Source organism: Pinus tabuliformis, chromosome J (genome assembly GCF_031772625.1).
Source record: "Pinus tabuliformis cultivar Carrire ecotype Pingquan chromosome J, CPIR1, whole genome shotgun sequence".
Taxonomy (NCBI): domain Eukaryota; kingdom Viridiplantae; phylum Streptophyta; class Pinopsida; order Pinales; family Pinaceae; genus Pinus; species Pinus tabuliformis.
Window position 1 is genome coordinate 1,189,781,257 of NC_142295.1, and position 72,089 is coordinate 1,189,853,345.

Below are 72,089 nucleotides of genomic sequence, written 5' to 3' on the forward strand. Positions count from 1 at the left end.
GAGGGTACGTGGAAGACAGTCCGTGCGCGGTTCTGTCTAATGCGCTACTACTCGAAGGGGTACCCACAGGGGTTACAAGGGAGTCCAACAGACGTGACCACCTCTTGTATTTCCTGCGTGCATGCCTCCCCAAATCCGCAGGTTTATGCGCTTAACGACAGATCCCGTGGTTTAAAGACGCCGGAACACGTCTCTAGCCTAAAAAATTTCGCTAAAATTTGGAGATCCCACCGAGCCCTGGAAAGTGCTCTGATAACACTTGTTATGCTTCTTAACCTGCAAAGCGAGACCCAGACACAAAAATAGCGAAGAAAAGATACCGAGACACAAAATATGCGAAGAAAATATACCCAGAGCACAGAATAGCAAAGATTTTATTATCCAGAGAGAAATGTTCATAGGCCTCTTCGAGGGGGCAACCTCCAATAGAGCAGAGCTCGATTACAAAACAAGACACAATGCTCCTCGCAGGGAGTCTCTATCCTTTATATATGACTCATACATGCAATATCTATCTAGTACTACCGCCCATTTGCAACTAACTGTGGTCCCGTCATTAACTGCGGGTTAACCACTTACAATTATTAATATGGGCTTTATTGACTCTAACTAATACTACCGCCCATTTGCAACTAACTGTGGTCCTGACATTAACTGCGGGTTAACCACTTACAATTATTAATATGGGCTTTATTGACTCTTGACTATGATGTGATCCCATGACATAAATAAGGGGGCTAGGGTGGGACCCTAACAGCCATCAACCTGTCAGCTTGTTCTTTATCAGTTCTTTTTAGCATTGAACCAATAGATGGCTGTGAACCAGGTGTGGTTCGAGGAACAAAAAATGATGATGCAACTACCGGATTGACTGATGCTGCAGTAGAACGAGTGCCACTTGGCCCACTTCCTTCAGTTGACCTTTTTAGTTGCCTTTTGAGTTCTTCTTTGGCCTCTCTAGTCTGCTCTAATTCTTCCAATGCTCTCATGGCTTTTTGGATAAGTTCAGCATTTGTATTTATACAGGGCCCCACATCATGTCCAGGGATTTGTGCAAGGTGAAACTTCAACTTGTACACCCCCTCGTACATCTCCTTTCCACACAACTTGCAACTCAAGTTTTGTCTATCATTCGGAGCACGAGGTATAGCATATTCCCAGAAAGGATCCAATTTCCTTGGCATGTTTGTTTTTGAACTTTGAAGTTGCAAACTTGAAGTCTTGAATGGTGTTTTGGACCTTGGTGCAGTTGTGAACCTATGGGAAAATAACTTAATAAGGATTAGGATTACAATTTAGCATTTACAAAATTACAAGTTACAAATTTACAAATTACAATTTAGTATTTTAATTTTTAATTTTTACATTGATGATTGAATGAAAATTCAAGTTACCCATAACCCAACCTAAAACAACCATTCCAAAGTTCAAAGTTTCAAACACAAATTACCCAACCATTCCAAACCCAAGTTACCCAACCAAATGGCAAAAACAATGAAAAATTAAAAAACATAAACAATGTTTAAAAAAAATGAAAACAGAAAAAAAATTGGTTCCCATAGTCATACCAAGTTACCCAACCCCAAACAATGAAGAAATACAAAAAACTCTTTAAAAACAATGAAAACAAAAGAAAAATGGTGCCCATACCAAGTTTCCCAACCAAAAACAATGAAAAACATACAAAAACAATGTTTTTAAACAATGAAAACAAAAAAATTAATGCTCATACTGTTTCTATGGAGAAATCAGTGGTCTCCTCTTGATTTTCTCCTCTAAGCACTTAGATTTGGCTGAAAACCCTCTTCAATGGTCTCCAAGAGCTCCTCCTCCCTCCACGCGCGCGACTGTCCAAATGACCAAATGAAAAACCAAAAAAAAGTTTATAAAATCGTGCTGTCCCGAGCCCCCATGATTTTTTCGTTTAAATCGCGATTTTTTCAGAAAAAATCGGCAAAAAAAATTTCCCGCGATTTTTTGGTATAAAAATAGCGGTTTGATCGGCAAAAAATAAAAATCGCGATTGTCACAACACTGGCATCAAGGGGTGGAGAATATCCTTAGGTCATGGGTTTCGACCGAGACAACCATGGGATTTGGCTGGGGAGATTGGCTTAGTTTGCATCAAGGCTTGATTACTCCTTTAGGTCATGGAGTTTGGCCAAGAAACCATTATTTATGGTTGGTGAGATTGATTTTGAGGCATGGAGTGCTCCCTTAGGTCATGGGGTTTGACTGAGAGACGATATGGTCGGGGAGATTGACTCTATTGACATTGAGATTACGATTCCTCCCTTAAGTCACGGGGTTTGAGTCGGAGACCATTGATTATGGTTGGGGAGATTGACTCTGAGTATTCTCTTAGGTCATGGGGTTTGATTGGGAGACCATTGTTATGGTCGGGGAGATTGACTCTGATTACTCTCTCAGGTCATAAAGTTTGACTGGGAAACCATTGTTTATGGTTGGAGAAATTGGCCTCATGAGCAACATAATGCTCCACCGTTCAGTGGGGTTCTGACCTTATTGCTATGGTTCTTGGCTCGTGGGTTGAGCTTGTGTTTCTTTGCATCAGGTAAGTACTGCCCCAGGTTTCACCATGTGTTAGGTGGGGTCCCTGACATGTCTCCAAGTGACAACTTGTTGAGCTAGTGACCTAGAACTAGTAGGTGACTAGTTCCTCCTTTGACGCTGATGTCCGGATGCTTTCCACATGATTTTGGTGTTGAACATTTGATGGATGGATACAACCTTTTCTTGGAATAGAGAATTTTTTAACAAGAGAACATCTGGATAGTCATTATGAATACCTTCTTAGCTAAGAGCGAGTGTTGGATTTTTGTAGCTTCTGTTTGCCTTCATAATTTGTATTAACCCTCCATATTGGCAATATAAGTCGGCCAAGTTGGCTTAAAAAGGAATAAGATTTGAATTTTCAAATTGTAAATTTTGCTTCCCAAAATGACAGGTTGGATCGTCCTTTAACTTATGTTGCCTCACCCCTAAAGTCACACCACTTGGGTATTGATTTGGGGTAGCATCAGATGTGCTCTAGGCCTCAAATTTTGCAGGGAGGCTTGGGCACATGCATTCCAAAGAACCCAGAAACTGTTTTGGGAAATTCCACCCAAAGGCAATTATATTAAAATAATTAATATTTTTAATAGAGTTCCTAAGTCTAAACTTAGGAAAATATAAATATTAATGGGTATTAATCTAAGTGTGGTTGTAACTTCTAGAAAAAAGACGGAGATAAAGTCAAAACGATCTGAGTCTTTGATTAGAAGTTAATCTAGGCCGTTGGTTGTCCAATAGGAAGATATAAGAAGGGACTTGAGGGTCATTTGGAAAATACACCAAGAGAGATCAAGAAATCGATTTTATGAAGTGAGAAGTTCTCAAGAGGAAGATTCGATTGAGAAGATTTCTTGCAGTTGAGGGGCAGGGATAGGTTCCGAGAGAGAGTGATTTTCTCAGCGGGAGAATCATCAACAAAGAGAGACAAAGAGTAATCTAGTAGTGGCGACGCTGAGCCAGAGGGGGGTGATGCATAGCCACGCAGAAGCCAGTAAGGAGTCAGAAATTTGTAGAGAGAATTCGAGTTTCAGAAGCCGAGAGCTGGGGTGTGAGACTGGGAGGCAAAAATCGAATCTCCTGGGCAACAAATCGATCAGCCAGAGGAGTGACGTAGTCCCCAAAGAGCTTGACGCTGGGCTGACACAGTTACTGCATAGAGGCAGCGAGAAAAGCCGGGGGAAATCAGTCAGGGGTTGGATCAGTCAGGATTTCCAGTGATAGTGTGAGGTAACCTCGCAATTCTTTTTGCCAGTATTTCTCTTTGTAATTGAATAACCCTGTGAGGTATTTAAAGATGTATTCAGAATTTGCTATTGCTTAATAATAATAAACCCTCAGAGCTATTGCACTGGTTTTCCCGCATTGGGTTTTTCCAGGGACATTTGTCCAAAAATTACGGTGTCCTATGTGTTTGTATTTCCTTACTCAGTGAATATGTTTTAGAATCACATTTAATTTGGTGTAGGCTGCTTCAGTAATTTACTAAAATCTGAAATAATTTTGTAATGTAATTTACGATCTAGGTGAAGTAGATTCAGCTAGTTGCAGTAGGATTCCAAAGATTGTTAGATCTAGGAATTTTCACATTGGGCTCTATTGTTCACTATAAATAGATCCATTTGTCCTCCACTTCTAAGCATCCAATTTGGGTCATCTGAGGCAAGATTTCAGATCACATTTGAGGAGAATTTCAGACCAATCAAAGGAAGAATTTCGGGCTAATCTGAGGTAGAGAAAGGAGGACGAATTTGAGGCCTAATCTAGGGCTGGGAAGGACAAAATTTCTGAGATTATGGTGGCTTGACTTGGACTTGATTTTGATTATTTTTATTTCTTATATGAATGGAAATAACAGATGTTTTCCTTGTTGAATGGACAAATTTCTCTAAGAAAAGGTTGCTGGGTTTTTCCCCTGGATTGGGGTTTTCCAAGGGTAATTTTGTGTCTCTTGTGTTTGGTTGTCTCTTCTTGTTCTTACTGGAATTATTGTTCTACCATTGAAGATTTTCTATGTGTAGTTTCTTAACAATGATTGTGTTGCAAGATAGACTAATGATGAAATTATTGGAAGTAATTATCATGTCTAGGAAATCTGGAAAATTCAAGACTCACCCTGCTGAATCCTTTCACGCTCGACGTCTCACTGGTTATTATGATTAGTGTCTTCTTTTTTTTACTCTTTGGTATCAGTCTTTTCTTCTTCCTCATCTGAATATTTTCCTTTGATTTTGCTCACTGCATTCCCTCTTTTGCATGCCACTGTATTCTTTACATCAATGTGGCCCTCTGGAAGTTCATTTAATAATCCCTTCCTTGGTTTGCCAACTGCTTTCTCCTGTAAATATCTTGTTCGCAAAGTTTGTTTTTGGGATATTCACAATCATGCTTCTTTTCCACTTAATCACAGCTTATGTAATGAGATTGGTTCACACCTTCACTCTCACCCTGACTATTCTGCTCTTGCTGTCCTGTATCTTCTGCATATTCAGGGTTTATAATTGCTAATTGATCTGAAATAGACATTTCAATATTATCATCATGCTTCTTCTCCACTGAGTCACAACTTATGTGGTGAGATTGACGGGTCCACACAATGTTGCACGAAGCACCCCCCCCGTCTCGGTTCCAAGCTTGGAAGCGCGTCCCGTGCAGAAGCGTCTAGGAAGCTTCGGTGGAAGCGCGCTTCCGATTTTTTTTGCCGCTTCTTGGAATTTTCCGAAGCATAGCTCGGAAGCGTGCTTCTAGACCTCCAAAGCGCGCTTCGTACGACGCTTCGGGCGTACGAAGTGTGGCGCTTCGGGCGTACGAAGTGTGGCGCTTTGGAGGTAGAAGCGCATGCTTCTCGTACGCTTCCGGAAAAGGCTGTGCGCATGGTGAAATTCGTTTTTTTTTTTAAATTTTTGTTGACTTGGCATAAAGGGGGTGGGTTAGGGTGAGGTTAAGGTGAGGAATGAAGGGAATAAAGCCCCCATTCATTCCTCATTTGCTCACTTTGAGTTTATGAGAGTTGGAGAAGAGAAGAGAGGAAAGGAGAGGAGAAGAGAGGAGAGCTTGGAGGAGTGAAGGAGGAGGAGCTAGGAGAAGGAGGAGGAGCTTGGAGCAAGAGCTTGGAGGACTTCATCTACAAGAGCTAAAGAGGTAAGTTCAAACCCCAAACTCCCTTATTTTTTTGACATTTTTTTTGTATTTTTCTCCTCCCTCTCCTACTCTTTCCCATTGTTTCTACTTGCTCCTTTACTTGCAGGTTGTCCACCACCTATATCCATATTCCAAGATGGTGTTCTTTTGGCTTCTATGTATCATTCCACTCTTGGTTTTAATGATGGCAAGGGGGAATAGGAATAGAAGGGAAGAAACACAAGAGGACAATGGTCCCAATATGAGTGACCCAAATCCAATGTATGATGAGGAGGAAGGGTTTGAAGAGGAAGGGGATGAACCTGAAGGGGAAACTAAAACACTAGATGGGAAAGTTGCATTAACACCCTTGTGGAACTATGTGACCAAACTTGATGGGGGAAAGGGTGGTGGAACTTACAAATTTGTGTGCCCTCATGGTTGTCATGGAGGAAAACCATATTGTGGTTCATATACCTGTGTGAGGAGGCATCTTTGTGGGGTGCTGGACAGTGATGAAAAAAGGGTCCTGTGGGGGTACAAATTTGCCCAAACATTTCAATTGAAGAAAGAAGAAAATACATCCAAATAGAGGAGGCTGCACAACAAAAAAACAAGAAACAAAAAACTCATTTTGAATCAAGTACAACCTCTAAATTTGGTAGTTGCTCATCTCCTCATGGTACTTCTGCAAGCTCTGGAGGTAGAAGAACAATAGGGGATTTCCTTAATGTTGCTAGGAGGGATGATGTGGATGGAAAGATAGTCCGTTTTCTTTGTGCTTGCGGTGTACCATTCAATGTGCTTCGCTCTCCCTATTGGCATGAAATGGTAAGGGCCATCAATGAAGCCCCAAAAGGATACAAGGCCGCCAACTATGAGAAAGCTAGAACAATGTTATTAGAAAGAGAAAAAGCTAAGGTTCAAAGAGCTTTGACACGTTTTACAAATGAGTGGGTAGATTTTGGGGTATCCATTGTATCAGATGGGTGGACAAATATTAGAAACCAACATTTGATAAATGTTCTTGGTGTTTCTTCTAGTGATGCAATATTTATTACATGTCATGACTCCTCCATCACTGCATCTGCACAAAACATTGCAGATCTCCTATTAAAATCAATCAAAGATGTTGGTCCGAATAATGTGGTTCAAGTGATCACAGATAATGCAGCAAATTGTAAGGCAACAGGAAAAATTATTGAGCGTACTTATCCACACATCTTTTGGTCTAGGTGCCTGGTTCACACATTGAACCTTTTGATGCATGTTATTGTGAAGCACAAAGAATGTGGGTGGCTGAGCTTTACAGGAGAGGGAAGCAACTCATTAAATTCATCGCAGGGCATACAAGGGTAAACTACTTCTATGGCACTTACTCCAAGTTGCAGTTGCTTAAACTTGCAAAGACAATATTTGCTAGTTATTACCTCAGCTTTAGGCGGCTAGTGAAGGTGAGACAAGCTTTAACTAATCTGGTGTGTGCTGAATCATGGGATGAAATTAACACTGACATAGATGGTGCTAATGCAGTCAAGGACACTATTCTTGACAGTTACTTTTGGGCACAGGTTAAATATGTTTTGCAATTCACCAAACCAATTTATTACATGATCAAGTTTGCAGATTTAGATCGACCAGTAATTGGGGAGGTGTGTGAGCAAATGGATAGCATGTTGGGGCAGATTAAAGACATTGTTGAGCCTAGAGATACCACCTTGTACAATTATATTCCTGCAGAGGTGGAAAACCGATGGGAAATGCTAAATGTTCCATTGCATGCATTAGTATATGTTTTGACACCTAAATACTGTCATCCATCATGGCTTTCAACACCAGCACCTGGGGGGGAAGTAGGAGAAAACCACACCAAGATCAAGAGGTTCACAAAAAATATATGGCTGCATTGAGTAAATTAATCCTTGATGAGGAGGAGGCTGCATTGGTATGGAGATAGGTGTGCAACTCTACGCTTAACACTGGTCCATTTGGGAGCATGCATGCAATTAAAGATCGAGAGACTTTTTCTTCTCTTGACTGGTGGAACATTCATGGAGGGGGTACTCCACTTCTACAGACTTTGGCATTGCGTGTGCTATCACAGGTGGTAAACACTTCTTCTGCAGAGAGGTGTTGGAGCTCTTATTCTTTCATCCATAGTGTTAAAAGGAACAGGCTGAGTTTAGACCGGGCAGAGAGCTTGGTTTATGTTCATTACAACTTGCGATTGTTGTCCCATCACTGTGAAGATGCGAAGTCTAATAAAGACCTGTTGATTTGGGACAAGAATCCAGAGGAGTGCAATTTGGAGGATGGAGCGTTGCAATTAGAGCAATTAGAGGATGCTCTTATCGAGGTATGTCCGTTGTGGTATGAATTTTCCAATTTTTCCCTATAAAGCATTTCTCTAATTCATGTTTTTAATTTTTTTGTTAACTAGTGTTTTTTTTTGCATGAATTTTTTGAGCGATTCCAAGATGATGATGATCGTGTTGATATGCCACCCCCACCCCCACCCCCATCTGGTCCCTTGGTTCCTAGGTTTCATGGTTCAACACCAACAGCAGGGGGTTCTTTTTCATCAGTTTCAGTGCTACTGCCACAACTTCCACAGGCACCATCTTCTTCATTGCCACCACGTGGAGGCCCACCGCCACATTCTCTTCGTGGTGGAAGGAGGAGAGATTAGTAGATATATTCACAATCTACTATTGTCATAGATTACTCATTAGTCTTGTAGGCTTGTGAATTTGAATTTTGAACCTTTTTTTGTGTTGGCGGTGACCAAGTGACATATTTTGTAAACATTATTATTTGAATTTTGGACATGACAAATGTTGACAGTTGCTCACTTGCTAGATAAATCATAATATGCTCTATGTTTTATGTTTTATAATATGCTTAAATGTTTTATGTTTTATAATATGCTTAAAAATTTGATGTATGTTTGTAATAGCTAGAATATAGATGGTTGTTGTACATACTAGTAACTACAATGGAATCATGGATGCCATATCTATCTTGATTTATGCAAAAATATGCATGTTTTCATGTCTTCTACAATTAATTTGGTATTTGGGATGTTTGTTTTGAGTATAAATGCAAAAAAATATAAAATATATATATATATATATATATAGCAGACGCTTCCACGGACGCTTCGCTTCCTAGATTTTTGGAAAATGACACTTCCGCGTCCCCGCTTCCAAAAAATGTCCCCGCTTCGTGCAACATTGGCCGTCCACACTTGCTGTCCTGTATCTTCTACATATTCAGCGCTTGTAACTGCTAATTGATCTGAAGCAGGTATTTGAATATCATCATCATGCTTCTTCTACTCTTTTACTAGATTTTCGTGGCCACTTGTATGCTTCTTGTGTAGCCATGACCAATCATTTGGGTGTGCCTTTTTCCATGCTTCAATCCGTTTTCCTCTTTCAATAGTGACCTTGACACGATCTTTGAATTTTTGCAAAAACTCAGGGAAGAAATTTAATGCTTGCTGCCATATTTTCTCGTAACCCTCCAGGCTGGCAGGAGAGCCAGCTTTGACACCACTGGAATGTCTTCGGTTATTTTTTCGAGGGTTATAACACATAAAGAGAACAAAATACCTTCATTTACCAATACAGTAGCAGGTTTCCTTAATGATACAAAAATGCATCAACAGTCATAAAATTCCTCCACAATTTACTATAATTAGGGCCAACTATCAAGCCCATACAAACATAGCAATTCTCAATTGCAACAGTAATATTCAAGAGTACTGAAACAGTAATATTTAAGAGCACTGAAACCAAACCAAAGAGCTGATTCAGAAGAGTCTTCAATTAGCTATAAATTAATTAAGTTACCCCTGAATTTCAGTCCAAATAAAAGATCCCACTGGCTGAATATCGGATAAACTCACTGTCAAAATAGGGGCCCTTGGCCCTGCGGTTGCCCAGACTCAAACTTGATCTTTCCTCAACCAGGAGCTTGGTGACCAAAAACTTGGAAGATTACAGAGGAAACATCACTGCTTGTGTAGAAAGAGCTTTGACGGTAGCCTTCAAATACAGATATCCTTTGCTCTCCTGTGAATAGTCTAATAAATGACCTCAGATAGATTCTTCCTTGTGTGCCAAAATCAGACCAGAATTGTTCCAAAGAATTCTGATATGCCTGAACAAGGACAAAGGTTTCTAGGTAGGGTGGGATCAGCTCCACCAAAACTAGACAAAGGGATTAGCTAGGGTGGGATCACCTCCACCAAAACTAATCAAGAAGAAGGGGTCTTAAAACCCTCAGAGGCTCAGGCTCAAGAAAATCCGAGTTATTCCAATCCAAATCGATGATCCAAAATGATTACAACTCCCCTTTATTTATAGATTTTCTTATGGGGTTCACTCTAATGTGAGGGAATCTGGGCTTTTTTGCCCCAGCTGACCCAAAATTTACCCAATGTTGCCCCAAACATTGGATAATTTGATTTCCCCCCTTGATCAAAACGATAGTCTACGGGGTTGGATAGGCTCAGTGTTACTTGGGAGCGGGAGCAAAAGCGGGGAGCAGGAGCAAAAACGGGAGCGGGAGCGACATTTTCAGAAGCTCCTGGTTTGGGAGCGAATCCCAGAGCGTTTTTTATATAATATATATATTTTTTATATTTTGATACATATATGTCAACAAAAACATGTAGAATAATGAATTAGATATAAAAGACATAAAAAGAACATAGATTGAACCATATAACAACAATCATCTAGAAGTTATAATCTTCATCAACCACGTCCACAAGTTAGTAACATAGTAACATACAACATGTTGAGTCTCGTGATTCATCAATGTTAAAGTTTCAAGCTTTCAAAATTCAATATATAACATTTATCATCATTGATCACCAAAGTTGTACTTGTAAGCTAAGTGTAACCATTACAACAAATAATATCTAACATGAAATGAAATGTTATAAAATGAAATGAAATGAAATGAAACAACTTTCAACTTTTATGAAGCATTATATTCATAATTCATTACTAATGAGTTATAATTGCCAACTTCAAACTTAAATTGTCATATATTGTTTAAAAAAATATCATAATAAATATGAAAGAGTCAATAGTTATAAAAGCTACTAGAAACTAGAAAAGAGAAGTAAATCTATTATCTATTTCTTATGCTTGGGTCTCTTGCCACCACGAGAAATGTCTAATTTTTTAGTCTTGTTGGAAAATCAGGATCTTTGTCATTAATATCACCCTCTAAGCATTAATATCCAGAGGTATCTTTGTCATTACCTCTGTATCTGTATAGGGATCTTTGTCATTAATATCACCCTCGAAGCATTAACATAAGATAGAAAAAGCATAGCATGTCAAGTCAAGATTTTGTTTGAGTGATGCGTACATTTTTAGGAGGGTCATGATAGAGGAGTTCGACAACCAATGTCACTAACATCAAGGTACATAGAGGGATTGGTGCTCTTGATTAAATACAAGTTCCATACCCTAATACATGACGAAATTCAATGGAAACATTGCAATCCCCCAATCATGAAATCCTGAAAAACTGATAAGTTCGTTGGATTTTGAATGAAATCTAAAATTCTACTTTCTCCATATGAAATCCAATGAGGTCGGAATCAGTGTCAAACATCCTGAGTCATTTCATGGTAATGTTAAAAATTTAAGTAAAAGGATGAAATGAAGATTTCCATGAATAGCATATCAATACTAGGGCCTAGACTTGATCATTAAGCTGCCCCACTCAAAAATTATTTGTTTCTTTAAAAGAAAATTGCATTTCGAACATTACTACAAAAAAAAAATTGCAAAAAAGGCAAAACGCTCCTGAAAAGGCAGGGAGCGAATTTTTTTTTAGGGAGCGCGCTCCCGAGTCGCTCCCGCCTAGAGCACGATTGGGAGCGGGATCCGGGGGGGGGGGCACTACCCCGCAACATTGGGTAGGCTACTTCGTCTTCCCGTAGGCGATTAATCCATAGGGGACATTACAAAGCTAAAGTGTTTTTAGAAAGAGTAGATTTCCTATCCATATTGTGTACACGTTTGTAATCTTCTTGATCATATTATGGGAGAGCCAAATCATTAATAACTACAAAAGTTCATGGTTGTAATCTTCTTGAAAATATCTGTATAGTGATACAAAAAGCTGACATGCTTGGATTTATTTTCAGCAAGTGTTTTCCTTTTATGTTGAGTCGAGATAGCATTCAGGGATAAGTGCCAGTCTCAGTTTTGTTTTTGGACTGTCCTCTATGATGTAAAAGTCAGGAATTTATGGATATTTTCTTTGTAGCTTGTTTGTAGGCCTGTCCACGGTCTTCAAGGGAATTCAATATCAGATGCATGAAATTGCATTAGCTGACTTTCATGGATTGTCAAGATGCGTACCATCAAGAAACGCATTGAAACACATTGGATTTATACCTGATCAATAATTAATAATATGCAAGGCACAGATCTTGATTTTCTTTATATGCTAGAGAGGATTTTATTTGCTAGTGTGATCTTTGAGGAATGTAGTCAATGTCAATACTGAATGTATTTGACATAGGATGTGATTTTAAGATATATGGCTGAACTAAAGGTTTCTCTTCTGCACTGAAGATCTCAGATGAAGGTGGTGGAATACCAAGAAGTGGGCTACCCAATATATTTACATATTTATACAGTACTGCAGAAAGCCCGGTATCTGAAGAAGTAAGTATGGCTGGCTATGGGTATGGGCTTCCAATTAGTCGTCTTTATGCAAGATACTTTGGCGGTGATTTGCAAGTCATATCAATGGAGGGATATGGTAAGTAACATTTCTTTAGTCTGTAATCTTGTAATACATGAAATCTGTAGCACATTTTGGAAACCTAGGAAGATTTAATTTTGAATAGAAATTTTCAAGGTGGTAATAGATAGGTTTCTTAATTTTTAAATAACCTTTGATAATTTTGATAATTATGCTTGTTATTTGATCTCAGACTTTTGTGATTCATATTAATTTTTGCAACTGACTTTTGGATTAATCACAGTAATTTCACTGCTAAAGCATACAGAGGTGTACATACACTACCCCCGTCTGGATTTGAACATGTGACCTCCTAGGAGGAACCACACATTCTTAACCATTATGCCTACTCAAGTAATAATAACAACCATAATTATCAAGCAATAATAACAAGCAATATACTGATTGAATAATAACAAGCATAATTATTTGGACCTGAGGATGAACCTCATTAGAAGGTTCGAAACGTCAACCATCAAATAATTATGCTTGTTATTATTCAATCAGTATATTGCTTGATAATTATGGTTGTTATTATTACTTGAGTAGGCATAATGGTTAAGAATGTGTGGTTCCTCCTAGGAGGTCACATGTTCAAATCCAGACGGGGTAGTGTATGTACACCTCTGTATGCTTTAGCAGTGAAATTACTGTGTGGAGGCAGGGCCCTTGTCCCACAAACATGGTGGTCTCATACACCAATTTGGTGTCTGGCTTGGCCATGATCTTAAAATTAGATGTTGATGGTGATGATGATCATAAGAGCATATAAGAGAAAACATCAACTCTTGCAGGACTAGAAACATTGCCAAATTTATGAACAAAGATAACTAATATATCATTGGCAGAATGTGTTTTCCTTGTTTCAAGAATGCATTTACATTTCTAAGCTATGGTCAACTATGTGCAAATTCTTATATACGATCATCATACGCACAATGCTTAAACTTACACGGCTAGTTTTCACTTTTCACAACCCTTCCTAGTTGAAAAATTTATTTGTAATTTTGTACGATTAGTTTGAAATTATTATTCACTCAAATGTTTTTTAATATACAGAGATTTTCTATCATCCGTCAAAACAACAATATGGTGCTTGTAAACATTACAAATATAGTTAGTTTTCCTTACCTAGGAATTTTTCTGGTGTAAAGCTGTTTTCTTTGTTTGTCAGAATTCCCTTCACAGAGATTTTCTTGTGTTTTATATCTATCATCTTCCCTAAAACCAGAAACTTGGAAATTGTTTTGGTCTCCAAAATGGGCATGTATTCCAAAGACTGCACCTTCAAAATTCTTGGAAATGGCATATATAAAAACAGAAATCTGCTTCTAAAATGTTAAATGTAGCAGCTTATAAATTTGGAAACCCTGCTTGTATAACCAAATTATAGTATCTTTTTTTTTTCTCTCTTCTTTTTATTGATTCTGCTGTATTTTATTGTTTTTTTAATTGTCTAGTGGGCCCTGCAAACATGCATTCTTTTGCTGAGGAAATGTTCAAATCAATGCTATTTTTGGTGTTAAACATCCTAGAAATTGTTGAATTTCCATGATCTTGGGTCTAGGATAGAATCTTAAAATCTCTAACGCTACCAAACCAAGAATCTCAACAATACTACTTTGTACAACGGAATATAAACAACAGTAAATCACACATGCACAGAATATGGACAACTTTTTACATTTTTCAACCCAACTTCGTTATATTAAACAACATATAATACAACAGTCTAGGGCTCTTGTACCAGGGATAATAGCCCTCATACATCCACTGGTACAAGATACAAACTGGGGCTTGGTGTCAGTACATCGACGACCAATCTGCTCTCAACAAGATACTCTGACCATCTGGCTGATGTTGCGCGCCCTCTAAGCTCCTCTTAGTTGTACCCTGTGCCTGCCCGGTCCTTTAGGTCCCGATCTGCAACTCCTGCCTCTATCATTGCTCCAACTCCTCCTGACCACTGAACCTCGACTCTCAATCTGCTCACTAGTTGTGCCTTAGTCCATCAAGGGCACAATACATTGAGACTCCTGTCGAGTTGTTCACAACTCCGTTTCTAAACAACTCTCAATCTGCTCACTGTTGCTCCTCAACTACTCAGGGACTTGAGCACACTATGGTCTTCTTGCGTTGCACCGATGATTACCAACATAGGGCACAGAGGGCTGCCACCTATCACTGCAAGATGTCCATCTCCCACAATCAACATGGGCAAGGAGGATTGTCCATCATCTGCTATGGAAGTCCTTCTCCACACACAAGTCTCAGGCTCCACAAACTACTCCTGATTGATCAAACCCTTGAGCTCATCAACTACCTCTCTCACAACTACCTTTGTCCATCAAGGTGTTGCTCACTGGGCTCTAAATTGGACATTATCACGCTGTCTTCAAGCAGACCATAAGTGCCCAATCTACGTTCACACTTGGTCCACTCTCACGCTGTCCTCCAACAGTCCACAAGTGACCAAGTCCACGTTGTAGCCCTTGCACCTAGTTAGGGCTGTGAAAATTTCTAACACAAAATTCTACTGCAGTAACTGATTTATTTCTCCTACTTGTTTTCCACAATAAGTTATTTACAAAACCCTTCAGTAAACATCAAAGTAAATTCTACTGCAGTTATCACATAATAACATAGAGAAAAGAATAGTGAAATAAAATACAAGAATCAATCACATCAACACAATTATTTTTGGACAATAGTCCCCGGAAAAACCCAATGCGGGAAAACTGGTGCAGCAAATGAGGTTAATTATTATTCTTCAACAACAATCTATTTACAAGGAATAATTTGCAGAAGATAGAGAAACCTTTGAGAAAACACTTGAGATAATTTTCCTCCACCCTTTGGAGAAATTATGACACCTAAGAGAACCTATAGCCTCCACTGCGTCACCTCTACGTCATCTCTGCGTGAGGAATGCATCCCTTGCTGCTGCCTCTCTGAGCTGTCCCTCTGTGTTGTCCCTTTGATGCACTGCGCCCCCTCCTCCTCAGTTTCCAACTAATGCTGATACCCTCCTCTTCCTTCACTCTGCAACTCTCCCTCTGAAATCAAACTCCTACTTCTTGAGAATCGATTTCCCTAGGGTTACTGTGTATTTGCATGGTGTGTCTCCAAATGACTCAAGTCTTCACTTATACTTTTCCTGTTGAGATATTAACGACTGTGATCTAATTTCTAATCAACGACTAAGATTAAATTAGACTTCATTTTCGTCTCTTAGAAGCCTCTCACCCATATATTCATTAATACCCCTTAATATTTTAATTTTCCCAAGTTTAGACTTAGGAACCTTATTACAAATATTAATTATTTTAATAAAATACAATTTGGGTGGAATTTCACCAAATGATTTATGGGTCTTGGAGATCTCATGTGTTCTGGCCCCTCCACAAAATTTCGAAGCTAGAGCACATCCGATGCTACCCAAAAATCAACAGTCCCTCTTAACCAGGAATGTGCTCTAGCAAAACTTCCTAGCAAAAGTATCACACTGATCCACGGCATCATCCTCTACGCTATTGATGCTCGGCCTGCTGGCCCTCACCCATTGTGCTGCTGCAACTTGTATTGCTATCCATGACACTGCTACATCTATACTGTAGCTCCCTCTTACGAACTGCGCTTTTCGTTTCTTTTATGGAAACAGATTCTCAATCATCCCTATCTTCTCCCTGAAATAAACAAATTTTGTTCTTCCTAGAGCCTTGGTGAGAATGTCTGCCACCTATTGTCCTGTCGGAGTGTACTGTAACTGTACTGCACCTTGCTAGACACAGTCTCTGATAAAGTGACACCTTATGTCAATGTGGTTCGACCGATCATAAAAAACTGGATTCTCAGAGAGCTTGATGCAGCTCTGATTATCACACAAAATGTTGGTCGCTTCCATCCTTCTTCTAAATAGATTCACTAGTAACTTTCTAATCCATATCGCTTCACATGATGTTGTGCTAGCTGCCATATATTCAACTTCAGCTGAGCTTAGAGCTACGAACTTTTGTTTCCTACTACGCCAAGTCATTCCTGATCCAATGTTGAAACATTACCTAGTGGTACTTTTCCGATCTACTTAACTTCCAGCCCAATCTGCGTCAGTGAACCCACTGAGCCTGATATCATTGCCTCGTGTGTACATTCCTCTTATCTATCTGAGAACATGCTTGTCTGCTTCGCAGTGTTCCCTCTTCGGTTCCTCCATGAACTGATTGAGGGTGTTGACAGTGTAACAAATGTCTAGGCTGGTATTGACCAGATACATTAGGGATCCTATGAGCTATCTATACAAGGTGGGATCTACTTCTTTATCTTCAGACGCATCAATCTTCTTTCAGTTGGTAATCATTGGAGTAGCCATAGGTTTACAGTCCTGCACTCTGAACATTTTTAAAATTCTGTAGCATATCTCCCTTGTCCAAAGAAAATTCCACCCTTCTACTGCCAAACTTCCAACCCCAGAAAATAATGCATCTGTCCCAAATCCTTCATGTCAAATTCTGTAGCTAGATTTTCCTTGCAATCTTTGATGAGCCTAGATAAACTTGTTAGGAAATGGTCATCCACATATAACACCAGAATTAGAGGTTCATTCTCTACAACATATAGTAAAGGTTGGGATTTGCGTCACTCTTGACGAATCCCTTCTTTTGCAAGTAATCATCAATTCGACTGTAACATGCTCTAGGCACTTGTTTAAGCCCATACAAGGCTTTCTTCAACCTACATACATGAGTTTTCTTTTCATGTGTCTAAAAAACCCTCTGGTTGTTCAATGTATACTTTTTCTTCTATCACCCCATTCAAGAATGCAGTCTTGACGTCCATCTGGTGAATCACCCACCCAATTTGTGTTGCAAGGGATATCATAGATCTAATAGAAGTATACTTGGCTTCTGGGGCGAAGGTTTTTTCGTAGTCTATCCCTTCCTTCTGAGCATAATCCTTAGCCACACACCTAGCTTTTTATTTTTCCACACTGCCATCTACAACATATTTGACCTTGTAGATCCATATCGAACCTACAATTGATCTGTCCTGAGACCTAGGTACCACTTCCCAGAGATCATTGATCATTATGGAACTATATTCCTCCACCATAGCATCTAGCCATACTTGATGCTGAACGACCTCCTGAAAATTAGAGGGTTCTCCAACTTGAGCCACCAAAGCTTGGTATCTATCTGGTTGTCTACGCTCCCTTTTCTCATTCGTAGGAGCTCTAATGAAATCCTCTGCATCCCGTAGTATCTGTTGAAGTTCTCGGGTCGTTCTTCCACTAGTAGTGGGTAGATCTATTTGCTCCTCCTCTGAGATTCCACCTACTGTGATGCCTCTAGATTCTTGTCCCTTAGAGAAATACTGGTGCTGGTTTCTGGTGGTCGAAGTGGCTGGACCAATGGATCATCCTTTGACTTCTCTTCGGAAGGCATTTCTCGGGATTTCCTAAAAGCTCTGTCCTCCATGAGCTTTACATCTCGTCATACTACGATCTTTCTATTAGCTGGAAGGTAGATTCTATCTCTTAGCATTATCGCTATATCCCACAAGATATCCTTTTTCTGCAGTTTGATCCAACCTTTTCCTCTTTTCTTTGGGTATATGGTAGTATGCCAAACTCCCAAATATTTTGAAATGACTCACTCCAGGCTTCTTGCTAGCGAAGACACTCTCCGAAGTAATCTTATGTAATGCCTTGTGAGGAGTCCTGTTCTTAACATATACTACTGTGCTGCATACTTCTGCCCATAGAAATTTGGGCATATCATGATCATACAACATTGCTCTCGCTACTTCAACAATATTTCTTTTCTTCCTCTCTGCTACTCCATTGTGCTCCAGATTATATGGAGTTTTCCATTCCCTTCCAATGCCTTCCATTGCGCAGAAATCAGTGAAGTCCTTATCAATGTATTCTCCACCATTGTCTGACCGTAACACTTTTATCGTCTTCCTTGTCAGATTCTCAACCATAGCTTTAAACTCTTTGAATCGATCAAAAACCTCATCCTTGATTTTTAGAAAGGAGATCCAAGTCTTCCTAGAATGGTCATCAATGAAGGTGACGAAGTATTCGACACCACTAAGAGCTTTTGTGGACATGGGTCCATAGATATCTGAGTGTATTAGTCCCATAACACTCTTTGCTCTACTTTTACTTCTAGAATAAACCGCTTGGGCGTCCTTGCCCAGTACGCAACCTTAGCATACATCATCTCGTTTGGTACTTAATTTTGGAACTCCTGTGAAGGTTCTTCTAAGAATTCTTAGAGCCCTATGGTGTAAGTGCCCCATTTTTTTGTGCCACTGTTTATTCAAATATTTTTCACCACTGCACCCTATCAATGCCATTGGAGATTCTAACTATATACAGTCTATTACTTTTGACTCCAATTTGGGCCTTCTTCTTCCAACTCGGATGTTTGACATATACTTTCTTCCTAATGAAGTAAACATCATAGCTCTTGTTCTGTAACTGAGATACAGAGAGTAAGTTCATCCCCAATCCAGGCACATGTAGCACATTGGTAGCTCAAAGCCAATCCCCTGCTTCTGTTTGAAAAACTACAGTACCTCTTCCTACGAGAGTACATTTTGACTTATTTCCATGGTGATTTGGAAGTTCATATGTTCTTCTTGATAGCTCGAGAAACATTCTCGTATTCCCGTCATGTGCGCAGAAGCTACACTATCAATATACCAAACCTCAGAGGAAGCAGATTCTCTGATCCTGTTGCCTGATCTCAGCTTCGATACTATGTGAAAATTTCTAACACGAAATTCTACTGCAATAACTGATTTATTTCTCCTACTTATTTTCCATAATAAGTTATTTACAAAACCCTTAGGTAAACATCGAAGTAAATTCTATTGCAGTTGTCACATAATAGCATAGAGAAAAGAACAGTGAAATACAAGCACAAGAATCAATCACATCAACACAATTATTTTTGGATAATAGTCCCTGGAAAAATCCAATGCGGGAAAACCGGTGTAGCAGATGAAGGTTTATTTATTATTCTTCAACAACAATCTCTTTACAAGGAATGATTTGCAGAGCATAGAGAAACCTCTGAGAAAACACCTGAGATAATTTCCCTCCACCCTTTGGAGAAATTCTGACACCCAAGAGACCCTCCAACCTCCACTGCGTCACCTCTGCGTCATCTCTGCGTGAGGACTGTCTAAAGACTGCATCCCTTGCTGCGCTGCCTCTCTGAGCTGTTCCTCTGCGTTGTCCCTCTGATGCACTGTGTCCCTTCCTCCTCAATCTCCGACTAATGCTGATACCCTCCACTTCCTTCACCCTGCAACTCTCCCCCTGAAACTGAAATCCTACTTCTTGATAATCGATTTCCCTCGGGTTACTAAGTATTTGCCTCGTTGTGTTTCCAAATGACTCTCAAGTCTTCATTTATACTTTTCCTGTTGAGATATCAACGACCAGATCTAATCTCTAATCAACGACTAAGATTAAATTAGACTTGATATTCGTCTCTTAGAAGCTTCTCACCCATATTTTCATTAATACCCATTAATATTTTAATTTTTCCAAGTTTGGACTTAGGAACCCCATTAAAAATATTAATTGTTTTAATAAAATAAAATCCATGTGGAATTTCACCTAACGATTTCTGGGTCTTGGAGATCTCATGTGTTCTAGCCCTCCACAACATTTCGGAGCTAGAGCACATACAATGCCACCCAAAAATCAACATTCCCTCTTAGCGAGGAATGTACTCTAGCAATAATTCCCAACGGAAGTATCACACTGCTCCATGACATCGGTCCTATGCGCTGTTGATGCTCGACCTGCTGCCCCTCATTCACTGTGCTGCTGCAACCTGTACTGCTGCCCATGACACTGCCACTGTCACTGCTGCATTTGTACTGTAGCTCCTTCTTACGAATTGCACTTTCCGTTTCTTTTATTGAAACAAATTATCAATCATCCCCATCTCCTCCTTGAAATAAACAAACTTTGTTCTTCCTAGAGCCTTGGTGAGAATGTTTGCCACCTGTTCTCTTGTTGGAGTGTACTGTAACTGTACTGCACCTCGCTAGATACAGTCTCTGATAAAGTGACACTTTACGTGAATGTGCTTCGACCGATCATGAAAAATTGGATTCTCAGAGAGCTTGATGCAACTTTGATTATTACACAAAATGTTGGTCGCTTCCATATTTCTTCTGAATAGATTCGTCAGTAACTTTCTAAGCCATATGGCTTCACACGATGCTGTGTTGGTTGCCATATATTCAACTTAAGCTGAGCTCAGAGCTACGGACCTCTGTTTCCTACCACACCAGGAGGTCATTCCTGATCCAATGTTGAAACATTACCCAATGGTACTTTTCCAATGTACTGAACTTCCAGCGCAATCTGCATTAGTGAACCCACTCAGCTTGATATCATTGCTTCAACTATACATTAATCCATGCTCGACTGTTCTTCGTATATATCTGAGAACATGCTTCTCTGCTTCGCAGTGTTCCCTCTTCGGTTCCACCATGAACTGACTGAGGGTGTTGACAGCGTAACAAATGTCTAGGTTGGTATTGACCAGATACATCATGGATCCTATGAGCTGTCTGTACATGGTGGGATCTACTTCTTTATCTTCAGACGCATCAATCTTCTTCCAGTTGGTAATCATTGGAGTAGCCATGGGTTTACAGTCCTGCATTCTGAACCTTTTTTAAAATTTCTATAGCGTATTTCCCTTGTCTAAGGAAAATTCCACCCTTTTACTGCCAAATTTCCAACCCCAGAAAATAATGCATCCGTCCAAATCCTTCATGTCAAATTCCGTAGCTAGATTTTCCTTGCAATCTTTGATGATCCTCGATGAACCTGTCAGGAAAAGTTCATCCACATATAACACTAAAATTAGAGGCTCATTCTCTACAACCATATAGTAGAGGTTGGGATCTGCGTCACTCTTGACGAATCCCATCTTCTGCAAGTAACCATCAATTCCACTGTACCATGCTCTAGGCCCTTGTTTAAACCCATACAAGGATTTCTTCAACCTACATACAGGGGTTTTCTCCTCATGTGTCTCAAAACCCTCTGGTTGTTAATGTATACTTCTTCTTCTATCACCTCGTTCAAGAACACAGTCTTGACGTCCATCTGGTGAATCTCCCACCCCATCTATGCTGCAAGGGATATCATGGATCTAATAGAAGTATACTTGGCTATTGGGGCGAAGGTTTCTTCGTAGTCTATCTCTTCCTTTTGAGCATACCCCTTAGCCACGAACCTAGCTTTTTATTTTTCCACACTACCATCTGCAACATATGTGACCTTGTAGATCCATCTTGAACCTACAATAGATCTGTCCTGAGGCCTAGGTACTACTTCCCATACATTTTTGATCATTATGAAACTGTATTCCTCCACCATAACATCTACCCATACTTGATGCTGAACAGCCTTCTGAAAACTAGAGGGTTCTCCAACTTGAGCCACCAAAGCTTGGTATCTATCTGGTTGTCTACGCTCCCTTTTCTCATTCCTAGGAGCTCCAATGAAATCCTCTGCATCCTGTAGTGCCTGTCGAAGTTCCCAACTCGTTCTTCCACTGGTATTGGGTAGATCTATTTGCTCCTACTCTTGAGATTCCACTTGCTGTGATGCCTCTAGACTCTTGTCCCTTGGAGAAATACTGGTGCTGGTTTCTACTGGTCGAAGTGGCTGGACCAATGGATCATCCTTTGATTTCTCTTCGGAAGGCATTTCCATTTCCTAAAAGCTCCGTCCTCCATGAACTTTACATCCCGTTGTACTACGATCTTTCTATTTCCTGGAAGGTAGATTCTATATGCCTTAGCATTCTCGCTATATCCCACAAGATATCTTTTTTTGCAGTTTGTTCCAACCTCTTCCTCTTTTCTTCTAGTATATGGCAGTATACCAACTCCCAAATATTTTGAAATGACTCACTTCAAGCTTCTTGCCAGCGTAGACACTCTCTGGAGTAATCTTACCTAATGCCTTGTGAGGAGTCTTGTTCTGAACATATACCACTGTGCTGCATGCTTCTGTGCACAGAAATTTGGGCATATCCTGATTATACAACATTGCCCTCGCTGCTTCAACAATATTTATGTTCTTCCTCTCTGCTACTCCATTATGTTTCAGATTATATGGAGTTGTCCATTCCCTTCTGATACCTTCCCTTGCGCATAAATCAGTGAAGTCCTTATCAATGTATTATCCACCATTGTCTGAGCGCAAAACTTTTATCGTCTTCCTTGTCAGATTCTCAACCAGAGCTTTAAACTCTTTGGATCAATGAAAAACCTTATCCTTGGTTTTTAGAAAGTAGGTCCAAGTCTTCCTGGAATGGTCATTAATGAAGGTGACGAAGTATTCGGCACCACTAAGAGATTTTGTTGACATGGGTCCGTAGATATCTGAGTGTATCTGTCCTATAACACTATTTGCCCTACTGTTACTTCTAGAATAAGCCGCTTTGGCATACTTGCCTAGTACGCAACCTCTGCGTACATCGTCTCGTTTGGTACTTAGTTCTGGAACTCCTGTGAAGGTTCTTCTAAGAATTCTTAGAGCCCCATGGTGTAAGTGCCCCATCCTTTTGTGCCATAGTTCATTCAAATCTTTTTCATCATTGCTCCCTATTAGTGCCATTGGAGATTCGAATTGTAATTTATACAGTTTGTTACTTCTGACTCCAATTTGGGCCTTCTTTCAAATCGGATGTTTGACATATACTTTCTTCCCAATGAAGTAAACATCCTAGCCCTTGTTCTGTAACTGAGAAACAGAGAGTAAGTTCATCCCCAATTCAGGCACATGCAACACATTGGTAGCTCGAAGCCAATCCCCTACTTCTGTTTGAAAAACTACAATACCTCTTCTTACGGGGGTACATTTTGACTTATTTCCATGGTGATTTGGAAATTCATCTGTTCTTCTTGATATTTTGAGAAACATTCTCGTATTCCTGTCATGTGCGTAGAGGCTACACTATCAATATACCAAACCTCAGAGGAAGCAAAAATTGCCAAGCAAGCAACCTCTTCTTCCAGTCTGGAAGCTAACACAAAATTGTCATTATCCATTATATTCTTCGTGCTTTCCTCTTTTCCGGGAGAACTACGTGAGTCCTTTTGAGTTGCTGCTCGAACATCATGTTCACGACTCATTGCAGATTCTCTAATTCTGTTGCCCGATCTCAGCTTCGATACCGTGTGAAAATTTCTAACATGAAATTCTACTGCAGTAATTGATTTATTTCTCCTACTTATTTTCCACAATAAGTTATTTACAAAACCCTTCAGTAAATATCAAAGTAAATTCTATTGCAGTTGTCACATAATAGCATAGAGAAAAGAACAGTGAAATACAAGCACAAGAATCAATCACATCAACACAGTTATTTTTGGACAATAGTCCCAGGAAAAACCCAATGCGGGAAAACCGGTGCAGCAGATGAGGGTTTATTTATTATTCTTCAACAACAATCTCTTTACTAGGAATGATTTGCAAAGCATAGAGAGACCTCTGAGAAAACACCTGAGATAATTTCCCTCCATCCTTTGGAGAAATTTTGACACCCAAGAGATCCTCCAGCCTCCACTGCGTCACCTCTGCATCATCTCTGCGTGAGGACTGTCCCTTACTGCGCTGCCTCTCTGCGTTGTCCCTCTAATGCACTACGTTCGCTTGTCCTCAGTCTCCGTCTAATGCTGATACCCTCCTCTTCCTTCACCCCGCAACTCTCCCTCTGAAATCGAACTCCTACTTCTCGAGAATCGATTTACCTCAGGTTACTAAGTATTTGCTCGTTGTGTCTCCAAATGATTCTCAAGTCTTCATTTATACTTTTCCCGTTGAGATATCAATGTCCGTGATCTAATCTCTAATCAACGACTAAGATTAAATTAGGCTTCATCTTCTTCTCTTAGAAGTTTCTCACCCATATTTTCATTAATACCCGTTAATATTTTAATTTTCCTAAGTTTAGACTTAGGAACTCCATCAAAAATATTAATTATTTTAATAAAATACAATCCAGGTGGAATTTCACCAAACGATTTCTGGGTCTTGGAGATCTCATGTGTTCTAGCCCCTCCACAAAATTTCGGAGCTAGAGCACATCCGATGCTATGGAAAAATCAACAAGGGCATCCCCACATCTAGGAGACCCTTACACACCACTGCCAATAGACCTCTCCAATCTACCCTTTGCTTCTACAATAGAGGAGCTATTGCACAAATCTAGGCTGACCAACATGTCCTCACCTACAACACCATCAAATCATCATACAATAAGCCTTCCACAAGTCCTTCTATTGCCATCCTCTTCCCTAGGGATTTATGTTTTCTACTACGGTCCCTTGCCCACTGTTAGTTTTTGGTAGCATTGGATGTGATCTACCCATAAAAATTGGTGGAGAGGCTAAGGCACATGAGTTCTAAAGAACCCATAAACCATTTGGTGAAATTTCACTCGGATTGTATTTTATTAAAATAATTAATATTTTAATGGAGTTCCTAAGTCTAAACTTAGGGAAATTAAAATAATATTTGGTATTAATCAAAATATGGGTGAAAATGATCTAGAAGGCGAATCAAGTCAAGTTTTAATCTTAGTTGTTGATTAGAGACTTGATCTTGGCCGTTGAAGTCTCAACGAGAAAAGTATAAGGAGGCTTGCGGTTCAGTTAGAGACACAAAGAGAGATTGAAGAAATCGATTTTCTGAGGTGAGAAGTTCTCAGGAGGAAAATTGATTGGGGAGATCTTGTAGGAGAGGGTCAGTGAGGATTCAGGAGAAGGACTTTCTGGAGAATACAAGGCAGAAAAAGGACAAAAGACATCCAGAGGAGGGCTGACGCTGGCCTACGTAGTGCTGATGCAGAGGCAACGCAGTCAGTGAGGGGAAGTCGAGTTTCTGCAGAGGGAATTTGAAGTTTAGGTGCTGGAAGCTAGCGTGTGAGACTAGAGGTAAGAAAGTCGAATTCTTAGCCAGCAGAAGATCTAGGGCAGAGATGCAACGTAATACCTAGGAGGGGTGATGCAGAGGGCATTAGAAGGTGACATAGAGCCACCCAGAGCTGACGATTAGTCAGTGATTCTCTAGTGACAGGGTGAGATCATTTCACCAGTCTTTTGTCCAGTATTTTCTCTGTAAAGGATTGCTAGTTGAGCATCCTAGATTTGTATTCAAAATTTTCTCATGCATAATAATAAACCCTCAGAGCTATTGCACCGGTTTTCCTACATTGGATTTTTTTTGGGACTAATTGTCCAAAAGTAACTGTGTCCTATGTGTCAAATTCAGATTTGTTGCAGTAGGGTTTCCTTGAGGATTAGGATTTTTCACATGGTATCAGAGCATTGATTTTGAAACAGGAAGAGCAGATCCAACACTGAAAAGAGAAGTCAAAAGCTGCACTTGGCAGCAATTCGAATCCCCTTGAAGGGATTGTGCAGTCCTTGCTGGGAAGCAATCCTATAAAGGGATCTGGTTTTGTTTCCTTCCATCTAAATCATGGTAAAACCTTGACTCTTCAAGAAGTTTTGTATGTACCTGGTCTAAAAAAGAATCTTGTATCTATTTCTTCATTAGAAAATAAATGAATGAAAGTTGCTTTTATAATTGGTAAAGTTTTGTCTTGGCCAATGAGATCCAACATGAGAGATGCCTTCACTTTGGGATCGAGAAGTGAAGGTGTGCATAATGTCAATGGAAGACATATTCATGCATTGATCCATGACAATAATCATCAAAGTGAACTTTGGCATCAAATGTTCGCTCATTTACATTATAAAGCATAACCTCATGTGAGAAAGATAGTTTCCAAAATTCCGAAGATTAGATCTGATCATGATGGAGTTTGCCAAGGGTTTGCTAGTGGGAAGCAAATAAAGGGACCATTCCCTTCAAGCAAAAGTAGAACCAGTTAGGTACTTTATCTTGTACATTCTAATTTATGTGGACCAATGCCTATAACTTCTCTTGGTGGCTACTTGTATTATATAATTTTTGTGAATGATTTTTCTCGCAAGACATGGATCTATTTTTAGAAAAATAAAAGTCAAACATTTAACATGTTTAATTATTACAAAGTTTTGGTAGAAAAACAAATTGGAAAACAAATCATAATCTTCAGATCTGATAATGGAGGGGAGTTCACTTTGAATGATTTCATTGACTTCTACAAAGAAGTTGGAATAAGGAATAAGACCACAACACTGTATAACCCAAAACAAAATGGTGTGGCATAGAGAAAGAATAGAATTATCATGGATGCAGTCAAAGCTATGTTGCATGATCAGAAACTACCAAAGTTTCTACGGGGAGAAGCTGCCAACACAACTATCTGTGTTCAAAATAGATCTCCTCACCGTGCTCTAAACAACAAGACTTCGAAAGAAGTCTTCTTTAATGCAAAACCCTAAGTTTGGCACTTGAGAATCTTTCGCTGCCTTGTCTACTTCCATGTGCCAAAAGAAAAGAGGAATAATCTAGATGCTTCAAGTAAGAAAGGTACATTTGCTCGTTATTGTGAAAATTCTAAAGCTTATAGAATATGTGTACTTGGACAAAGAAATATAGAGTTTAGCAAGGATGCAATATTTGATGAAGATGCAGCGCTTGGAATAGGAAAGAGGCACTCCTATTCCTCTTGCTAATGTTGATAGTCAAGATGATGCATTTGGGATACAGGAAAATCCCAAGCCTGAACTTGATCCTGTTGATGAACCCATGGAGCCCATGGATCCTTTGGATCCTCCTCCATGTGATCCTCATGCTAAAAGGAGACCTTTATGGCTCCGTGACACCCTTCAAGATGCTGATAAACAAGCTGCTCCTAGAAGAACCTTCAATGAAAGCAAGAAACCATGTCAATTCCAAGGATATGTTGTAGTTATGAGCAACATTATTCAAGTTGAACCATGCACTTTTGAAGAAGTTGTGAAGGCTTTGTTACCCACCATTTTGTGGGTAATATCATTAGGAGACAGTTTTTGTCCAAGATGATCCTCATTCGTAAGCCAACAACCCCTTGCAACCACCAGCTAGCTCATTGTGCCATTTCTCCACCACTTAAGCCAGCCATGTGGTCCCTCACCCATCTGCTATGATCGTATGTTTGAAGGTGGGCCTCCCGAATCTAAAGGTATGCCTTGTTATCTGGAACTTGAGTATTGTAGTTTGCTTATCATGGACACTTATGGACATGGATTAATGGAGGGATTCGACGGAAAGAATGGGCTAGGTTTGTGCTCTTGTCCCCTAGACACCTTTTAGGTATTAACCTTGGATTCTAGTCCCGTGGGATTTTTTTTACTGACCATTTGGATCTAGGGATGTATTTCATGGGAAACCCTGATTTTGGTTGTGTGGTCCCACTCCCTTATTTGCTTATATTACCCTCTTTCCATTCATTATTACCCCATTCATCTTTTCTCCCTCTTGGGTCCACTTTCTTCCACTGGGTCCACATAGGGTTAGGGCACCCCTTCCCCTTGCCCGCACCTTGGGTCATGGCCTAGAATGAAGCCCGAAGATTGATGCAACTAAAAAGAAAGATAGAAGCATATATGGCTGTTATACGAGATTTATGATTGCAGACAAAAGTATCTCCCCTAGGTCGGTGGCTAACCTAGAACAACATAGAGACAAGGAACACAATGCCTTTCCTTAAAGTAAATAGATGACAGAGTGAGGCCTACCTAGAATCCTTCGCACACTTCGCTCCTTTAGCTTGGAAGCTCCAATTTTAGCTCTAAATGCCAAAATTAAAACTTGCACAGTCAGATAACACATGCCAAGAAACTACGAGATCTATGTAGTATCATCTAAGTACTTCATTCAATAGATCAACATGGTATTGAAATAAGTGAAATAACAACATCACATATAGGTAAACAATGTATTCTTTCCATTAATATAAATAAAAGGAGATTACAACCATAAGTAGTAGTTGATCTTGTAGAAGAGCTCCTCCAAGTTGTTGACTTGTCCTTTCCTTGTCACAATATGCACCTCCAATCAACCTTAATGCATGAGAGGATGACCACTCACTACAACAACATAAGAACAGAATCACTGTCCAAAAGCCAACCCCCAACCACATAGAAGGTTGGGAATATATAGAGAAGTAGGGTAAGTTGGGAGTTCTTATCTAATTACCAATCTAGGGTAAGAGATGCACCTTTGATGGAGGGATAGGATCAAAGGATAAGTGGTAAAAACTCCAAAGTAGTGAAAGATAAGATCCAAATGTTTTATCCAAGGTAAGTAGTTGAAACAACTTCTGGAAACTCCTAGAAGGAGAAGTTTCCAGAATCATGATCATTCTCACAGATTTCTAGAATCAACGCAGGTGCAAAGGGGAGCAACCTGTTGGTGACCAACGCAGGCTATAGTGGAGCAACCTGTTGGTGAACGCACCCCAGTAGGTTTACAGGGAGCGCTGGTCCTCAAACTAGCTTAGATGATGCAGTTTAGGGCTGAAATTATGGGGGATGAAGGGAACATGCGACTTTGTGCAAGATGGTGACAAAGGGGAATAGGATGTTGATTGATCCCATTAGGAGGCTCACTGATCAGATGTGACAAAATTACCTATAATAGAATGCCCCGTAAAGCTCAAAGTCAAAGATGATGACTGATCTCTAAAGTGCTTTACCTTGTGAAAAGTCGGGATCAAGGACAACCAATGATTTTCATCTGTTACAATACATTTACAGCATGGCATCTTTGTTTGCTGAGGGAGGCATACCCATAGCTCATAAGCTAACATAACATGTACAATGATCAAAGATGCATCCACAAATGCAACTGGTGGACCCATGACTGGATGACTGTCTATATGATCACAACCATCATACATTGTGATCTTTGTATAACTTCTGAAATCGCAGCCCGAGTGGATGGAACTAGATCTGGGGTCTTCTATCTTATTCACACAACCAACCATGTGAATCAATGTGCTGGAGTCGAACTTGGTAGACACCATCCAATTACCGGTCAATGATGTAAATCGTTAACAGAAGGGAGAGAATCCATCGATGATGTTAATGGCTCTCAAGGTACTATAGTACAATACATATGGTGTGAATAAATAAGTTGATGTCGAACACCACACAAAATCTTTCAGTTGAAGGCCATTGATGTAAACCTGTCGCCAAGAGCGAGGAAACTTGCCATTGATGTATGCAAGCACCAAGGTACCAAAGGTGTGTTTCTAAGTCAACTTCCTGGATGATGTGCTGATGTTGATAGGAAACGACCCATCACAGGAGGGCCTTGATGTATCCCCCATCAACGACATGAAACGAGTATCATGATTGGGACAAAATGATCAGATTGCTGCCGACATGGAACTGGATCAAGAAAGGTAGACATGAAATGAAGACTTAAGAGTATTATAGTAGAGATCAACTGAATTGCTTCTCTTGAACACACTGATGACATTGAATGGAGTTGGCAGCATTGACCCAAAACCAAAATGGAGGCTCTTAAAACGGTATGATAGCCAAAAGACAAGAAGATTACCCAACCCAACAACCACAAAGATGAAGTGGGAGAGTGTCGTGTTCAAGAGCAACTCGTTGCCATTAGCAAAATGGAATCTTTTGTTTTCCCAATTTCCCCAATCATATTGGTCAGTACCTCTTTATTTTTTAACAAGCTTGACGAGGATAACATATGCTTGATTTGTAAGTGCATCCTTCAGATGAATTCCTTTGAGTATGTTTAATGAACCCTGAGAAGGAGTGGTTCGGCTCCGTCATGATCGATGAGTCCATCATTGTTTGATGTTTTAATGAGTCCAGCGAAGGTAAAACTCGACATATTTTTCATGTTTAGAGAGTTTGAAAAAGAGGCGAAAAAGAAAACTCCAGATGTCCCTTTTCGTAGGTAGTCCCTTAGGTCCGAAAAGGTAGAAAACAATACCCAAGAAAAACTCTTAGCCATGTTCGACTAAGTTATTATTTTTTCGTAGTTAGTCTATTTCAGTCCGAAAAAGGGTTAAACTTATACTGAGTAGACATCTTTTCATTTACTTCTACGAGTTTGAACAGACAAGTGCTCGACAATCTTTTCATATTTTGGGAGTCTAAAAGGAGCTGAAAGTGGACTCCTCCTAGAGGAACGAGTGGTATAAAGGATAGTAACTGGTTCCAGTGATGGTGGAACTGTTCAAAACACGCGAAGGTCAAGAGGCTCGCTAATAAGACCACTCATAGCGGCTGTTCTTTAGGCAGGGGTAAAAACCAAGTGAAAGCGTATGATCGGCCAAGTAGATGGTGATGATGGAATGACAAAACCAAGGCTCATCTGGCATAAATAGGCTGATAACAATGGCAATCACAAGGGGTTAAATGGGAATGGTTTCATTTTTACAGAAGCTTGAAACATGTGAAACTATGCTTGAAATTGGTTTCATTTTTACGCAAGCTTGAAATATAGGAAAAATTATGCTTGAAATTGGTTTCATTCTCACACAAGCTTGAAATAGAGAAAAACTATGCTTGGGATAATTTTGCATGCCCCCCTGCATAATGATTCAATTCGAGGTACATGCCCCCCCAAGATTCATTTCATGCACCTAAGTAGACCACTGGTTACTAACAGGTGGATGGAATGAACGTTCATTTACGAAATCAAGTGAAAGACTCGACTGGGAATTTACGAGATCTAATCAAAGACTCGAATTGAAGGGGCTTTCTTTCATTTTTTAACGAGCTTGACACAGGAAAATAACTATGCTAATAGGAACTTATTTCATTTTTTAACGAGGTTGGCATAGTAAAAGAACTATCCTCATAAGAGCTTGTTTCATTTTTTTAACGAGCTTGACACAAGAAAATGAACTATTCTCCAACAACCTTGCTTCATTTTTTAAGGAGCTTGACACAATAAAAGGAATTCTGCGCTAAGAACCTTGCTTCATTTTTTAAGGAGCTTGACACAAGAAAATGAACTTTGCTCCAAGAACCTTGTTTTATTTTTTAAGGAGCTTGACACAAGAAAACAAACTCTGCTCCAGAATCAAATCATGGCCTCTAAGAGACCATGGCTTCCAAGAGGTTCTCATCAGATGGGAGAACAATGCTCTGGAAGGGATCAAAGGATCCAATGGAAAGATCAGACTCAAATGCCCCCAGTAAATGATTCACCATATCACCTACCAGATCTAGGTCGAAAGAAGTTGAGTAGACAGTGAAAGGCTCATCTTCAGCAGTAGGTACATGAATGGGATAGGTTGCCACATAATTAACCTGTGGTGGGGAAGATACCACTTGCATATAAGGACCATTTAGGGAAGTTGGTTGATTGGGAGTCAAATTAGGACCAACGAACGAAAGTTGGTCAATAGTCACGATTCTTCCTTCATGCGGGAAACACATCACACGAAAGAGTGAAGAGACAAGAGCTCCCATGACATAAACATAGTCACGCCCAAGGAGTAAATTAAAATCCAAAGGGCCTTGGACTACCATCACATCGATATAGACAGTCTTTCCTCCCAAAGTAATAGGCAACTTAGGAAGGATCCCTAATGGTTGACTGGTTCCTTTGTTAAAAGCCAACATATTCTGAGTAACAAGCACAAGTTGCGAAGAACCTAAAGCTTTCCAAGCAGTTGAAGACAAAATATTAACAAATGATTGTGCTAGTTACGACCACATTGTAATCCTGTACCATGTTCTAGAAGGGCACATAAGAAGAAAGACGATATCCTGTTAGTCGACTCCAATCAAAGGAAGTGACCAAACTACTTGGAGGGGGTGTCGTAGGAATGGGAGAACTGTCCCCTTGTGTTGTGGGAACAAGAGGATTTCTCCCCTGTACCATGGGAATGGGAGGATTTCCCCCCACTTCATTGGAATCTGAAGAAACAAAAAGAACTTGAGCAGTATGAAGTTCACTCTCTACGGGAAAAGTACGATCAACTGAAGGTGGAGTTGAGGCAACCATTTTCTCAACCAATGGTTGGTTGGGAGCAGACTCATGGGATTCATGTTCAGAGAGAGCAAGATTGATTGGATTCAGATTCTGATCAATCACTTTATCAACTAGTGGAGGATTGGGAGAAAGCTTCTGGTAACCAACTGGAAGTCTAGGCTGAGAAGTTGTAGGGTTTTCCAACACTTTTGAGACTTCATCCATATAAGGACAAAGGTGAATATGATGATTTCCTTCACATAAATTACAAGGAAATTTGACTTTACCCTTTTTTCCCATGGAATTTACTATCACTAGTTGAAGGTTGGTCACTAGCATGATCTCCACAAGCTGACGACAAAGGTCGTTGTGAGCCTGTGGACCACACTTCTAATACATTGGGAATACCAGGACAATCTCTAAGAAGGTGGTCACCCTTACATAACATGCAAGGGAATTTAACTTTATAGGGTTGATTGGAAGGTTTCTCAACATTAGTCGCATCGGTAGCAATGGTTGCTTGGTTGTCCCCTTGCTTATTTTTCTTCTTCTTCTTATCGACCTAGTTACTAACTTGCAGGCTTTCACCAGACGAAGAGGAAGAAGAGAAAGAATACCGAATAGGCGAAGAAGGCAAAGGGTCAAATTTAGGTTGACATTGTTTAGGTGGAGGAGAACCTGGTTGAGAAGAAGTTTGGACATTCAGAATCATAGGGATCGAAAATAACGAAACTATCAAACCAATGGTGAATACGGGAAGGGACAACGTTGCTATATAAGGAGCACCAATATTTCCAAAAGAAGGAAAAGGACAAAGATTCTTGTCAGAGGGGTTCCCTTGATTGGTAGACTCTAGAACTATTTCCATTAGTCTCAACCTAAGATCTACTATGGAGTTGTTCCATAGTCAATTTATCGATTTAGAAATTAAAGACACAAACAAATCAAAGGGGTAACTAGGCATTAAGGTTTACCAGGCAACCTTGAACTACAATATACACCTTGGCAAACCAAGGACTTAATGTACGACAACAATCTCCCCGAATGTTGTGTTCAGTGTATCACTGTATACAAGGCGACAAACTCGGTTACCTATGGATGGATAGCAACCTATAGGGGACGCCCAAAATATATGCAATGGTACGTGGAAGTGTAGTCAATAGTAGTGTTGTCTAATGCCTAATCGTTCGATGAGAGCATTCCCATAAACTTATCATGCGTGGAGTGCCATCTGATATACCTGAAGCTACGTGGAGAACTATCCTATACACTTATGTACATGGAATGGGATTTCACCCTCGGGATGCAACACTGGCAGAGAATGACAATTCCTACGTTTAACGACATCGGAACACGTCTCTAGCTTAGACCTCTATGTGTGTCGTTAAGTTTCAAATGCTCCTTAGGGTAATTGAGATAAATTTTAGAGTTGATCTTGAATTAGATTTTAGTTTCAAGGCTCAAAACTCTATGTCACTTGAACACGCCTATAATGCAACTAATATGACAAAAATAACTCTCTTCATTTTCGATGAAAGCTATCTAGTGTAGGGAAGAGGTGGAAGAAATGATGCAACAATCAAATATGCAACAAACAAGAGCTTCCTAACTAGATTTTTCAATTTCACTATTCCAATTCAATTCAAAGCATTAAAAGATGCCAAACCGTGCAATGCAATCTATGCATGATTCCCTTGAAAACTATGCAAATGTAATCTATGCACAATTTCCTTTCATGCTGTGAAAATGAGAATTTTAACTATGCAAATGTGATCTATGCAAGAGAATTCTTCAAAACAAAGACAAGCGGACTCAAACTGAAATTGGGTGAAAATTACAAAAATCAAAAGAGATGCCACTCAAAGGCGATTAACACTCATACACAATTCAGGTCCCTTCGGTGATTGAGGGGGAATTTTCTTTGCAAAAATGAAAGCAAAAATACGCAATTTCACACTAGGGAATTCCATTTTCACACACAAAACCCTAGATGCAAATGCAAGATTTTTTCTTTTCACCACACTTAATTTTCAAAATGAAGAAAACAAATGTTCAATTACTAACTCAGTTGCACTTTTCAGAATGAGGACTAAAACAACAATTCATCCAAGCGATCAACAATCAAACGAAATCAGTTTGCAAACGACCAAATGATAAGAACAAAGAAAAATCGAAACTAATTCTTACCAAAGGCAAACAACACAAATGCAAACCAAGTGGAGGCTTTAGAGAGACCACAAGACACTCAAGACTTACGGAAGTTCAGCTGGAAGTAGGCTGACCAAGGAGAGGCTCAAGAACCAAGGCAAAATTTATGCAAAAACAGGGGCCAACATTGGTGCAGAGTGGGCTTGGGTGAGGTGCAACGCTGGTGCAGAGTGGGCTTACGTGAGGTGCAATGCTCTGTCAAAGGCACAGGGGGGTGCGTTGGGCCTGGGAAAGAGGATTCCGACAAAAAAATTGCAACAAGGGCTCAATGAAATCACTTCCTAGGTCTGTTCTTGGTTGGATGATACAACAAAGGTCTGTCAAGAAGGTAATAGAACACAATGGACACGGACACTAGCAACGAAATACTTTGTTCCCCAGTATGGTCGCCAATTTGTTATACGGGATTTATGATTGCAGACAAAAGTATATCCCCTAGGTCAGTGGCTAACCTAGAACAACAGAGAGACAAGGAACACAATGCTTTTCCTTAAAGTAAATAGATGACAGAGTGAGGCCTACCTAGAATTCTTCGCACACTTCGCTCCTTCTCTAGCTTGGAAGCTCCAATTCCAGCGTCGAATACCAAAATTAGAACCTGCACAGTCAGGTAACACAAGCCAAGGATATCTATGCGGTATCATCTAAGTACTTCATTCAATAGATCAACATGGTATTGACATAAGTGAAATAACAACATCACTTATAGGCAAACAATGAATTCTTTGCATTAATATAAATAGAAGGAGATTACAACCATAAGTAGCAGTTGTTCTTGTAGAAGAGCTCCTCCAAGTTGTTGACTTGTCCTTTCCTTGTCACTGTATGCACCTCCAATCACCCTAAATGCATGCGATGATGATCATTCACTACAACAACATAAGGGCATAATCACTCTCCAAAAGTCAACTCCCAACCACATAGAAGGTTAGGAATATATAGAGAAGTAGGGTAAGTTCAGAGTTCTTATCCAATTGCCAATCTAAGGTAAGAGATCCACCTTTGATGGAGGGATATAATCAAAGGATAAGTGGTGAAAACTCCAGAGTAGGGAAAGATAAGATCCAAATGTTTTATCCAAGGTAAGTAGTTGAAATAACTTTTGGAAACTCCTAGAAGAGGATGTTGTTGAAAAGTGTAACTAGGTTCGGTCTTCATAATGAATTGTAATTATGAATTTATGTAATGAAGAAGACAATAATAATAAAATATATTTTGTAATACTTGCATCATGGGTTTCATGAGCAAGGAGTTTTTATAGGTCAAAGACTTCTTCTTGATGTGTTTAGGGTGTTGTTGCATAGATTGTCACGACAACGCTAAGACTGGGGGCTGTCACTCTGATCCCCGATCTCTCCGTTTAAGTCGTCTCCCGCGGCTAAGAGGGGTAGACCTTGTGGGATAAATGAAGACCAACTGTGGACCAGTTGGGTTGGGAGACATAGCAAGGCAATTTAGCACCTGATTGATTTTGAAATTAATCTACCAGTGCCTTATGGAGTTAATGATTAAATGATTATTTATTAAATGTTGTAGAAGTATAAACCATGTAAAACAATCATTTATCATCGAAATATCCCAAGCGATGCAAGATGTTCAACGGACACACAATGCCTTAATAAGGATCCAACAATTAAATTTTAAGAAAATCAAATGCTTTAAATGATCATAAAATTTAAATGCTGAGTAGTTACCACTTTCATATAGCTAACTTTAGACAAACATTTAAGCATTTAACTATAAAGAAGTGGAACATAGATACCACAAAAAGACACCAAAAATGAATTTTCAATTTTTTTGTTAAGCTTTTTCAAAATATTTTTTAATATATATATATATATATATATATATATATATATATATGTTTTTTTTTGTTTTTTTTAAGTTTTAATTTTTTGTTTTTATTGTTTTTTATTTTTGGATCCTCGAACTTAGCCCTTTGGAAAAATCATCTAGGACCTAGGACTTAGGACTTATGAGGGGATTAAAACATTTTCTAACCCTCAAGACACTTTACATCATGTCTTTTTACGATTTTACATCTAAGGGGGAAAACCCTTTTGACATAGACCCTCATAGACCACCCAGTCTTGTGACACAAATGCAATCTCGCAGATCAACACGCTAGGATTCCCCTAAGATTCTAATGACAAAATTCATTCCGACTTTGGGATTAGGCTAAAGGAAAACTCTGCCGATCATGGATTGGTGAGACAAAAAACCTTCTGGAACGTAAATTATCACTAGAAAATTAGGTCCACTTAGGGAATTATTTACAATTCACACATGCAGACTGGGTTTACAATATAACATGATCAGGTCGACGATGACTGTTGAATGGCACGGACATGTTGATCAAGCACTATCCCTTTTGTGAAGAAAAGGGGGTGTACTGCTATGGGTAGTTGACACGTAGTGGTCAACATCTGGCTCTACTTAGGGACATGTTGCTGCACTGTAGGAATGTGAGAATCCAGAATCTGCATCCATGCAACACACAACGAAACATAAGTAGCGCCCATCTAAAAATTATCATATAACATTAAGCACAGGAAAGATATAAGCTCTTCTTTTATTAACTATCTAGTAACAAGAAAAGTAAATCTATTCCTAAAACAGAAATGAAAATGTTGAAAAACAAGGAGTAGGGTTAGAAATACAATACAAAGGATGCCCCATGGCATCAGATGTGTTCAATATAGTATATACTGAGCATTTGCCTGCTTTCAGGCAAATCTGTCGGCTGCTTGTCGGATGTGCCATGTCCAATTCTGCATATGGTAGGACTTTTTCCTATCCGAAAATCAAGCTGCTCGCGGCCATCTGATGTATCAAATCTTCTTCTCGTTCTTTTTTTTTTGCGTTTTTTCTTTGTGGCAGGCTGTATCACTGATGACATGGAACTTTCTACTTCAAAGTTATCAGATGAAGTATGTAAGATATGAGTGACATGTCTTTCTTCATTCTGCATCTGCCCTGCCAAGGATGTTGGATCAATCTCACAGGTGCCATGAGTTATAACTTGATCTTTAATGACTGGTGAATTAACCGTGTGAACATCAATCTGATTATTAATTTCCCTTTTATCCAGGTCATTTTCAATGGAACAAAGGACCTCATAACAAGATGGAGCTCGCTGTAACAGATAAGGAGGCTCTTGATCTATTGATGTTCCTTGGTTTCTTTCATCTTCCGACTGCTGTTGAAATTTCTAAAATTGTATTTTAATGGCATCCATCTGACTAGAGTGCTCAACCTTTGTAACACTGATTTCCCTAGCATGGTCTTCTTCCATGGTCAATAACTTATTCTAAAGACATATCTGATTAGCTTCCATATCTTTTATTACTTTATCGTCCTTTTCCTTTATGGTCATCAAGTAATGCTGCATAGAGTTTATCTCTTTCCTATGATTTACTTGCATGGTCGTCATATTGTCCTCTAAGCTTGATAACTTGCTTTGCATAAAACTAATTTCTGTGTCATGATTAGTTTTCATGGCCTTAATTTCCTTAGCATGTTGATTTTGCATGCCAGTTATGTAATCAGAGTGTTTAATTTTCATGATCTCCATCTCCTTATTGCGTTTTTGCCAGGTGGGTACATAAAGTTCTCACATCATTGGCGTAATTAGTTTGATTGATCTCCATATTTTTTACCAGCCGCATTAGTTTTTGTATAATTTGCTTCTGATCTTCCTTTTCATTGTCAACACTTTTTTTACTATTTGTCCCTGCTTTTCCACTATCATGGATTTGATCTGCAATGGTACAAGTGGATGGCACATTCTGATACGAAGAATTGTCTATCAAAAGAATTGTCTTGAAATCTTTCATCGACCGTTGGACCTTTTATAAGATTACTTTCATTCTGTTGCACAATTTTAGGGGCACAAGGCGAGCTATCTGGATCACCATATCTATCTTTAAAAGCATCAACAATGTCTTGTAAAGAAGTGAAAGAATCTTCAGGACAATTATTAAACCAATTCAAAGCATCACCCTCTAAAGAACGGACAAATAGACGCATTTTGACATCTTCATGATTATATTGAGGAAGTCTACAATATATGATCATTACACAAGTAAACTTGTTTAAATGCTTTCTAACAGCGACTGAATCACCACCTGAGAACAAAAGTAATTTAGAAATGGCCTCTTCCGGAAAATCATGGAGATCATCAGTAAAATGACATGGTTTAAACGAATAATCCATGATGAATAACGAGGGACCAAATGGATGATAGAACGAGATCTCTGCTCAAGAAAATCAATAGATGAAAGAAGTGGAGTTGCCACTTGAACAATGAATCTAATTCTAGGATCCAAAAAGCAACCAACAAGCAGATATGAGGGAGGCTTCTTGTCTGGGAAAAATAAAAGAAATGGAGTCGCCACCCAAACAAGAAACGAACTGAAGAGTAGTTGCTGATATGACGAAAGATAAGGTGATGAAAAGATCCAAATGATGCCAAAAAATGTTGAATCTGCCAGCTCAAATGAGAGATGAGAAAGATGAAAGAATGATGAGAAATGAGAAGATGAATGTCGAATAAACCAATGACAGAAAAAACTCTATTTCTGGTAACGGTGCCAAAAAATGTTGTCGTTGCTGGCTCAAACAAATGATAGAAAGATGAACGATGAATGATGAAAATTCGTTGAAACACCGAGAATAAAGTATCCTTGGCAGCGGCGCCAAAAAATGTTGTCACACAGATTGTCACGACAATGCTCAGACCGGGGGCTGTCACCTTGATCCCCGATCTCTCCGTTTAAGCCGTCTCCCGCGGCTAAGTGGGGTAGACCTTATGGGATAAATGAAGACCAACTGTGGACCAGTTGGGTTGGGAGACACAACGAGATAATTTAGCACCTGATTGATTTTGAAATTAATGTACCAGTGCCGTATGGAGTTACTGATTAAATGATTATTTATTAAATGTTGCAGAAGTACAAACCATGTAAAACAATCATTTATCATCGAAATATCCCAAGCGATGCAAGATGTTCAACAGATGCACATTGCCTTAATAAGGATCCAGCAATTAAATTTTAAGAAAAATCAAATGCTTTAAATGATCATAAAATTTAACATTGCCTTAATAAGGATCCAGCAATTAAATTTTAAGAAAAATCAAATGCTTTAAATGATCATAAAATTTAAATGCAGACTAGTTACCACTTTCATATAGCTAACTTTAGACAAACATTTAAGCATTTAACTATAAAGAAGTGGAACATAGATACCACAAAAAGACACCAAAAATGAATTTTCAATTTTTTTGTTAAGTTTTTTCAAAATATTTTTTAATTTATATATATATATATATATTTATTTATTTTATTTTATTTTATTTTATTTATTTATTTTTGTTTTTATTGTTTTTTATTTTTTATTTTTGGATCCTCGAACTTAGCCCTTTGGAAAAATCACCTAGGACCTAGGACTTAGGACTTATGAGGGGATTAAAACATTTTCTAACCCTCAAGACACTTTACATCATTTCTTTTTACGATTTTACATCTCAAGGGGGAAAACCCATTTGACATAGACCCTCATAGACCACCCAGTCTTGCGACACAAATAAAATCTAGCAGATCAACACGCTACGATTCCCCTAAGATTCTAATGACAAAATTCATTCCGACTTTGGCGTTAGGCTGAAGGAAAACTCTGCCGATCATGGATCGGTGAGACAAAAAACCTTCTGGAACGTAAATTATCACTAGAAAATTAGGTCCACCTAGGCGATTTATATACGACTCAACTCTGCTAAGATTATTTACAATTCACACATGCAGACTGGGTTTACAACATAACATGATCAGGTCGACGATGACTGTCGAATGGCACAGACATGTTGATCAAGCGCTATCCCTTTTGTGAAGAAAATGGGGTGTACTGCTATGGGTAGTTGACACGTAGTGGTCAACATAGGGATTTGTCATCTTGTCATAAATGTACAATTCAGAGTCATATATTGGAAGTGTTGTTACACTTGTAAAAGTCCTCCAAGATAGATAAGCACAGTCATCCTATGTCGGCCTCAACATGTGCAAAAAGAAGTTTCATGTCAGCTCCAATATATATATATATATATAAGTGACATGTCGGCTTGCTTATGGAGACATGTCGGTTCACTTGGTCATGTTGGCTCAACAATAAATAGACACGTCGGTTCATATTATTCATGTCGGCTTAATATGGAGCCTAACCACTATATATAGCCAGCTTAGGTCATTCCACAATACAAGTTTTCGGATCACTCACTAACTTCGGATAATAGAGGGACAGTTTCGGTGGGAGACAAAACTTCGGATAGATGACAGAAGTTGGAGAAATAACTTTGGATGGGTGACAGAACTTCAGATGGGTGACAGGAGCTAGAGACAGAGTTTTGGATGGAGACTTCTGTGGGAATTCAGATCCCTCTTTAGTATACATCACAGTGACAGTAAGGAGAAGACAATTAAGTGCTAGTACTACGTGATGACAAGGTCAACATGATTACAAGGTCAGTGCTACACGGTGCAACAAAGTGATAAAGAGAAAAACATGAGGAGGATGACTGTGTCTTGATCTAGCAGAGGCAGTTCTAGTCAAGTATGTTTGTCAAGGTCAATGTACTCATCTAGTGAATAATCTATAAGAAGAGAGTTGTGGGTTTTTCCCCTCAAGAGGAGGGGTTTTAGCCCTGGCTTAGAGCCTAATTATTGTGTCACTGTCTTATTGATTTGATTGCTATTTTGATGTATTGAACATAAACAATAATAAGGAACATAGGCAATGGTAATAAATACACAAGTAGTAATCAAAGAAAGAGAATTTAAAATTAAGCGTTGCCCTACCTAATTCTCAACATGGTTTTAGAGCTATGGTTCAGTCAAGGGCATTCAAGTCTAAGTGACACTTAAAGATGGCATCTAAGCAAATCAAAGGATTAGTTTGAAAATATATATAGTGTTGCATCTTATCTTCTAAAGTTGGATAGAAGGACAGTCTTGGCATTTCTCTGCATATCACAGTCTTGGAGTTGACAGTAGTCCCAAATCTTTAGTTCGGATACTCTGAGATTTTCGTATCAAGGAACAGTCTAGGATATCACAGTGTTGATGGCAATCATAGTCTCGGTGTCTACACAGTTCCAATTCATACAACAAAATCAATAATGATCATAGTGACTTGATAATTCTCCGTGTTATAATAATGTTCCTTCCTCAGTATTCTAGTAATGTTTGATGGTGCAGCTTGGTGTTAAAAATATGATGCACAATAATGCACAGGAACCACAATTTGGTGCTAAGAATAATCAGTGGAAGGTTTCGGTATCTCAGTGCTACCCACAATTCGAAGGCATACCTTTATGAATAAATGACATACCACGGAATGTCACAAGGGTGTGTCAACGCAAGTGCTGCACGATATCCGGTAGCATCGGATGTGCTCTAAGTCTCAAATTTTGCAGGGATGCTTGAACACATGTATTCCAAAGAATCCAGAAAGCGTTTTGGGAAATTCCACTTGAAGACAATTTTATTAAAATAAGTAATTATTTTTAATGGGACCCTAAGTCTAAACTTAAGAAATTAAAATAATTAATGGGTATTAATTTAACTGTGGGTGTAACTTCTAGAAGAAGACGAGGATCAAGCATAAATGATCTTAGCCATTGATTCGCTTCTAATCCGGGTCGTTGAATGTCAACGAGAAGATTATTTAAGGAGGCTTGAGGGTCAATTGGAAAGACACAGAATTGACACTCAAAGATGGCATCTAAGCAAATCAAAGGATTAGTTTGAAAAGATATACAGTGTTGCATCTTATCTTCTAAAGTTGGATAGAAGTATAGTCTTGGATTTTCTCTGCATATCACAGTCTCGGAGTTGACAATAGTCCCGAATCCTCAGTTCGGATACTCAGAGATTTTCGTATCAAGGAACAGTCTAGGATATCACAGTGTTGATGGCAATCACAGTCTCGGTGTCTGCACAGTTCCAATTCATACAACAAAATCAATTATGATCATAGTGACTTGATAATTCTTCGTGTTATAATAATGTTCCTTGCTCAGTATTCTAGTAATGTTTGATGCTGCAACTCGGTGTTAAAAATATGATGCACAATAATCCACAAGACCCACAATTTGGTGCTAAGAATAATTAGTGGAAGGTTTCGGTATCTCAGTGCTACCCACAATTCGAAGGCATACCTTTATGAATAAATGACATACCACGGAATGTCATAAGGGTGTGTCAATGCAAGTGCTGCACGATATCTGGTAGCATCGGATGTGCTCTAAGTCTTAAATTTTGAAGGGAGGCTTGGACACATGTATTCCAAAGGGTGGTGATTGCGCTGCCTTAAGTAAAGATTTGGATCAACATTACTTCTAGTAAAACAAAGCTTCATCAATAAGTTATCAATGTGGGCATACCAAGCTTTTGGAGCTTGCTTCAAAACATGAGGTTCTCTTAAGTCTACACACGAGTTTTCTGGTCATGTACTTCAAAGCCTTCTCGCTGTGCCATCATCCTAGGATAAAGGAAAAATGATTGCCCAAATATACAACCATGAAGAGAAAGCGAGAGAAGAAAGTAAAGGAGATTTCACCAAAGTTTCCAAAACTTGGGCTCAACTTATTAGCAATTCTGCTAATAAGGAAGGAGAAACAAACATTTAGGTTGACGACATGCAAGATTGAGAAGGAAAGGAAAGACAAAATAGAGCAACAAACATAATAATTAAATGGGTGAAAGACTATGGGAAAAATGAATGTACTCTTGACCTTGCAAGAGACTTTTTAAAAGAAAAGTTGCTATAGAAAGGACGAATATGTCAAGCATGGAGGGTGGGTAAGTTTAATGGTGAGAGAGTTAGGGCCATAAAAGTCATCATGCCTAGCTTGCATGATAAATATATTATTCTAAGTAAGAAGCATCTCTTGAGGGGTTCTCGCTTTTTTCTAGAAGAAGATTTAACTGTAAAACAACAGGAGGAAAGGAGGGAGGAAATGTTAAAGGTTAGGGCAACAAGAGATGAAGGAAAGAGAGCATGGATTTATAAAGGCAACGTTGTGATAGTGCGATTTGGACCTGCTTCCAAAACAAAGCAGTAAGATGGTAATAACGAAGAGGCAACAAACTCTTCAATAGGAAATTATGAAGCAAGGTTATTATGGGAAAGTAGGGACAAAGACTCAAATGCCAATCTTGCATGCCAAAATAAATAGCAATCAAGTCATACCTAGGTTTCCTTAAGATTAGTTTGTTGGAACTACAGAGGTTACCCATGGAGATGAGGACTTGGGTTAGAGCCTATTGCGGAAGATAGAGACATAATTTGCCTCATAGAAACACATGCGCATGAAGGGTGTAAGACACCTTTGTTTGAAGGATACTGAAAGATGGCAGTGTGGAACAAGGTAGCAGGGAATGGCAAAGGGCACGAGGTTTCATGGTTTTAGTAAGGGAGAAAGAAGGTCTTCTGATTCAGTTAGAAAAATAAGACTCAAATACACAATTCATTTGGTTTAAAATATCAGACAATGGAACCCACATTAGAATTGCAACATGCTAATTTGCGCCGCTAGTTTAAAAAATATACAAAGGTAGAGGGCTTGACAACAAAGATCCATTTGCAGCCTTAAAAGCGGATATTGCAACATATTCGCAACTAGGTGAAGTCCTTATAGTGGGTGATTTCAATGCTAGGATTGCAAGTGAGCAAGCTAACATTCTTTGATGTAAAGATGATTGCGACCTTATTTGGCTTACAAAAGAGAGTAATCATTAGTGGGAAAGAATTTCGGAGGAGAAGGGCTGCAATCTCTTTGGTGAACAATTGTTTACTCTATGTGGAGCCTCTGATTTAGTCATTTGTAATGGCTTGACTATGTGGGGCCTTTGATTTAATCATTTGTAATGGCTTGACTAGATGGGCAAAGTCCCGTAATTTCATTTGCAATACTTACAATGGAGCAAGTGTAGTAGATTATGTAATTTGCTCGCATGGTTTGTGAGAGAAAATGGAGGAATTTTTGATTGGAGATCAACTGTGGGACTTAAAATTAGATCACAAGCCAATTTATTTATGTTTCTCTTGGACTGGAATAAGCAATTATAGTAAAAAATTCAGCATGTCCAACAAAATCTCCCACATGGCAGAATTCTTCTGACTCCACAAAATTGTAATACCTTCAAAATGAAGCTAGAGGGGCTCTTTGAGAAGGAGAAAATCACAATTCACGATCTTCATAGTCATAAATTAACACATTTAATTCAATGCGCATTTGCAAACTGCAAAAGAGCAAAAATTAAGAAGTTTGAAAAAAAATTGCTTTCTAGTTAATGCTTGGTTTGACGAGGAATGCAAAAAGGCAAGGAGAACGTGGAAAGAGTCAAACAAGGATAACATAAAGCTCAAAGCTTACAGGCATTTATTAAACAAGGAAAAGGTCGATTTCATGGTTTCAAGGAGGGAAGAACTAATCTTCTTTGGGAAAAATAATCCCAAATTATTTTGGAAGGAGCTCCAACCGAAAAGGATACAAACTAGAAATAGTATTACAACTTCTAAATGGTTTGACTGTGCAAGACAACTCTATGAGCAGAATCCCAAGGTTGACCATCCCCCCTTTGTCAACACTGATATTGAACTCTTCACGGTGCAAGAGGTAGAGATGGGTATCAAGAAGTTGGGTGTTGGAAAAGTAAGAGACTTAGCTGATCTCCAAGAAGAATATATAAAGTGGGGCTCAAAGATCCTTGCATTTCACATTACAAAATTTTTCAACAACATCATACAAGGGCTCCCCACAGATTGGACAACTAGTCTGGTAATACCTCTTTTCAAGAGCGGTGACGTCAATAATCCCTCCAGTTATAGGAACATCATGATAAACCCTTTGTTTGCAAAACTATTTGGAAGCATGATAGAAAATAAAATTAGCAAGTGGGCAGAAGAAAGAGATAAGTGTGTTAAAGGGCAAGCAGGTTTTAGATCTAAACATTCCACAATTGATCATTGTATAACTTTAAGGCACATCATTGAAAAAGTTTGGGAGAAAAACGAAGAAGTCTTTTGTTGCTTTGTTGATTTCAGAAAATCGTTTGACTCGGTTCCTAGGGATAAGCTTTGGCATAAAATGGAGGAACTTGGGGTTCCTAAACATTTGAGAGAAACTGTGCATAGGCTGTATGAAGAGGTGAAAGTCCAAATTAGAACTTCAGTAGGCATTTCTGAAAGTTTTAGAAGCGGTATTGGGGTCAAGCAAGGTTGCCCACTGTCTCCTACCCTTTTTGGTTTATATATCGACAAACTTGAGGAGTGATTAAATTCACAAGGGGGTGATGGTATCTATTTGGGCAAGTTTGTTATAAGGCTTCTTTTGTATGCAAATTACCTTATTTTGCTCCCTAAATCGACTCTTGGTTTGCAAGAGCACTTGCTATCCCTTGAGCATTTTTGTAGAAGTGTGGGGATGCAAGTCAATATCAAAAAAACAAAAGTAGTGGTTTTCTCTAAGAAAAGAAAACATAACCAGCATAAGTTCTACTTTGAAGGCAACATTCGGGAAGAAGTTGCGAATTATAAATACCTCAGAATTGACTTCAACAAAAATCTAAGTTGGGATGATTATAAAAAGAAATGAACTTTGGGAGGTTGGAAAACATTTTATGCTTTTCAAAATAGATGTAGAGAGACAGAGTTATGGGTTTGAAAAACCACTCAAACTCTTTTTGAGCTTCTAGTGATTCTATATGGTTGTGAACTATGGGCCAGTAGTACATTCAACATGCATTGGAGACAAATTGAGAAAATTCAGAAGCATTTGATTACAAACAAATTCAAGATTAAAAGTGCAGTTTCTTATGCTATCTTGTTAAGTGAAACATGGGTTGCTCCTATTGAAGCAATTGCTATGGTGCGAGTCATATGGTATTTAAAAAAAATTGAGCAAATGGAAGAGGGTAGATGGCCTAAGGTTGTCTTTAATGATAGATTGTGCAAAAAAAAAAAAAAAAAAAAAAAAACAAACAAACACTTGGTTGCAGCAAAATAACAAATGGTTTAGTAAATGGGGTATTTACCTGAACGCGTGTCCCATAAACAACAAAGAGATAAAAGCTTTTGTTATGGATAAGTTCCACAAGTGTACTTGGGATAAGGAGCCAGGAAGAAAGAAAAAGTACTATATTGAAGCATTTAATCCCACTCATAGTCATCAACCAAAAGCATACATAGAGGCCAATATCTCTTGGAGAGCCAAAATTCTTATTGCTCAATTAAGGACTAATTCCCATCAACTCCGTTGTGAAACAGGGCGTTGGAAAAGGCCAAAAGAAATGTGGGAGGAAAGAGTATGCATTTTTTGTTCTTCCGGAAAAGTGGAAACAAAAAAACATTTCATTTTAAAATGTGAGGCCTTCAAAGACAATAGGGAAAGTTATGCAGATATGCTGGCAGATAGCTCTTGGGATAATCTATTTAGTGAGGGATTTGTCGAGAAGCTGGGTGCATTTATTGTGAAGTTTCACAGAAAAAGCGCCGAATACATCAAGCAGATGAAGAAACAATATTTCCCATAAGCTATCTTTAGCCTTGTGGACGTAAAAATAATTTTTTTTCTTTCCACTACAACTTTGCGATTTTCACTATTATGGTTTGTTTTTATTCATTCACTACAAGTCCACAAAATTGATTTTGTAATTCTAAATGGTTAGGACAGAATTGATTTTGTAATTCTAAATGGTTAGGACATCTGGTCAATCTCTCGTTGCAAGTAGCGTATCCTTTAATTTGTTGATTCTATGATCTTTTGAGATATCATTCCTTGCTAATTTACATGGTCTCATAATTTTTGGCTCAAATATCTCAAATATAAAAATGTTTTGGTAGTTGAAGTAAAATTTTGGTTCAAACTGCAAGAAGCACCAAATCCTCGTGCAGCCTTGCCATAACAAATAAAATAATAATCTCGAACATTTATTGTTAGACTCTATAAGGTCTTTTCTTTATTATATTTCAAATGTAGCTCACTGAAGAATATTGACTATTGTTGTTTACATCCTTACCAAGAGATGCAAAAGCAATCTTATAAGTTGCATATTTATGTTGTTGGTTCTTTTGTAGGTACAGATGCCTATCTTCACTTAAGTCGGCTCGGCAACAGCCAAGAACCGTTGCCTTAGAAACCATACAGATTCAAAACATAACTTGTGCTTTTAGTTAGTACCATAATTATATTTATGTATGGTAATATTGGTATCAGCAATATCAAATTCCACATGCTTTTGGCAGTGTTATTTAGTTTCTTGATCTTGAATGATCACTTCAAAGGCATGGAAATAATTTAGGACTATTTCTTACACTAGGGTGTATAACTGTAAACGTTGGAAATTCAATGATTAAAGCATTAAAGTGACATTCTTTATTTATATTTGAAGATATTTTCTTTCAAAAGGATCTTTCTGAAATGGGCTTTGGAGGCTTACCCTTGAAAATGTGTTTTGCTTATCTTATATTGTTTAAAGTGTATCGTCTGCTCATAGATATGGTAAAACAGATTGGCATACTAAGTTTGCAATTTATTGTATCGATTTTAATAATGAATATTCAAATTGTGGCTAAATCTGGAAGGCAGCTTGTGTTTAGTTTCTTTCATGTGAAATTAAATGTTATGCAATTACTCAAAAAGTTAGGCACAATAATCGAATTAAAATTAATTACTTTCAACTAAGATAATATCGTTGAAATGAGTTACGGAGGTTGTGTTTATTTTTTTATTGTTTAGTTTATATTTTGTTTACATAATAATGATTTTATGTTATTACAGTGTAAATTTTAATTACAAATGTTCAAATTGTTACTAAATTTGGAACAAAAATTTATTTTACTATTTTCCTTGTCAAATTAAGTCTTTGGATAATCTTTAATAAAAAAGGCAAAGATTTAAACTAAAAATTACTTTTGACAAGGTTAATTGTTTCTAACATACTTTGTATAGTTTTTCCTTGTAACAGAAAGGAACTCCATTTTTCTTCTATAACAGTTACATGATTCAAACCCAATCCATACGGGTTTGGGCTCATCTTACTAAATTCAAAATTTAAAAAGCCTTCAATTTGTTAAATTTTGAACATTTTTTTTTGTCTGTAAGTTATTTTCATGTGAAATTAAAAGTTATGTCTTTTACAAAAAGGTAAGTACAAGATTCAAACTAAAAATTAACTAACTTTTATACAGGATAATTGTTATAAAATATTTTGAATATTCTTTCCTTTTTTCAAAAAGAAACTCCATTTTCCTATTTTGATAGAATAAGGGTTACAAGATTCAAACCCATTTATACATGTTGAGCTTATCTTATTAAATTCAAAATTTAAAAAACATTGGTAAACTAGAACTTTTGTTGACTTGGTGCTTTTGATTTTCATGAATCATCTAGTGCTGGAAGATTTCCTTCCTTAAACAACCAAACCCATTTATACATGTTATAAAATATTTTGAATATTCTTTCCTTTTTTCAAAAAGAAACTCCATTTTCCTATTTTGATAGAATAAGGGTTACAAGATTCAAACCCATTTATACATGTTGAGCTTATCTTATTAAATTCAAAATTTAAAAAACATTGGTAAACTAGAACTTTTGTTGACCTTGGTGCTTTTGATTTTCATGAATCATCTAGTGGCTGGAAAATTTCCTTCCTTAAACAACCAAACAAAACTTCTTTCATCACTAGGTTGCTCATCTTGAGAAACTAATGGCTCTTCAGTTATAGGGGAGACCTTTTTGTCTTCTCTTCCTCACATCAATCCAAAACCCTTGTTGATACTTGAAAATATTATTTATGAGTGGGGTGTCTTAGGAGGTTGAGTGAGGTGATTTTTTCTGGTTTCTTTAACAAACCCCTCTTGTATCGATTCTTCTTTTGGAAAGTATAAACCCAACTTAAACTTGACTAGCACATGTTGTGGATAGTGCACTAATATGACAACTATGTTGACCTTGGTGCAATGTGACGAAGCACACGAGTGGCTAGTGTGATGTAACTAGGATGTAGGTTATTGCTAACAATCTAGGTATGACTAGGAAAAGGGAATATGGAACTACACAATTGTATAGGACCACCTTGAGTGATTAAGTGAACTAGATCAACCTTGAAGTGTGTGCACTTGGTAGATACTAAATGAGCTCATTTAGTGAGTGCTATGATAATGAATTGTGAGCTATATTGATGCCTATTGATACCATTGACTCCTTGTTGAGATATGTTTGTTTGCTATTGCATTATAATTGTGTTTTTTTAATGTGGTGTGAAAACTTAGGGTGGGAAGGTACTAGCTTTGTTCTACTATTGCAATTTTTTTTTTAGGATGTTGCATCAAAGAAACATTGTGGATGGTATATGTGCTCCAAAGAAACTTTGATTTTTGGAGAATCAAGTTATTTAGATTCACTTTTTTTTTAATCAAGCTTTGCAAAACTAACATGGGTTCTAAACCATAGTTGGTCATGTTAAATGGGCATAACAATGGTATGTGGACATAAGATAGGGAAAAGTTAGTGAAGAACAAAACATTGTGTCATTTCACAAAGACTATTGTTGCTAATCATAAAGATGAAAATGACAAGTTATTGGTTAATGGGAAGAGGGATGAAGTTGTAGCTGTCATGAAAATATTTTCAAGGGAGGTTATATTTCATACTAAGGGAATCCACTACCCATTAAAGTAAGGAAGAAATTGTTTGGAAAAACCTGTGAATGCAAGTTATGTAATCAAAAAAAGAGTTGATATTGTAACCCCTCTCATTTGACAAGATAGAGGATTGTTTACCTCGTGTTAAGGAAAATGCAATTAAAGCTAGGTGAATGTTGGGTAAAGCTCCTTAAAAGAAGGTGGTCAAGATGATAAAATTGTTTCTAATGAATTTTAAAACACTTATGTTGCACATTCCACACAAATTTGGTTGAAAGGAAATAGTAGTATGAGGATTATAGTTTTGAGTCTCTGTGATTTGTTTAATTAGGGCACACGGAATTATTTTAGAAAGAAAGACTTTTTGATAAATTGCAAGCCCAATTCACCATATGAAAGGGAAAATAGAACTACAAAGAATGAGGTTGTGGAAATAAACAAGGTAAACGTCATGGAAGAAGCCATGATAAGGATTGTAGAGACCCTAAAAAGCATGGAAATGACAACCAACAAATGTGCATGAAGGTGTTATGCAACCAGATCACAAAATAGAAGAAGAGATAGATCAACAACTTCAAAATTAGCCTCTTTGAGCGGGCAACCTCCTTTACATTACACAAATGAACAATTCTTGGATGATTCAAATGACAAAACCTCCTTTCTATATATAGGACTCTCAGGGGTCACAATATAATCAGAGCCAACATAGCAGTAATAATGTAAGGGCACAACAATAACAATAGTGGGCTTCTATGGGGCGCAATAATAACAATATGGGGACTATATGGCACAACAATAACAATAAGGGGGCTACATTGACAATAACAATGAGGGAATACACTGGTATTATAGGGACCTAACATGCTTCTCCTTAAAAAAATGTTGTCTTCAATGCTCGAGTAGTTCTGGATGCTTCCGTATAAAATTCTCATCCTCCCATGTGGAATCTTTTCCGGGTGAGTTCTTCCACTTGATGAGATACTCTGAAATTGATCGATTTTGTAGCTGTCGATTTCTTGTTTCGTGGTTTCTTCAAGTTCCAATATGATTTTTCCTTCCTAATCAAGTTCTGGCAATATAGTTTGAACTAGGAGCTTGTCAACTATAACCTTCTTTAAGCATGAAATATGGAAAACTAGATGCACTCAGGAAGATGTAGAAAACTCCAATTTGTATGCCATAGTACCAATTTTTTGCAACACCTTGTAAGGACCATAATACTTTGGTGATAATTTATTATCCTTCTTAACTTGCTTAAGGGACATTTGTTTGTATGGTTGTAGCCGTAAAAATACCCAGTCGCCTACATCAAAACTTCTTTCGTTGTGATGTTCATCTGCCCATTGTTTCATTCTATTTTGCGCCAAAGTGAGGTTATCCTTTAAGAGCTGGAGAACTTGTTATTGATGTTCGATGTGATCTTCCATTGCTTGAACCTTAGAATTTTCTCTTAAAAATGATGTGATGGATGGTGAATGATAACCATAAAGTGCCATAAATGGGGTCATTTTTGCTGCAGCATGGAAGGAAGCGTTATACCACCATTCAGTGAGAGATAACTACTTAACCCGTTTTATCTATTTATTAGATACAAAGCAACGAAGATAACCTTCCAAACATATGTTCAATATATTAGTTTGTCCATCCGATTGAGGATGATAAAATGCGTTATGAGCTAATTGAGTACCCAGAAAAGAAAATAATTCCATCCAAAAAATTTCAGTCAAAATAGGATCTTTGTCGCTTACAATAAACTTTGGGTTTCCTTGTAGCTTTTGAATTGTTTCCATAAATGAAGTAACTTTGTAAGTCTATCAACTACCACCATGATGACACTCTTTCCTTTAGACTTGGGTAAACCTGTGATAAAATCCATTGAAACCTCTTCCCAACATTGACTTGGAATGGATAAAGGTTGTAATAGACTCGGGGTCTTAATTGTTTCAACTTTATTTTGTTGGTAAACCAAACATTTTGCCACATTCTTTTGAATATAAGATTTAAGGTCATTCCAAAAACCCTTCTTAACCCTGTGGTAAGTTTTTAAAAATCCTAAGTGACCTCTCAAGGGAGAGGTGTGCAATTTCAGGAGAATCTTTTTGTTTGAGTTGGGAATTCTTACAAAGGTATAAGTGATCTTTGTACCATAATGAATCATTTTTCCAGCTAAATGTATTAGATGTACCGAGTTCTTGCTGCAACTTTTGAATGAGTGTCCACACTTCTTCGTCATTCTTCCATTCATCCCTTGCTTTGGTTATCCAATCTGGTTGGATAATAGAAATGACACAAAACAATACTTCCACATCCTCATCCTTTCTTGAGAGTGTGTCTGCAACAACATTTTTCTTTCCTTTTTTGTAGATGTTTTCAAAGTCATAACCCAACATCTTTGTGATCCATTTTTGCTACTCTTATGAAAATAAACTTTGTTCTAAAAAGTATTCAAGACTATCATGATCTGTTTTTACCTTGAAGTGTCTTCCCATTAGGTAAGGTCACAATTTCTTAAGTGCATGTAGTATTGCCGACATTTCCTTCTCATAAATAACTTTGTGTAAATACTTTTCTTTGATTGGATGACTTTCAAGAGCAATGGGTCTTCCTTCTTGCATTAAAACAACACCAATTCCATTTCTCAAGGCATCACATTCCACAATAAAGGTTTTTGTGAAGTCTGGCGTAGCTAAGATCGGTGCTTGGCACATTGCCTCTTTACGACGTTCAAAGGCCTTAGTTGCTTCTAGAGTCCAAGAAAATGCATCTTTCTTTAGTAATGTTGTTAGAGGTGTTGCTTTTCTCCCATAATGCTTAACAAACTTGTGATAATAACCTATCAACCTAAGAAATCCTCGCAAATGCTTTATGGATGTGGGGATTTTCCATTCCTTAGTGGCTTTAATTTTGTTAGGGTCTACCTTAACACCCTCATGAGATAAAATATGACCCATATATTCCACCTCTTGTACTCCAAAGAAACATTTGGAGGTTTTTGCATATAATTGTTTTCCTCTAATAGTTTGAGCACCCTGTCAACATGTTGAACATGATCCTTACAAGACTTGCTCTAGATTAGTATATCATAAAAAAATACTAACACAAATTTTCTAAAGGAAGGGTTTGAAAATGGAATTCAGCAAACCTTGAAATGTAGAAGGTGCATTGGTAATGCCAAAAGGCATGACCAAAAATTCATAATGGCCTCATGAGTTTTTGTTTTTTTTTTTTTTGTTTTTTCAGAATGTACTTAGTCTTCATTCTTATTTGATGATATCCTGAATGAAGATCCAACTTGGTGAAGTAAATTGCTCCATGTAATTCATCCAATAATTTATCAATGACGGGAATGGAAAATTTATCTTTAATAGTGAGCTTGTTGAGCTCCCTATAATCCGGACACATGCGCCGCAATCCATCCTTCTTGTGCACCAATACAAATTGAGCAGAGAAATACATTTGACTAGGTTGAATTATACCAGCGTCTAGTTTTCCTGCAATCATACGTTCAATTTCACTCTTTTTGGCATAAAGATATCTGTAAGGCCTGATGTTTGGAATAACACTTCCTGGAATCAAATGAGTAGCATGATCATGATCACAAATAGGTGGGAGGCCTTTGGGAGTCTTAAATACCTTGGAATGATTGTCGAGGTCTGGAGAAACAAATGATTTCGATGTTTGAACCTCTAGTGAACATAATTGTGTAATTACGCCCCATTCTTTCTTTAGAAGCTTTGTCATGCCATTAGAGCTGATTATCTTTTCTAGTTTCCTTGCGATACCCCTTAATCAACTTCATTTTCTTCTAAAAAAAATTCAAGAAAATTTATTGAAAATTAAAACCTTTCGTACCCAAAGATTGCAACCATTGGACTCCTAGTACAAAATCAACACCACCCATTGGAATGGAAAGAATTGGACTATTCAATACATATTCTCCCATGGATAGCTTGATATTATGGCACTTTTCAGAGCAATTTATGGTTCCTCTATTTGCAACCATCACTTGACACTCAGATTGCAACCATCAGACTCCTAGTCCAACATCAACATCACCCATTGGAATGGAAAGAATTGGACTATTCAATACATATTCTTCCATGGATAGCTTGATATTATGGCATTTTCCAGAGCAATTTATGGTTCCTCTATTTGCAACCATCACTTGACACTCTAGTGCTGGATATAGGAAACAATTAAATTCTTTGGCTATCTGACAATGAATAAAATTATGGGTACTATCTGAATCAACCAACATTATTACCTTTTTATTCTTGATATGTCTTTCTATCTTGAGAGTTTGAGGAGTGGTAATTCTTGCCAATGCATTACGAGATATGGCTAGATTCATTTCTTCTTTCTCTAGGGTTGGTTCCTCGTGTATATCCTCTTATTTTGACGTTTCTTGTTCCTTTTCTTTTTCTTATTCACAATCTATGCAAAATAATTTTTTCTTAGCACATTTATGACCTTTAGTGTATTTGCTGTCACAACTGTAACAAATCCTTCTTGATTTTTTTCTTCCAATTATTGTGGTTTCAACCTTGTAGGTTGTGGAAGTCTAGGAGCAACAACATTTCCATCTTTATAGTTGTGAGTGGTAGGCTTCTTTGTTGCCATAATTCTTTTTCAATTTTTCTTGCCAACTTGAATGCCTTCTCCAATGAATTAGGTTTCCAAAGGCTAACTTCATGTTGGATGTTATCCTTTAAAGTCCCTATGAAGACATCAATCCTATGATCCTCTGGAATATCATTTACCCTTATATTCAATTTTTGGAAGTTCTCAATGTGATCCCCCATTGAACCCTTTTGTTTGAGATTTATGAATTGGCTAAAGAAGGTGTTGCTATTTGTATACTCATAATGTGCTATCATTTCCTTCGTAAAAATTGACCAAATGACAATTTTTTTACGAGAGCAAAGCTATCGATACCATACAAACTGATTGGGTTCTAAATATAAAGTTGCAATGCGTACATTTTTGTGTGTTTTGCACATTATGGAGATCAAAATATTGCTCTATCTGTAGTATCCATGTTACAGGATCTTTTCCATCGAACTTCCTCATATCGATCTTTATAATATAGTGGGTTTTCAATCCATTGTTAGATTTTATGAAATCGTGATTAACATTTCTTTTGTTCTCATCATGCGTTTCCTCTACTACCTTTTCACCATTATGAAACATTTCTTGTAGCAACTTTGTCAAACCTTCCTTCGAACTTTCCATGTCTTTATTCAAATCTTCAATGTTGCATTTCAGTTTTGCTTCTATACCATTGATGTCATTTTTCAAACCATCCATCTTAACTTCTGTTATTTTTTGTGAGAGTGAAATTTGTTGGACTTGGTCTCGTAATTTTGATAAATCATGTTGCATTTCCTCCTCTTCTTCATGTGTCATAGTAGAGATTTCGAGTTTCTTACTAGGTGTTTTCATTTTCTTTCTTCAGGACATCAATTAATTTTAATTATGATTCACTATGCCCTTTGAATCACTTCAAACAAAATTTTCAAACAAAACTTATGCAAATTTATAAAAAAACTACACATTTTTTTTTGTAGGAGCTTGATATTGAATCTATTGTATCTCTGTAATTTCGGATCTCTAAGTTCTGAAATTTCGTCTTATGGTAGCCCTATGAGTCTTCTTTCCAACCCCACAAGTCAGACCAAGATTGGAGTCTTCAGGAAAGAGTTATGCTCGATCTTCCACGATGCCCTGATTATAGACTTCTTTCATAGAGCGAACTTGTACAGAGTTCCATGTGTCACTATTTCGACCTTCAACCCTGAAATTGCTACACGACAAACTACAATCCATGCGCTTTCAACCACTTCTTACAAAATTTAAATCTGATATTTGAAACGAAAGTTATGACGATTTTCCCTAGGTCACATGTTTGAGACATAATTTTGGAGCCTGCAAAAGCCCTAACTTCCCTGGATCATATATCTGGAAATATAGCGAACTTGGATCTGAAATTTTTACACGAAGTTCACCAAGATTTCAGCTCCAGGTAATAAAAATTTCAGCATCTAAAGACTCGTAGAAAGAACATTATAGCAAAAATTCCAAGATGACCTGTTTGAAGAAGGGGAACACTAGAATCCCAAGCTTTGATACCAAATGTTATGCAACCAACTCACAAAATAGAAGAAGAGATAGATCAATGACTTCAAAGTTAGCCTCTTCGAGGGGGCAACCTCATTTACATTACACAAATGAACAATTATTGGATGATTCAAATGAAAAAATTTTCTTTCTATATATAGGAGTCTAAGGGGTCACAATATAATTAGAGTTGACATAAAAATAATAATATAAGGGCACAACAATTACAATAGTGGGCTTCTATGGGGCACAATAATAACAGTATGGGGACTACATGAGCACAAAAATAATAATAAGGGGGCTATATTGACAGTAACAATGAGGGAATACCCTAGTATTATAGGGACCTAATAGAAAGTAAAAGATAAGAAGCCATCATTATTTTGGAAAAACGTATTATATTTACAAGATTTATTGGAAGAAACCTAATGACCTTGAGGTGAATGTAAAGAGGCTTGAAGGAAGTCAAAACAATGTTTAAGAAGGTATATGTGATAACCATATATTTTTAGTGAATGTTTCTCAATCACTACATGCTCATACTTGTCAAAAGGATTGCATAATGGATCTTGGTTGTTCACATTACATGACTAAGGATGCTTCCCCTTTGCCTTCATTAAGGATAAGGAATATAATATATTTGTTAATGATGACTACACACTTATTTCTACTACTAATAGTAGGGTTGGTTGTGAAAAAAGTGTGAGCATTGATGTCTACCATGTACTTAATCTAAGTGCTAATTTATTTTTTATTCCACAACATACACAAACTATCAAGAAGGTTAAATTTTGGATTGATTAGTTTGTTATGAAGGATCTCAATAATCAATTTGTTATTGTCATTGAAGGATTTCTTGAGCATAAGTGTAGATTATAAAACTTGTGTGCTCTTAAAGGCTTGAACAAGGGAGCATTGATTATTTGTGCTTATAGCTAGAGTTGATGATAGAAGCATAATTTGTTGGAAATACTGAGAGGGTTGATGAATTAGTGTTCCTTAGCAATTAACACTTTTAAATATTTTCATAGCATTAGTTAATATCCAATTATTATTAATATTTATGCAGTAATAACAGTAAATAAAAGAACACAACAGGAACAAGAATTTTAGGTGGAAAACCCCCTCCAAGTCAAAAACCACTGAATGCTTTTCTAATAAATTATTTAATCGTCAGCCCCAACTAAAATTAAAGCATCAACTTCCTATAATTTTAGAAAAGCATTCTTCTCCAGCTCCCTCTAGATGGACACCCCAATGCCCTGGTTTCTTCAGTAATTAATTGAATGGATGCCCCAACACCCTAGACCAACCTACCACCCTGAAGTGTTCACAGGCTCCAACCTGTAGGCGACTTCACACACCTGCCTAGCACCTCCCTGCCACTCTATAATGACTGAGATGAGACAAGAGTGTGGATTCCTGTACTAAGGACAATGATCCACGATACAATATGAATTACAATGATTTTAACTGAATACCCAATCACACTATGACCTGCAGCCCAACCATGACATCATCCCAACCGAGACTCCTATACCTCCCAACAATGCCTTTTCGACTCTAGGCAGATTGATTCTTTTACAATAATGACTCTTCCAATGATGACACTATTACAAATGACACTTTTACAACTTTAGAATGATGACTATTGGCCTTGACACTTCTTCACAATATATGGATGGATGTCATGTCTTCAAAGGATGTCCCGCTGCAATGCTTCCTTTGATTTGATGCTTCTTCTCTTGAATTCTTGCTTGAAGTTGTACTTGAATATTCTTCTACTTGCTTGCAAAATTTTCTCGATGAAACCAATCCCAAAACAAAACAAAATTCCCTTCAACTTACCTCTGCCTGCAAAACACATGTAAGTGCGTAATAAAGAATAAATACAAATACAAATTACAATGCATACCTGAAGTGTGCTTGTCACTTTTGTTGTTGACTTGTTGCAGCAGTAGACAAAGACTCCCACTCTTGATATAGGCTTGGACTATATGCAAGACTATCTCCAAAACTGACCTAAAGATATATACAATAAAAACTGATGATAGACCCTAGATTTGTGATGGACCAAGTTCTATGTTGTTAATTTTAGGTATGTTCTATGCTAGAGCAATTTATTTCAATTTCTTTTCCACATTAGCAATCACATCAACATAAAGTAAACTGCAGATAGAACATAAATATAAATCATAGAAGACAAGAGGAGACAAGATGTGGCGCTAGCCAGGGAAAAACCCCACAATGTGGGGAAACCCTTGATCAATTCTTCTTTTATGTTCTTCAAAGTTCAGGAGAGAAAGTGAGAGAGATAGTACATTTACAATAGAAGTCAATCACTTTGACTTTTGATATCGTCATGAGATCAGTTGAAAACATATTACTTCAACTGATTCTCTAAGGTGACTCGTTCACCTATCATAGTGCTACAACTCGTCTATTTGTTGCACATTACCGTGTGACACCTCACTATACTGTCACATGTGTTGAACCTTGATGACTGAGCTGCTCTCATCTTCATGTTGCATCTTCCATGGTCTTATTCATCATTAAGTTGCCCATGCTCATATCTCATTCATAATTATGCTGCCCATGCTCATATCATCATGCATCATTATGTTGCCCATGCTCATATCATCATGCTGCTTATTATGCTACCCATGATCTCATACATCACGCTGCCTTCCTTCTGAGACAGATGCTCCGGCTGTTTCGACAATTCCCAGTAGTTCCGGCTTTTCCAGCAGTTCCGACAGTTCCGACATTTCTGGCATTTCCGGTGCTTCCGGTTTTTCCAGCATTTCCGACATTTTCGGATTTTCCAGTGATTTCGGCTTTTCCGACAGTTCCGAATTTTTTTGGCTTTTTCGGCAGTTATGGTTTTCCGGCTTTTTTGGTAGTTCCAGCTTTTCTGGCTATTCCGACAGTTCCGGCTTTTTTGGCAGTTCCGGCTTTTCCGGCTTTTCTGGTTTTTCCTTAGGATCTTTCCTCCTACTGAAACCCAAAGACAAGTAGAGAGAGGAAGAGATCCAAGTGTGTAGAAATGATTTGAAGTCCTGTTCTATTTATACTAAAACGTAGAGGTTGAATAGACATGACTTTTGGGCTTCTGAGCCTACTCAAGTTGCTGGCCGACTTGACAATTTGATTTATAGCATAAATAAATTCATAACTTCATAAATACTTAGCGAAATCGGATTATCTTTAGATCAATCCTATACCTCTCGATGAGAGGGATCAAATAAAAATATCAGCTGCCATCAATAAGATGACCCACATGGAGTTTGGCCCTAGTTTCCAATTTTAACACTCCCTCTCAACTAGGGAGAACTCCATCTGCTGATCCATATGTCCGACCGTACTATCTCTGCCATCAATGTCTTGCACTGCTCTGCCCAGCTCAGCTCAGCTCTGCTGGCTTTGCTTTGCTTTGCTCTGCTAGCTCTGCTCTACTCTGCTGGTTCTGCTCTGCTCTGCTCAGCTCTGTTGGCTCTGCTCTGCTCAACTTAGCTCTGCTGAACTATGAAGAAGAAGAATTGATCGAGAATGTCTCATACCATTCTCCACTGACCCGAAGTCAGTCTCAGAGTGTGTACCACTGGTCCCAGACCAGTCTCAACCGACCCAAAGTCAACGTCATAGTGGGTACTACTCCTACCACTGGTCCCATACCAATATCATCAATCTTAGAGTGTGTATCCCTAGTCCCAGCCCAGTCTCAACCGACCCGAAGTCAGTGTCATAATATGTATCACTCTCACTAGTCCCAGACCAGTCCTACACTGACCCGAAGTCAGTCTTAGAGTATGTACCATTGGTCCCAGATCAGTCTCAACCGACCCAAAGTCAGCGTCATAGTGGGTACTACTCCTACCACTGGTCCCAGACTAGTATCATCAATGTCAGAGTGTGTACCACTGGTCCCAGACTAGTGTCAATCGACTCGAAGTCAGCGTCATAGTATGTACCACTGTCACTGGTCTGAGACCAGTCCTACACTGAACCGAAGTCAGCCTCAGAGTATGTACCACTGGTCCCAGACCAGTCTCAATCGACCTGAAGTCAGCGTCATAGTGGGTACTATTCCTACCACTGGTCCCAGACCAATATCATCAATCTCAGAGTGTGTACCACTGGTCCCAGAACAGTCTCAACCAACCCGAAGTCAGCATCATAGTATGTACCACTCTCACTGGTCCCAGATCAGTCCTACACTGACCCGAATTCAGTCTCAAAGTATGTACCACTGGTCCCAGACCAGTCTCAATCGACCTGAAGTCAGTGTCATAGTGGGTACTACTCCTACCACTGGTCCCAGACCAGTATCATTGATCCCAGATCAATGAAAGTAATCCTAACATAGGGAGTATGGTGGATACAACGATGTGTCCATCGATACTACTATGGTCCCTATCCTCATTTCCCCACTCATTGATCAGATGAGAGGTACTTCCCATGAGTCCCAGACTGGATGGGTAGGATGCCTCGATAGGAGAACTTAATCAATCCTGTCCTCACAGGAGAACTAATCATCTTGCTACACAATCGCCATCGAGAACACATCATCCAGGCCTCACAGGAGAGCTAATCATCCTGCTACATAATCGTCATGGAGAACACATCACCCAGAACTCACAGGAGAACTAATCATCCTGTTACATAGTCGTCATGGATAACACATCATCCGGACCTCACAAGAGAGCTAATCATCCTACTACATAATTGTCATGGAGAACACATCATCTAGACCTCACAGGAGAACTAATCATCTTGCTACATAGTCGGCATGGAGAACACATCATCCAGACCTCACAGGAGAGCTAATCATCCTGCTACACAGGAGACCGAATCATCCTATCCCACAAGAGAGCGAATCATCTTGTCCCACAAGAGAGTGAATCATCTTGTTTCATAGGAGAGCGAATCATCCTGTCCACAGGAGACCGAATCATCCTATCCCACGAGAGAGCAAATCATCTTGTCCCACAAGAGAGCGAATTATCTTGTTCACAGTGCACACCACTAGGGGAGGGTAAGTCACCCTGTGGTCGTATGTTATTCCAGTAAGAACCACAAGCCCCCAGAGCTCCTAGAGCTCAATGTATGCAACATGTAGGACCCTTTTACAAGGGTCTCTCGACGACTCCAAGTTGTTCGGGAAAATCACAAATTTGATCTTTCCTCGGGGCTCTGACAAAGTGTAGTGACCTGTACATCATCTCAGTGCGATGGAGCCTCCTTGCTCATTGACTTACCATATACCAGATAAGGCAGTATCTGATGTCTATCTGCTGGAGCAATCATTGAACAGGGGATTCCTCAATAATCGAATCCCACCTTTGGTTGTCACAGAGAATCACAATGGTATTCATCATGTGTACTCACTGAAGAGTTTCCACAACCAGGCAACTTCATATGAGGCCATACTTGTAGTTATGTATCCGGTCTCAGCTGTACTTATAACAACCGACTTCTGCTTCCTGCTCATCCATGATATCGAAGCAGAATCCAAAGAGAACCAACACTGAAAAGTGCTCTAGTGATCCTCCACACTGCCTGCCCAGTCAACATTCGAATACTCATGCAGTTTTCATATTTCCGGCAGTGTATTGTGCCCCGAAGATATCTCAGAAGATTCTTGGCACCAATCTAGTGAGGCTCAACCAAATATGAGCTCATCATGCTAAAACATATGTCCAGAATCCAACTCCCTCTTACTCTGCAAATGAGAGGGTCTGTACCTGTCAGAAATAGTTCGTTCGTATAAGGTGCCGGTATGAGAGGTCTATCATCCACAACCTTCGGGTAATGGTTTGGATCGGTTTCACTCCTAGTGAATCTCAGCGTCATCAAATAACTATCAATCCTCTCATACTACACTCGGGGTGTTTTGATTCAAGCCATAGAGGGCTTTCTTCCACCTGTATACATGAGATTCCCATTCATGAATCTCAAACTCCACGGGTTGTTCCAAACCTGTGGATGTGCTACATGAGGGGAATGGTCCCCTTGTAAGATTTTCCTTCGGTACATCTCAGACATGTACTTTCATGCTCCTTTTGAATTCAGGTTTCCCTGTCACCATCTGACTCACAGACCTTCGATGTTGTGTCAATGGACATGGTCCCCAGTGGACTTCTTGTAACTTAATACAACCCTGAACTCAAAAACATCTTTGAAAATTCTATTTTCAAACATGTACCTTTCCATCGACGAGTGCCACCTTGAAACCTTTGACTTCCATTTCCGAGATGGACACCAGGTTCTTCTTGCGATTAGGTACATAAAAGAGATTATGGGGTTCCTTGCTTTCTTTGAAGAGTCGACCATTTCCTTGATGACCTGCATTACTTGTCATTCCTCTGATCATTGAAGAGGTCCCTGGAATGATTATTATCTTCATCAATAGATGTGTCCATGTCCTTCGGACACTCCTTCACATAATGGCCGAACTTATTTCAAGGCATTCGCCTTTCCTTCCACCCTTTGATCCAAACTTCCCAATGAAGTGATCTTTAGGTAGGCCATCAAAAACTTCCAATGCGCCATTTTGATAATATTCTCTGCTTCAACTTCACCTAGGGTGAATTTGAAGAGGGATGAGGAACCCATTGATCCTTTTATCTTTGTCCAAACTGTCTTTGGTGATTGCTCTTTCACTCTTGTTGGGGCATTGTCTTCACCTCAGCTCTGATACCATGTCAATTTTAGGTATGTTCTATGCTAAAGAAATTTATTTCAATTTCTTTTCCACATAGCAATCACATCAGCATAAAGTAAACTGCAGATAGAACATAAATATAAATCGCAGAAGACAAGCCAAGACAAGAGGAGACAAGATGTGGCGCTAGCTAGGGACAAACCCCACAATGTGGGGAAACCCTTGATCAATTCCTCTTTTATGTTCTTCAAAGTTCAGCAGAGAAAGTGAAAGAGATAGTACATTTACAATAGAAGTCAATCACTTTGACTTTTGATATCGTCATGAGATTAGTTGAGGACATATCGCTTCAAATGATTCTCTAAGGTGACTCGTTCACCTATCATAGTGTTGCATCTCGTCTATTTGCTGCACATTATGGTGTGACACCTTGTTGCACTGTCACATGTGTTGAACCTTGATGACTGAGTTGCTTTCATCTTCATGCTGCTCATCATGTTGCATCTTCCATGGTCTTATTCATCATTAAGATGCCCATGCTCATGATCTCATTCATCATTATACTGCCCCTGGTCATATCATCATGCATCATTATGTTGCCCATGCTCATATCATCATGCTGCTTATTATGCTGCCCATGATCTCATACATCATGTTGCCTTCCTTCGGAGATAGATGCTCTGGCTGTTTCGGCAGTTCTCGGTAGTTCTGGCTTTTCCGGCAGTTCCGGCTTTTCCAACAGTTCTGACATTTCTCGCGTTTCCGGATTTTCTGGCATTTTTGGCTTTTCCGGCATTTTTAGAATTTCCGACAGTTTCAGCTTTTCCAGCTTTTCTGGCTATTCCGAATTTTTTGGCTTTTCCGGCAGTTTCATCTTTTCCGGCAGTTTCAGCGTTTCCGACTTTTTCGGCAGTTCCAGCTTTTCTAGCTTTTCCGACTATTCTGGAAATTCTGGTTTTTCCGGCAGTTCCGGCTTTTCCGGCTTTTCCAGTTTTTCCTTAGGATCTCTCCTCCTATTGAAACCCAAAGACAAGTAGAGAGAGGAAGAGATCCAAGTGTGTAGAAATGACTTGAAGTTCTCTTCTATTTATACTAAAACGTAGAGGTTGAATAGACATGACTATTGGGCTTCTGAGCCTACTCAAGTTGCTGGCCGACTTGACAATTTGATTTATAACATAAATAAATTCATAACTTCATAAATACCTATCGGAATTGGATGATCTTTAGATCAATCCTACACCTCTCGATGAGAGGGATCCAATAAAAATATTAGCTATCATCAATAAGATGACCCACATGGAGTTTGGCTCTAGTTGCCAATTTTAACATAAGTACAACAACAGAGACCATTCCACCAACTATTACAATACGAGTAACATGAACTTACAACATCGTATAGATTTAACAAACTTGGTGTAGCATCAAGAATATGCAGCATAAAATGTGTAGTATGAAGAATATGACATCTAAAAAACTAATTGTGACATATAGAGACTTAGAGATATAATCGAGACACTGTATATACTTATGTTGTTGTGAAAAACATATGTGAGAGATGATAATCAATTTTTTTTATGTAAACACTAATCATATATACCTTGCTGTAGAAGACTTACCCTTGATTGTTGATGTGTGGTCCTTATTGCAGTGATCCTTGAATGCATGCTTTTTCTTGCCTTCTAGGAGCTCGATATTGAATTTGTTGTATCTATGTAATTTCAGATCTCCAAGGTCTGAAATTGCATCCTGTGGTAGCCCTTTGAGTCCTATTTCCAACCCCACAATCTGATCAAGATTAGATTCTTCAAGAATAAGTTATGCCCAATCTTCCATGATGACTTGATTATAGACTAGTTCAGTAGAGCGAACTTGTATGAAGTGCTACATGTCACTGTTGTGAGCTTCGGCCCTGAAAACGTTACTCAACAAACTACAATCTGTCCTCTTTCTGTGACTATTTACGAAGTTTGAATCCAATGCTCAGAGAGAAATTTATGATGATTTTCCCAATGTCACATGTTTTACATGGAATTCAGAAACCTGCAAAAAACCCTAAATTCCTCAGATCATATCTCTGAAAATATAGCGAACCAATATCTGAAATTTAGTCACGAGGTTCATTAAGATTTCATCTCAAATGGGTTTTAACTCCAGCTTCTGAAGCTTAGCAAAAATAAAGATTATAGAGAAAATTCCACGATGACCTGTTTGAAGCCACGAAATCCCTATTAGAGGAGGATATGAGGGTCATTATTTAAATGGATGTCTTGAGTTGAGAGGGTCCTCAACAAGTGAACATTGGAGGGATTTCAGGGCCAAAAAATATTTATTAATTATTGACTATTCAATGACCACAACCAATTATGAGTGCCATGCCACAACCTCATAGGGTTTTAGGCCACTAACTGGGGTTACTAACTTCAAACATGAATATCTCTAAAACCGTGAAGAATTACTTGGCATGTCGTATATCAATGGAAACATCTCGATGAGTAGAATCCACCTAGAATATTCTTGAATCAAAATAGAGTAAGTTGTCAAGTCAAAATGCCCTTGCAAGATCGGGGTAGCCCCTGTTTCTACTTGGGTTGACATCAATGACAACCACTGATCAATGATCTTCCCCTTTGCAATTGATGGCAACGCAAGTACCCCCCCTGCGATCATGAGGATACTTGCTTCTCTCCGCCTTTGTCATCAATGGAAAAGGGTAACTCCCCCTGATAAACAACCATCTTCCGGACCTGTACACACCTCCACTCCCCCTTTCTACTTGAGTAGATAAGAGGAAGAGTCTAATGAAAAATTGCAATTTGTTCCTTTGTGCCAACATATTCAAGCTTGATATTCCTTTCAGCGACCTACTCTCTAACGAAATGATATTTAATTGGAATGTGCTTCGTTTTGGAATGCATCACATGATTATTGGAGATACTGATGGTGCTGGTGTTATCGCAAAATATGGGAATTGTCTCATCAAACTTGACTTGAAGATCTTGCAAAGTTTTCTTTATCCAGAGAACTTGTGTACAAGAAGTTGCTGCTGCGATATTTTTTGCTTTTGCCATGGATAACGAGATTGAAGACTTCTTTTGACTTAACCATGAAACAAGACAACCACCTAGATAGAATGCTGCTCCACTGGTACTCTTACGATCATCAATACTTCCTTCCCAATCTGCATCTGTATAAGCTTGGATAACCAGATCATTTCCTTTGGGATACGATAGACCATATTCCACCGTGCCCTTAAGATATCGAAGAATTCTTTTGATGACAATAATATGAGATTATTTTGGTGCTGCTTGGAATCTTGCTACTTGTCCAACTACCTGAATCACATCAGGTCGGGAGGCTATCACATATAGGAGACTACCAATCATGGATCTATACAACCTTTGGTCCACATCCTTTGACAAATCTTCTAAGCTTAACTTGCAACTTGTTATCATAGGGGTAAGGACTAGCTTGCAATCTTCCATCTGGAATTTTTGAGCATTTCTTTGATGTACTTGGTTTGATATATGAATATTCCTTTATCCTACTGAGAAATCTGAAGCCCCAAAAATTATGTCAGCTCGCCAAGCATAGACATTTTAAACTCACTTTGCATTTTTGTGGCAAAGTCTTTACTTAATCTGTAACCATTGCTTCCAAAGATTATATCATCCACATATACCTCGATAATTGTTAGGTTACCTTGATCCACTTTCACATAGATATATTTGTCAGCACTTCCTTTCTTGAATCCTTGTTGATGTAGATAACTATCAAGACGAGCATACCAAGCCCTAGGAGCTTGCTTAAGACCATATAGAGCCTTCTTTAATCTACATACAAACGTAGTCTTCTTTATCAGAGAGCAAAAAACCTTCAGGTTGTTCAATGTAAAGTTCTTCCTCCAATTCACCATTTAGAAAAGCTAACTTAACATCTATTTGGTAGACCTTGATTTTTTTCGAGCAAGCATAAGCGAGAAACATCCTGATAGCTTTCATTATGGAAATGGGAGCAAATATTTCTTCGAAATCGATTCCTTCAACCTATGCATATCCTTTGCAGGCTAATCTTGCCTTGTTCTTGGTAACTTGTAATCCATCAACTATTTTTCTCCTTCTGAACCTGTAATGAAACTGCCATCTTGTTCAAACTACCTTCCTGTCAATCGTAGACTTTTGCCATACACTGCTGGATAGTCTCCTCCTCTACAACCATTAAGGAGTCAACAAGCCAGATTGTTCAAAATAGTGAGTCACCTAATGGGCCATCTTGACTTGATTCATTATCTAAAGCAACTACTAATTCCTCATGACCTTTTTCTTTTACAAATCTTGAAAGTATAACTGCTGAAACCTTGTTATCTTCTTTGTCTTCCTGTACATGTTTCCTTTTCTAGACCTTCTTATTCCTGCAATCTTGAGCCATGTGCCCATAATTGTGACACTTGAAGCATTCAATGTTTTCCATAGGTGATTCCATCTGATATCTGCAACCGTGAGCACTATGGCCATAGTTATGGAATTTGAAACATTAAATGTTTGGCCCATCTAACACATATTCTCTTTTGACAAAATCATCGTGGAACTTGTCTCGTGATCCTGCAAACTTTCTTCTAGGGTTTTACAGATAACGATTGTACCTGTCAAAAACTTCACAATCCATAGCCATATGTCCATAGTTAGCACATAAAAAGAAATAACCATTAAATAAATGTGTGTACCTAAATGGTTCATTCAGATGTGATGGTCCTTGATAGTTGTACATGTCAATAACTTTACAATCCTTGGCCATATGTCCATAGTTAGTGCATGAAAAACAATAACCATTAAATAAACGAACATACCTTGAAGATTTTTCATTCTTCTTTGGGTTTTCTCTTTGATCAACTTCTTTCTTAGAATCATCTTGCGAAGATGTGGAGCTTGTACCTTCATCAACTGGAGCTTTACCATATTTAATTGGCTTCATTTTTGCTTCTTCATATGTATTATCTTGTAAGTGTTCTTTTTGCGATCCCTTGAGTTTGTTGATCTCATCACAGGTTGCATCAAGTTCTTCTTGATTTTGAGCAAGATCTTCTTGAAACCATCTTTTCAAGATCTTCCTGATTTTTTCTACCTCCTCAACTTGTAGCTTGAGAAGAGTGGTCTTCTCTGCTTCTCTGTTGAGAACCTGTATCTGTTCCTTATGCTTCTTATTTTCAATCTTGAGCTTGCTTATTTCTACTAAAGATGTTTCTAATTCCTTTTGCTTTTGGTCAACAACGGATATGTATCTTTGATCAGATTCCTTCCTTTCAATTTCTGCTTCCTGCATCTGTTGTGTGATCTTGCTAATCTCTGCAAACGCTGTGTCGAGTTCTTGTTGCTTTTGTTGGACTTCTCTCTTGAGGTCTCATGTCGATGTATTCTTGATTTCTTTCAATTGAGTTCTAAGACTACTAATGATCTTCTTAGTCTCTTCATTTTCTTTGATGAGTTCTTTTGTTGTCTTCAATTTTGCTTCCAAAAGTCTAGTCTTTTCCTTTTGACTTTTGAGTTCCTTTATCACCTTGATCACTTGATTTTAAACTCTATTTTACTCATTTCTCCCATTTCTTCATCATAATTGGAAGGATCCGAATTTTCAATAACATATTGACCTGATTGCTTTGTTGAATATAGATTATGAAGCTTTTCCCAAAGAGCTTTAGCTGTTGAACATTCACCAACTTTTGTTTTCACAGAATTTGGCAAAACATTCAAAATTACATTCTTGGCCTTTGAATTGTACCTTTTAGATTTGTCGGTAGATGTGTCTCCAGAAACAGTTGATTCCCATACTCCATGTGCCTGCAAATGTACTTCCATCCTGGATTCCCATATCCAGTAATTATCTACATCAAAATCAGGTGTTGGTACACAATACTCACTTTCTTCAGATTTTGTTATACGTGTACCTTCCTTTGAAATCCGTGTAACATGCTTCTTTGACTTTCCCATCTTTATGCTCTAAAAACCGACTTCCAGCGGTTACGTTGTTACTGAAGGAACCAAGCTCTGATACTAATTGTTGGAAATACTGAGAGGGGGTGGTGACTTAATGTTCCTTAGCAATTAGCCCTTCTAAATATTTTTAGAGAATTAGTTAATCTCCAATTATTATTAATGTTTATGCAGTGATAACAGTAAATAAAAGAACACAGTAGGAACAAGAATTTTAGGTGGAAAACCCCCTCCAAGTCAAAAACCACTGAACGCTTTTCTAATAAATTCTTTAATCTTCGGCCCCAACTGAAATGAAAGCAACATCTTCATAGAATTCTAGAAAAGCATTCTTCTCTAGCTCCCACTGGATGGATGCCCCAACGCCTTGGTTTCTTCAGTAATTAACTGAATGAATTCCCCAACACCCTAGACCAGCCTACCACCCTGAAGTGTTCACAGGCTCTAACTTGTAGGTGACTTCATGCACCTGCCTAGCACCTCCCTGACACCCTATAATGACTGAGATGAGACAAGAGTGTGGATTCCCATAACATGGACAATGATCCATGATGCAATATGTTTTACAATGATTTTGACTGAATACCCAATCACACTATGACCTTGATGTAGAAGCATAAGGCTTGAAGACAAATTCGAAGAATTATTCCAAAAATACAAAAAAATATTACAAGCAAAGAAGTGGGATCCTTTAGCCATCAATTTCCATGTTTTTCTAGTTAAGCATAGAGCTAGAATATAGGATTTGATCATGATGTAATAAGTTTTAGTTAGTTAGTTGTAGTGGAGATTCTCGAGGAGAATGCCTTGCAGGATAGATAGGATTAATAAATTTTAGCCTTTGAATTAGGATCTGGTTGTTAGGATGAACCAATGCTTATGTAATTTTCACAATATTGTAAAGGGATTTTGACTGTTGAAAATTTTTGGATTTCTTGGAGCGAATTCAGTAAATTGGGAAAATTTGGTTTTTGTGTATGTGAATGATAAATTCCTTGTCAAATCCCGAAGGATAATCACCTTCGAAACCTTTGCATTTATTTTGAAATTCGAGGGTTAAATTGGTATTCTGTGAGATGGAATGAAATTGTGTTGACTGTGTTAAATTTCGCGTTTTCTTTTAACTGAGTTTCTCGTTAATTCTGAGTGTGGATTGGACGATTGAGATCAGCGAAGGAAGACCAAGGACCCAATGCATGAAGTTTTAATTTGGATTGTTAGATCTCAGTCAAGACAGATCAACGGTGTTTGGGCATGGAAGTTAACCGACAGTTAACAAGACAAAGCGGGTTGGAGAAACCACAAGCGGATTTCAAGCGGAAGAAACGCCGTAAGCGGTATTTTCCGATTAGCTCCGATTCCATACACATCGTGACATGTAGTAGAGAGGAGAGAGAGAGAAACCACTTATCGGGTGGTTTTAAAGTGCGCAGGTTAGTCAGCCGATATGTGTGTGAGCTGTTAGATCTGGTGGATTGAGATTGACAATTGACAATGGTGGAGCAGGTTCGAAGTCGGGGAGTGTTGTGATCGTTGGATCTTGAATAGATCAATGATGGAGAAATGCCAACGAGAAGGCGGATTTAAAATTATATTAAACTAAGGTTTGTATTACCGTCGGGTCCAGTATGGTGGTAGTTTAGCGAAACTCTGTGACTTTTGGAGGGCTCCTAATGATCCAAATGGATCCAAGAACACTCTCTAAGTCTTGAAATCTCTTAAAAAAATTCCAAAGATCAAAACAATTGCATGCCAAGAGCCCTTAAAATGGCTGAAAAACACTATCGGGAGGCAAAAACCAGAGAAAACTGTGAAAAAATGGAGTATTGGAGGCGTGAGCAATGAAGGCACAGTAGCCATCAGATCTGGCTGATCAACAGTCTAGATCTGATCGGCAATCACAATCGGCACAGGCAGACATCAGATATCGGCGCAGACTACATAACACTTGCAACGATGATTGACAGAGTTAATTGGGACCATCGATCAAGCGCACAGATCGACGGCCCATGTTACATCGCAGAATTGCTATCAAAGATTATAAGAGCACTTACATCGGCCTGGGGTTATCACGATGAGAGATTGTGATTAATTGCATCACGATATCGCAATCGGAGAAAACATTATGTGCAATTCGATGAACCGGGCCCGACAGGTTTATAAATATTATTTCATAAGATTTGAGGTTCGCAGAAAATCCATTTTTAATGCATTTTTGCAGTTTTCGTTTATTAAACGAAATGTGAAGGATGAAGGCCGATGCGATAATCCAGACCCGAAAGGGTTCCTTAAAGCTATTACATATTATTTCAGATCCGCCGCAAAGCCATTTCTAATGCATTTTTGCATTTTTAATGTATTTTAATATAAAGGGGAAATTCATGAAGAAAGCAGGATTTTGGAGGACCCAAAGTCGGAAAGCAGTTCTGATCAGGCTCCGCTCGAAACCATACATCATTTGCCACGTGTCCAGGATGAGGAGAGATGAAACTTCCCTCATTAGGCGGTTAACCCTCGTACGAAAGGGCCTCCCGAAATGAACCACGACCGTTGGATCTGGATCTCCTAGATCAATGACCAAGATACGATGTCAGTATACAATGGATGGACCCAATAGAGGAATATACCATATTTAAGGACTTTTGAAGTTCGAAATGAACTGTTTTTTGGCGGAATTTCACAGTCGTGAATGCATTCTCCTGCGTTAGCAGAAAATGATCGCGTTTGGGATTTTGAAGGATTTCAAGGGCCGAGGCACTTTTATGTTGCGAATAGGTGGCCACCTCCACTTTAGGCGTTATGCAATGATTGTGTAATGCTAGAAGAGGGATTCGAGCGGACATAGGCCTGGGAGACAGAAATCCAGGAAGGAGAAACGAACAGGCAACCCAGTTTGGCTTTAAAGCCATATCAAACAGGAGACAGAGCAGGGAGTGCCGAGACAGAGCTAAGATAGAGACAGAGAGTGATTCAAAGAGTCTGTGTAGTC

General features: G+C 38.5%; 1 long non-coding RNA gene across 1 annotated transcript; it reads left to right on the forward strand.

The window, feature by feature from the left end:
- The first annotated feature begins 11,940 nt into the window (after positions 1 to 11,940).
- Positions 11,941 to 48,071, forward strand: LOC149231353 (uncharacterized). Its single transcript, XR_016247438.1, has 2 exons — positions 11,941 to 12,492; positions 47,765 to 48,071. It is a non-coding gene; the product is annotated as an uncharacterized LOC149231353 (long non-coding RNA).
- Positions 48,072 to 72,089: the final 24,018 nt, after the last annotated feature.